Raw genomic sequence first — 72,089 nt, 5'->3', positions numbered from 1 at the left:
GATCTTGAGGAATTCATCCAATTATGTATCTGAATCGAACAAAGGCTTACAGAAAGGAGGAAGGAGAAGCTGGGAATGTTTGGAGGTAATAGGGGCATGCATCTCTCTGCTAGTCCATTTGTTCAGCAGGATTCGAGAGTCTCTCCGGGTTCTAACACTCCTGAGCCTATCCAGGTTGATGCTATCAAGAGATCCATTTCCATTCAGGAGAGAGAGAGAAGACGTTCAAAGAATTTATGTCTATATTGTGGGGACTCTGGTCATTATGCAATTAATTGTCCTAACAAAGTTAGAAGAACAATTGCTGTGACTGATGTGATTGTGCCGGAACAAATAAACTCTATAAGCCAGTTTGTCTCTCCACTGATTCTCGAAGAGAATAAAGAGAACTCACTACTCTCTCATTTTGTCATCCCCATTAAACTTGTATCTGAGGGCTCCTACTCAGCTATACCGAACTCTGGGGCTGAGGGGAACTTTATGGATATAGAGTTTGCTCACAACAATAATATTCAAGCAAGAAATACATTTACCCCTATTGATATGGAGACAGTTGATGGGTCACCGTTATCTTCAGGACCTATTACCCATACAACGGTTCCTCTGGTACTGTTGTTTGAGACCTTTTAGAAACCTTCTTTTTCAGATAGGCGTGTTCTTGTCACACTATCATATTGTTTAGTACTGTTGTTTGAGGCTGACCATTGTGAGACCATCAGCTTTCAGCTAATTATGTCACCCAAGTTTCCCATCATCCTAGGCATTCCTTGGTTCTCCACTCACAATCCTTCCATCAACTGGGGAGCACAGACTATAGATTTTACGTCCCCCCACTGTGAAAAATATTGTAATAAACTTTGCCGACCAAGTTCATCACCGACCAAGGAATCGCAAAGTGATATAGTGGCTATCCAATCATATGACAATTTGCCCCCACAATACCATGAGTTCCGGGATGTCTGTGACAAGGAAAATGCAGATCAATTACCCCCTCATCGCCCATATGATTGCCCCATTGAGCTGCTCCCAGGGGCAGAAATACCTTTTGGCCGCCTTTTCAATCTGTCGGAACCTGAATTAAAAATACTCAGGGTGTGGATCGATGAGAATTTAGAGAAGGGCTTTATTAGACACTCAACATCTCCTGCAGGAGCAGCCCTGTTCTTCGTTGAAAAGAAAGACTCCACCTTGCGTCCATGCACTGACTACAGAGACATGAATAAAATCACTATAAAAAACTGCTATCCATTACCCTTGATCTCTGAAATGTTGGGAAGACTTCGTTCTGCCAAGAGCTTTACAAAACTTGATTTACAAGGGGCATATAACCTTGTCCGCATTCGTCAAGGAGATCAATGGAAAACTGCCTTCAGAACCAGGTATGGGCATTTCGAATCCTTGGTGATGCCGTTTGGACTTTGCAATGCCCCTGCAACGTTTCAGCATTTCATCAATGATGTTTTTCGTGATCTGTTGGACCAATTTGTAATTGCCTATCTGGATGATATCCTTATATTTTCCGATAATTGGGAGGAGCACCGCAAACATGTTTGCACTGTCTTTGAAAGATTAAGGAAGAATAGACTTTATCAAATTGAATAAATGTGAGTTTGAACAAACCCAGATCCAGTTCTTAGGCTATATTATTTCTCCAGAGGGAATGAGCATGGATCCTGAGAAGATCAAAGCAGTGGTAGATTGGTCAACACCTGGAAATGTTAAGGAAATTCAACGTTTCTTCAGGTTTGCCAACTTCTACAGAAAATGTATAAGAAACTTTTCTAAAGTGATAGCTCCAATCACACAGCTGACAAAGAAAGGGGTACCCCTCGTGTGGACCCTTGAGGCACAGGCTGCGTTTGAAAAGCTGAAAACTCTTTTCACTTCGGCGCCAATTTTGGTACATCCCGATTCCTAAACTACCCTTTATAGTGGAAGTTGATGCTTCCAATTCTGCCGTGGGAGCTATCCTGTCTCAGCGAAGTAATGAAAAAATGCAGCTTCATCCTTGTGCCTACTTTTCTTGTTTGATGTCCTCAGCCAAAAGGAATTACGACATTGGGAATAAAGAGATAATGGCAATTAAGGAAGCCTTTACTGAATGGAGGCATCTGCTAGAAGGGGCTAATCATCCTGTAACTGTTCTCACTGACAATAAGAATCTGGAATTCATTCGCTCGGCCAAGAGATTGTCTTCTAGACAAGCACGTTGGTCGTTATTCTTTTCTAAATTCAATTTTATTATATCATATCGACCTGGATCGAGGAATGGTAAGTCCGATGCCTTATCAAGGATGCTGTCTGAGCCTCCTCAGGAGGGCAACTCTGAATGTCCAATCCTAACTCAAAAGAACTTCCTAGGGGCCACAAGTGCAAAGACATTCTTGAGTCTTCTCAAAGAGGGGTATGAGAATGACCCACTTCTAAGTGATCCTCCTAGGGACATTAACCTTGAGTACAAGAACGGCTTTTGGACTCTAGCACATCGTCTCTATGTACCTGAGTCTGCTCGGTGGAAGTCCTCAAATTAGTTTATGACTCCAAACTGGCGGGACATTTTGGGATTTCAAAAACAGATGACCTTCTGTCACGTTCCTTCTGGTGGCCTAGTTATAAGAAGGATATCAAACACTATGTGGCCTCTTGTCTGACATGCGCACGTCATAAGACAACCAGAGCTTCTCCTTTGGGGTTGCTCCAGCCACTTCCTGTTCCATGAAGACCTTGGGGGTCAATTTCTATGGACTTTGTAAGTCGAATTACCTCCCTCAAAAGAAATGACTACTATCTTGGTAGTCGTCGATCGCCTTACTAAAATGTCTCATTTCATACCTGTTAAGGGGGTACCTTCTGCTGAACAAACTGCAGAGTTGATGGTTCGAGATGTTTTTAAATTACATGGAATGCCTGATGATGTGGTATCTGACAGAGGAGTACAGTTTACATCGAAATTTTGGAAAAGCTTTTGTTCAGCTTTAGGGGTAACAGTTAACCTGTCCTCTGCTTTTCATCCACAGTCTAATGGTCAGACCAAGAGGACCAATCAAACTTTGGAACAGTACCTTTGGTGTTTTGTCAGTTATCTTCAGGATGACTGGGTGGACTATCTACCTACGGCAGAGTTTGCCTATAACAATGCTAAACATAGCTCCACCTCACAAAGCCCCTTTTTCCTCAATACGGGGTATCATCCAGTTTTTATTCCTGATCTTCCTATCGCAACTCAATTTCCTGCTGTTGCCAACAGATTACCTACATTGCAGGAGATTCAGGCGAAGTTGATCGAGACTTTGGGGGAGGCTCAAGAATGTTATAAAAGAGCTGCCGACAGTCATCGCAGATCACTTCCTACCTTTCATGTGGGCAACAAGGTTTGGCTATCTACCAAAAATATGAAGGTTCATGTTCCATCTGCAAAGTTGGGCCAAACGTTTTGGGACCTTTCCAAATTTCTGCTCAGATCAACCCAGTCACCTTTTGGTTAAAACTTCCTGACAGTATGAAGATTCACCCTGTATTTCATATATCACTTTTCAAACCATTTCATGAAAATCCTTTCTCTGGAAGAACTCTTCCACCTCCTCCACCTGTTGAGGTACAGGGTGAAGAAGAATATGTGGTGGAGAAGATTCTTGACTCTAGAATGTTTAGAGGAAAATTGCAATATCTTGTCCAATGGGAGGGATATGGGCAAGAGGAGAATTCTTGGGAGCCTGAGGAAAATGTTCATGCTCCTAGATTAACAAGAGAATTCCACCAGAGGTTTCCCCACAAGCCTGGTCCTAAGACGTCCTGTGAGGAGGGGAGTACTGTCAGAGCCTGGGTCCAAACCTAGGCTTTCTGCAGTGAGAGGTAGTGTTTTTTCTTGCTGAGCCACCTGGAATGCTGGACAGCTCACTTGACAATTGTTTGGATGATCCTGCCTTGGCCCTGTTTGTCTTGAACCTTGAAACCCTTTCTCCTCCCGTGAACTTCCTGATAAAAGCCATGTCTCTGCATTTCCTCTTTGCCAGATTATTGTGCCTTCTCCAGCCAATATCCCGCTTGTCTCTCCTGCTGCCGTTTATACCTTCGCTACTGACCTTTGGCTTGTTCCTGGACTATGATTTCTGCCTCATCCTCATCTACTACCGTTTGTGACCGACCCTTGGCTTGTTAACTGACTCTGCTTCTGCTTGATCCCAAACCTGTTCGATCTGCTATTGGATTCCGGCTTGCTCATTCCCTGGTGGGGTGATCCTGAGATCTGCGACCTGGCACTAACACGCAGCCAAATCCATCTCCACCATCAGGAGCTCTGGTGAAAATGGGTTAGTGCTTAGACCCCGCACCTCAGGTGAGCCTGTGTCATTTCCCAGGGTGACCTGCCTGTGTGCCTATCCTGCTGGTTTCAGGTAAGCCTTAACACTGCTATAGCAATTGGTCTCTGAACCTGACCCAGACCGTGACACAAGGTATAACTAATATAACAGACCTCTATGCCAACCAATCTATATGCCCCTTCCAAATTCTCCAAGCAAAATATAATCTCCCTAATTCTGAAAACTTCACATATCTAAGAATTGCTGACTGTCTACAAACAACAATATTACCCCATACCACTAAAATACCAATTACAGCATACCTTTTTTTTTACCAAATCTCAATACCCAGGTAAGGTCATCTCTACCTTCTATACATACCTCACAAACCTACAATTCACGCTACAAACTACTTCTCTTACCAATTGGGAAAAAATCCTACCAGAACAAATAACCTTACAATGTTGGGAAAATGCTTTCAACATTACATATAAAGCTACCAGATGCAGCTCCCACTGGGAGTCATATCTAAAAATACTCCACCAATGGTACCTGACTCCGGTCAAACTCTCTCTCTACTACCCAAAACAGTCTTCTACATGCTGGAGACAATGCGGGGAGACAGGCTCAACACTACATATTCTCTGGTCATGTAAATCACTTAGATCTTTCTGGAATGCTACCTTCCAATTAATATCTGATATAACCAAAAATTTGATTACCCCGAACCCCTCATTAGCACTCCTACATATCAGAATCGAGAAATCTCCCCTCACTCCTGCGCAATTATCACCCACGCACTTTTTGCTGCCAAAATAAACATTACCAGAATATGGAACACAAATAACACCCCCTCAATTACCTCACTAATTATAGACCTCAACATCCAATATGAAATGGAGAAAAAATCCGCAATCAATTCTTCCTCCCACCTTAAATTTAACCATAAATGGACCCGATGGTTAAATCACCCAAAATGTTCTGTACAACCCTGATAACACTTAAATAGTAAAAATCACCTCCTAAACCTAGACTGGTACATCCTTATTAACCCAGTTATATCTTTCCTCCCCTTCTCCCCCCCTCCCCCATCTCCCTTACCAATAACCCCCCTAACAACCCAACTCCTCACCAAGGTTCTTCATACATACAGGTATACAGTATAAATACCTCTGATGATATCGCTAAATAAGACCAACTCCACCATCGCCTAATGAATGGAATAACAACAACAATGCTCAACTGTATAATGTTTTATTGCAATTTTGTATGAATGAACAATGTCTCATTCCTTTGTTTTTCCCTGAAAAATTCAATAAAAATATTGAACCATAAAAGACAAAAAAAAAACTAATCCTCTCTCCACATCTTATGGAAGATGCTAATATCAAATCAAATGTGGCATTGCATACTTCCTATGGCAACTAGCCAATATTAAACATCCAACATACATAAAAGTGATAATGTATATAGTGACAGTCCCATATAAGTACATTGCTGTAGACCAGGGGTGGGCAACTGTGGCCCTCCAGCTTTTGGTGAACTACAAGTTCCATCATGCCTCTGCCTTTGGGAATCAGGCTTGTAACTCTCAGTTTTGCAATGCCTCATGGGACTTGTAGTTCTACAACAGCTGGAGGGCCACAGTTGCCCACCCCTGCTGTAGACCAAACTGTATCGGCTTTCACCACGTGCAGACAAAATAAGTGAATTTCAAAGGAAGTTGACCCCACTTAAGGTGGTCAAATATTTTATTGTTATATTAAAATGGAAGACCAGAAGAGGGCTCTCTTAGGATGTCCATCTAGGATATCAGCACATCATGTATAGGTGCCCAAAAGACCGGCACCAGTTTGTATAGCCTGTATAGTCCAGAAAATGGCCAGTGTGCGCTCCAAGCTCCACTTTCGCTGGGCCGGACGTGACGCCAGAGGAACCCAGAAGTGACTGGACCATGCTTCTACATACATTTAGCCTGGTGGCATCCTCAGGGAGACCTTCTTGAGGACACCACCAGGCGATACGTACTCAGCTCATCTACTCCTTCAATGTTGATTTTTTTGGTGTGACTGTCCATCAACCATATCTCTTTCAAGATCCTTTTTCAGTAACAAGCACCAAGGTTTGTTGAATCTTAAAAATTATAAAAATGCCCATTTGATTCTGTATCCAAAAATCAGAAAATTGTGAACTTTAATGCAAACTCTATATGTCAATTGGGGGTCAATCTTCATAAAAAACATCTTTTAGCAAGGCTTAATGTGAAGTGTTCAAAAAGGCATAATTCCTTTAAATAATATGCATGTAGGTAGCAATGAAGCAAACTTATCTGGGTTCAGTTCAAAGCAGGTAAAACAAATAATAATTATTAGGTATTATTCAGTTCAAGGCAGGTATAGCAAATATTAAGTCTGAGTGTCAAATTATTAAACCTGAAGGTAGCCAAATGTTAAGCATGTACCCCCTCCCTCTGAACTATACAAGGCCACATGCCCTCAACCTAAAGGGTACCTTCCCAGGGTAGACTTCCCATTGATGAGGATAAGGGCTTCTTCTCCACAACTCTGATCTGGTGATTGTGGGGGTTTGTATCAGAAACTGGAAGCCTCTTTTAACAATAGGGGGGAACCTAAACACCAACCCCCCTAGGTATATAGTACCCTTACTTATTCACAAAAATGAAACTTGTAAATAAAGCACACAATTCACACACAGTTTTTGACAAGTACTTCCAAATAAAAAGGTTACGTGATATAGATCCACTTCAATCGCATTTCCTGCCAACCTGCCCCCCCCCAAAAAAAATGCTGTCTGCTGACACATGTCTGGTCTTATCACTTCACTCCCACTGAATGACAGGTCCAGTGGAAGACAGCTGTTATAAACAAAGGGGAAGAGTCACCTAGGTGATGGGAGATATTTAAGATAAAACTGCAGTTCCACATGGATACTGACCATATAATGTGACATCTCTAGTGATAACAAATCTTTCACAGTTTATTTAATCAAACAGGGTACAGATCATTGACATAGGACAAGGGGTTGCACAGATTATTACATGAGCTTGTATTATAAACACCCTTGCTGCTTTTTTATACCCTTCAATAACCAAAAGAGACTGGCATTGTGCATATTGTAGTAATGCCATTGCACTACATAGAAATATATAAAAACACTTAAAAGGTCTAATATTATTCTCACCTAAGGCTACCTCCTGTCTCATGGGTTTTTAATAATGTAACAGATAGAACTGTTATATTGTGTCTAAGACACAGTAGATGCTGAAAAGGAATGAGCTTAGGGTCTGTCTGTTCAAGTGTTTGGACAAACATTTACCCATTCAGGGAAAGCTGAATGTTATGTATAATAGCAGTATTGCCACCACTAATATACATAACAGCTTCCCACTGTCAATGGTTATTAAGGATTCCTGCAGATGAGCTGTCATTAGTGAGGGCGTGTGTAGAGTGAGAGGGCAGTTTGGCATATCAAAGGGTTTTTTCACTTTTAGGGATCAACATTCAAGATTGAAGCTGGATTTACAAGGATGGATTTTGTTTTGGTTTTAATTTTTTTTTAATAAACCATTTGTCAAAAACGTGTGTGTGTGTTTTTCTTTTTATAACTGACTTTGTACCCCTTATTTATGTAGTGGAAGGATATCTGGGAGCACCTTATCTTAAAGAAGGCTTGCAGATTCTAAATAGCCTCCCCCCCATGCAATGTCATCAACATGTGCCACCCCCATGTTGAGATCATGTGACCGGGTATGGTTGAGACAGCCGCACTGCCCTCCCCTTTCCCAGTCTTCCAGACTGCTTATATTAAAGCTTTGGTATGAATTTGGGTGAACCCCTCACCTTTATTTTTTTTCACTTCCCCCTTAAAATTCATACTAGACTGGAAGGGTCTGGTATGGATTTTGTAATGGACCACATGTCATTATCTTATTTATTAAGTATAACAAAAGTGACATATAGAAAAGAAGCAGTTAACCACTTGCACTCTGGAAGATTTACCCCCCTTCCTGACCAGACCATTTTTTGCTATTTGGTTCTGCGTTATTTCAACTAATAATTGCGCGGTTATGCAATACTGTACCCAAATGAAATTGATGTACTTTTTTCACACAAATACAGCTTCCTTTGGTGGTATTTGATCACTACTGGGTTTTTTATTTTTTTTGCGCTATAAACAAAAAAAGAGGCACATTTTGAAAAAATATTGTTTACTTTCGGTTGTAAAAAAGATATAATAAACTTAAAGTTAGTCATAAATTTAGGCCAAAATGTTTTTTACTGCATGTCTTTGGTAACAAAAGTACCCAATAAGTGTATATTAATTGGTTTGTGTGAAAGTTATATCGCCTAAAACTATGGTATGGATACTGGAATTTACACAGCTTTTACTTTCTGACTGCCTATCACATTTCTTGAGGTGAAAAAAATACCAGAGCAGTACAAACACTCCCAAATGACCCCTTTTCAGAAAGTAGACACCCTAAGCTATCTGCTTTTTTCCACAAGTTTTAGGATAATTAAATTTTTTCTTTTTTTTTACACAAAATTGTAAATTAAAGGGTATATTGCTCACACACACCATGGTAATCTTTGGAATTTCACCCCAAAATATATTCTGCTACTTCTCCTGAGTAAGAGGATACCACATGTGTGAGACTTTTTGGCAGCCTAGCCGCATACAGGAGCCCAAAATCCATTTACCCCTTTGAAAGCCTTATGGTGCTTAAATTCTTCATTTCACTTCCTCACTACCTATCAAAGTTTCAGAGGCTCTGAAATTCTAGGAGAGCACAATCCTCCCCACAAATTACCCCTTTTTGGAAAGTAAGCAACCCAGACTATTTGCTGGGAGGCATGGTGAGTCAATGGAATACTTTATTTTTTACCACAAGTTTTTGAAAAATTGTTTTGTTTTGTTTTTTTACACAAAGTTGTCACTTAAATTATATATTGCTCACACATGCCATGGGTATATGTGGAATTACACCACAAAATACATTCTCCTACTTCTACCAAGTATGGGGATACCACATGTGTAAGACTTTTTGGGAGCCTAGCCACATACAGGAGCCCGAAATCCAATGACCATTTTGAAAGCTTGAAGGTGCGTGACGTCCTCATTTCACTTCCTTACCCCTCCCCCCCAAAAAAATTGACCCCTTTTTGGAAGGAAGACACCCCAAGGACTGTAAAAAGAGGCATGGTGAGTATTTTGCAGATCTCATTTTTTCTCACAAGGTTTTCAAAAATAAAAAAGAGAAAAAATATGTTTTTGTTTTCTTTCTTCATTTTTCAAAACTTTGTGGCAACAAATGGGATTTGAAAAATACTCACCATACCTCTTATCAAATTCCTTTGGGTGTCTATTTTCTAAAAAGGGGGTAATTTTGGGAGGAGGTTGTACTATTCGGGCAATTAAGGGCCTCCAAAACTGTGATAGGCAGACAAGAAGTGTAATGAGGAAATAAAGCCTTTTTAAAGACTGAAGGTGCTTATAGGATTTTGGGGTCCTGTGCCAAAAAGTCTCTCAAATGTGGTATCCCCATACTCGGGAGAAGTATCAAAATGTATTTTGTGGTGTAATTCCACACATACCCATGCCATGTGTGAGCAATATATCATTTAAGTGACAACTTTGTGTAGAGAAAAATAGGTTTTTTTTTGGAATTTTCCAAAAACTTGTGGTAAAAAATAAATTCTTCTATTGACTCAACATGCCTCTCAGCAAATACAGTATTTTCTGGTGTATAAGACTACTTTTTATACTTAACAATATACCCCAAAAATTGGGAGTCGTCTTATACACAGGGTATAAAATGTGAACCTTGAGTCAAGCTGGCTGGATGTGTGGTAATACTGTACATACAGTATACCGTGCTGAGCCAAGCTGGCTCAAAACAAATGTCCCTATAACAGATTAATCTGTCAGCCCGCTGGATGTGCGGTATATACAGTATACTGCGCTGAGCCAAACGGTTTCAAAACGTACGTCCCTACTGTAATCAGCCCGCTGGATGCGTGTATGTACGGTAGCTGCAGCTACATACAGTATACACTGGGCCAATCACGGCGAGTGATGTATTCTACTAATGAATACAAAGCCTGCTCGGATTGGCTGAGTCAGAGAGGTGGGCTGATGATGTCACAACCTTAGACAATCCGAGCAGGCTTTGTATTCATTAGTAGAATACATCGTTCACCGTGATTGGCCCAGCGTATACTGTATGTAGCCTCAGCTACTGTACATACACGCATCCAGTGGGCTGATTACAGTAGGGACGTACCGGTACGTTTTGAAACAGCTTGGCTCAGTATACTGTATATACCGCACATCCAGCGGGCTGACAGATTAATCTGTCATAGGGACATTTGTTCTGAGCCAGCTTGGCTCAGCGCGGTATACTGTATGTACATAACTGCACAGCCAGTGGACGGTATATATACTGTATACTGTATGTAGCCGAAGCTACCGTATTACCGCACATCCAGCGGTAACCATCTGATTTGGAATTTGATCCATATGATGACTGCCTTACAAATGTATCACAAGATGTCATTCATGAACTTATGATGTCAGAGGATGAACATGAGGATTTTGAAGGATTTTAAGTACCGGTAAGTCATAACCATTTCAATTAAAAAATCTGATGTTTTTAAATAGTGTTGCCTCGGCGAGTATAGCCCAAAACCTTTGTTTTAACTGGAAAATTAGGGGGTCGTCTTATACACCCAGTCGCCTTACACGCCGGAAAATATGGTAGTTTTGGGTGTCTACTTTCCAAAAAGGGTTAATTTGTGGGTTTGTTATCTTGACATTTTATGCCCAGCATTAGAAGCTTATGTCACACACTCACTCTTCTAACCACTTTTCTGACACTTTTTGTTCACATGAAAAAGTCAGTATTTTTTGCTACAAGATTACTTTGAACCCCCAAACATTATATTTTTTTAACCACTTGCCTACCAGGCACTTATACCCCCTTATTTACCAGGCCAATTTTCAGCTTTCAGCGCTGCCGCACTTTGATTGACAATTGCACGGTCATGCAACATTGTACCAATATGAAATTTTGATCATTTTTTTCTCACAAATAGAGCTTTCTTTTGGTGGTATTTAATCACCACTGGGCGCTTTACTTTTTGCGCTATAAATAAAAAAGTGCAAAAAATTCGAAAAAAAAAAAGTTTCTTTGTTTCTATTATAAAATTTTTCAAACAGGCATTTTTTCTCCTTCACTGATGTGCGTTGATGAGGCAGCACTGATGGGCACTGATAGGTGGCACTGATGGGCAGCACTAAAGGGCACTGATAGGCAGTACTAATGAGGTGGCACGGATAGGCGGCACTGATAGACAGCACTAATGAGGTGTCACGGATAGGCGGCACTAATATGCAGCACTGATAGGCGGCACTGATAGGTGACACTGATGATGGATACTGATAGACGGCACTGACTGGCATCACTGCTGGGCACTGACTGGCGGCACTGACTGGCACAACCCCTGGGCACTGACTGGTGGCACTGACTGGCAGCACTGCTGGGCTGCACTGGTGGGTGGCACTGGTCGGCAGCACTGGTGGGTGGGCACAGGTGGGTGGCACTGGTGGGCACAGGTGGGTGGGCACAGGTGGGTGGCACTGCTGGGCACAGGTGGGTGGCACTGCTGGGCACAGGTAGGTGGCACTTCTGGGCACAGGTAGGTGGCACTGCAGAGTGGCACAGGTGGGTGCACTGCTGGGCACAGATGGGTGCACTGCTGGGCACGGGTGGGTGATCTGCTGGGCACGGGTGGGCGGAGCTAGTGGGCGCACTGCTGGGCACAGGTGGGCGGAACTTGCGGGTAGCACTGCTGGGCACCGATCATCAGGGCACTGATCATCAGTGCCCTGATGATCGGTGCCAATCCCCGCTCTGACAACTGCCGGTTCTTGGCAGTACTTTCCTCACGATCTGACAGCGCGAGGAAAGTGCAGCCGAGAACCGGCACTTGCATTTCCCTCTGATCAGAGTGTCATTGGACACCGCTGATCAGGTGGTAAAAGGCCGCTGTGATTGGCCTTTTACCACATCACGTGATCAGCTGTGTCTGTAGAACACAGCGATCACGGAGATCGCCGGGTGCGCGCCCCCTGGGGCGCGCAGGAGAGCGCGTTCTGGGGGGACGTCATATGACGTCCACTCAGAACTGGCCGGCCGCAGTGCAGCCGTCATTCGGCTATCTGCGGTCGGCAGGTAGTTAAAGCAAGCGCCCTAGAGAATAAAATGGTGGGTATTGCAATTTTTTATGTTACATAGTACTTGTTCAGCAATTTTTCAAACGCAAACCTTTTAAAAAAAAATACACTTCTAAAAATTTTAATGTGCAAAAACACCATATATTGGCCAATTGTTTGGTAAAATATAAAAGATGATGGCATGCTGAGTAAATTAATACCAAACATGACATGCTTCAAAACTGCACGCCCTGTGCAACGGCAACAAACTATATACATTTTTAATATCCATAAGTGGTGCTTTTAAAGCTTTTACAGGCTACCATTTTAGATATACACAGGAGGTCTAATGCTTGAATTACTGCCCTTGATCTGACATTTGTTGCGATACCTCAAATGTATGGTGCAACTTCTGTTTACATAACGACGGGGCCAAAGCTTGTGTAAGCAGTTGAGCGTACGCACAGGAGGACAAGGGTGCTTTATTTATTTATTTTTGATTTCGATTTTTTAAATTAATATTACACTGTCCCTTTCATTTTTTAATCACTGTTATTGTTATCACTGGGAATGTAAATATCACCTCTGATAGCAATAGGCAGTGACAGGTATTTTTTTCTGAGAAATCTGGGGTCTCTTAAAGCATCTGATCTCACCAAGTTAAGCATGATCAGATGCTTTCCCAACTTAAAAATGACACTGTTTATGTCGTAGCTTCTGGTTTCTTAGACTATAGAGATGATTGGACCCATTCCGGTCTCCAATCAGGTCTATGTTCAGCTTATGGAAATGCTGCCTGCATTCTCAGGTTCCCCCGATGGCATGAGACTGCCTGAGAAATTTGCGATAAGCAGCGAGGGTGTGGGGGGGGGCATCTCCTCCCACTGCTTGTAAAAGCAATCCTGCAACTAATTAGCCACTAGGATTGCTTTTAACGAAAGCTGATTGCAGGCTGAAAAAATGATACCAGGTCGATTCCTTCAGCTGCAGGCATTATCCTGGTATTACCACTCAAAGTCCAGTGATGTACCAGTATGTCGCTGGTCCTTGTTGGGTATTTATGTTATGTTCTTTTTTTTTGCAACCTGTGGGCAGAATGGGGAAAAAAAGAAAAGAAATCTCTGCCAGAAAAAGTGTGTGGTATGCCCACCATTAGAATATACTATCTTGCATCCACCCACTTCTAATGATAGGCATACATGAAATGTTCTTTTTTTTTCATTCAGCCCCCGAGCTGAGCAAAAAAAAGAACCTAACCAATTCCTCTATTCACATCGATCAATGTGGATGAAGAAATCTCTCAATTTTTTTTTAATATTTGCTGAAGCATAGGAGTGATACAACCACTAACCACCACAGGCCCCTATGCTTAAGCATCTATGTTCTTTTTTAACTGCGAATTAAAAATCTCATCCAACAGCAATGCACACACTTACGTATATTCTGAGAGCAAGACCCTGTTTCTGTCAGAATAAACAGATTGGTGCTGCAGCTGAATGACATGCCTGCAAAGAAAACAGCAATGGTTAACAATAAAACAGCAACAATAAAACAGTAGCAATATAACAGTAACTCAATAAAATGACAACTATTTATTTATTTTTTTACTTTTTTATTTTGTGGGGGTTTTTTTACTTATTTTTTTTAAACTGCAACCTCCAAATATTAGGGTATCTCAAAATGATTTTCCTGATTACCTAACATCTTTCGAGACCATGTGCATATATGTGCCCTAGACTGTGCCGTGCTTTATCCTATCCTAATAGTCCACTAGTGTATAGAAGCAGTTGTTGATGCAGAGACAAGGTTGGCCAGGACAGGAGGGACAAAACAGTGGGTGTCATGCCTAATTCCGTATCTGCTACAGACACATTTTTTTTTGGGGTGACTTTTGGGTTGTGGTACCTGGAATACGATCAGGAAAATTCCTCTCATGCAGCCAGCTCATTGCATCTGAGTTGGGGGTTTGGGCAACAGAACCTCTGGATACAAAAGGGCTGTATTGATCTCTTACTGGAATTTTAGGAAGCATCCACTTCTTCCAGTTGCTTTGTAAAGTTGCTTTGTAAAGCACAAAAGCATTGTACAGAGCCAATTTAAATAAATATACAGACACTTTTTTTTACCAGAATCTGGCTTTACTGGAAACTAAGTATGGCTTCATCATCTAGTTGTTCAAGTCCCATTTTAAGGTTATAGTCATGGACACAGAGGGGCTTCTCAACAACACCAGCTGGCCTGGAAATTTGGATGGTCGTGTCTGTGAATGGAAGACAGGATAAAACCATCCCTTTTGTCCTTCCACTTCACTGTGAGCAATTCATCTTTTTTCAAGCAGGCTTTCTCCCCCTTTCTAAGATGGGCATTCAAAAACCATTGGGGGAAGCCCCAGTGATTAGGTTGCATGGTGCCACAAGCACAAATTACAAGATTGCACAAATAGTGCAAGCACAAATTCCAAGATTGCTCTAAAAAGTAGTATGGTAGTATAAAAAATTGCAGTACCCCATATGGAAAAAGGGTTACTCCAAGTTCCAAACTATCTTGTTTGGACATCTGGGGGGGCTCCCATGCATGCAAATGGTCCGGAAAGGTTCGAATTGTGGTTGGCAGCAATAAATTGTTGTGCATATAAATTGCTTTGATCCACAATTAATCCATACAGATCTTCCATGAAAAACAGCTAAAGAAAAATCAAGGGGAGTAGTTAAATTTGCTGTTTCCACCTGAATTCTGGGTTGGGCAGTGAATGGGGGGAATTACGGGTGCTGCAGAATTTTTGGGCTGCCAATCAGGATTTGCAAGCACATCTGGAAGGACACTATGGGCTCTTTTGGCTTGTGTCTGAATTTTTGATGGCTGAGGGACACTACTTGTGCTATCCACTGCACCAATTTGTACTGCACTTATGGGACTCGCCATGTTACCAAGTGATACGATACTGCAGTGCTGGTATGAAAAAGACCAGGATGTACTAGGCTGCTGGTGCTCTCCAGTTCAACAAAAGGTAGATCGACACTAGTACTGGCACTCTGCTGCATATGAGAATCATCATGCAATTCTAACACCTCAGCAACCTGGGAATGGGGTCGGGTATGCTTGACCTTAGCAAGGACCACTACTCCATCATCTGAGGTGGATTCTGTCAGTGAGGCTTCCCCTTCTCTCTCATCTGACATGCACAGAAACCTGTAGGCCTCTTCCACTAGTGAACATTTCCTTGGACATTTTGGCCACTAAATTTATAGGTATCAAGTGTGACTCACAGGAAAAAAAACATCTGGCTGGGACTTTTTAAACAGCTACAAAAAAAAATTACCTGATAGTACTAGCAGAGATCAGGCCTGACCTTGCTAACCCTTCAGTTTTATGTGCAATGTATCAAGTGACAGTGATCTACTGACACTTCACTGGCTGGGGGAGAAAGGGAGGGGTAAGCGTAGGGGCTAAACATAGGTTCTGGCAGGTGTCGGGCTGATCCTGCTAACTGCATTTTTGGAGACACTATACTATTGTGAACACTGGCATAGTTCTCATCTGATCAAAGATATTGGTCTGTTCAGACACTATACAAGCAATTGAGGTTTATTGTGTATGTGAGCATGGTACTGGCAATCAAAGAGTTAAATGTGATGACTAATGTATTGGCAGTCAATCTGACACTATCTGGGAGGGACACTAACTGACGCTAATGCTATCTGAAGTCACCTGTGACACTAATACAGTGATCACTAAAAAAAATATGTACACTGTACTAATGACACAGGTTACAAGGCAGTGAAGGGGTTAACTGGGGCAGTGGAGGGGGGGCAATCAGGCGACTAAATGTGACCTAGCATTGCTTTTACTGTAAAAGTGTGCTGCTTGAGCTCAAGTGGATCTGATTTTTTCTCTCTCTGGAACGAAATGTGTTCCAGGGAGAGAAGATTGCATCATTCCTGTGCCTGTGTAATAAACACAAGCACAGACTGAGATCTGATTCAGTACAGCAGATCCAGGCCAAACATCCTTGGGCTGAATCTGCTGAATGATGGGTGCTCTTCCGAACCACAAAACCAAGCGCCCCCTGCCCATGAACACAGCGGGAGAACAGGTCAAGTACATATATATGTGATTTTGCTCAGGGAGTTTGCCCTGTAGCAGTAAAACTGCTATAGGGTGGATGTTAACTGGTTAAATAACGTTTCCCTGCAAGCCTCCTTTATTTTGTAAGTAATGCAATAAGGTATTATGCATAGCACCATTTTTAACATCTTTTTTTTCATTCTAAATGTCACTTTTTCTAAACTACTTTATTTACATGGTAGAGATGGACACTTGACAAGCAGGTTTGGGGATCCCCCAAATAGGTCTTTTAAAGGAATACTGTTTTTTTTTTAATGCTGCACTTTAATCATTATTACAGTATATTCACTGCTCCCTGTTTTTTTTAAAAAACATTTCTTTGCCTTGGTACATGTACCCTGTGGAAGTGACAAGCCCACTGTTTACTTTTTTTTGCCAATCTCTTGGCTATTAGCCTTAAAAATGAAGTAAAATGATTTGATGGATTTCACTCCCATTGACATCATTAGAGTTTAAATTTGTCATCAGAACTTTTGATACAGTCAGGTCCATAAATATTGGGACATCGACACAATTCTAACATTTTTGGCTCTATACACCACCACAATGGTGAATTTGAAATGCAACAAACACGATGTGCTTTAACTGCAGACTGTCAGCCTTAATTTGAGGGTATTTACATCCACATCAGGTGAACGGTGTAGGAATTACAACAGTTTGTATATGTGCCTCCCACTTGTTAAGGGACCAAAAGTAATGGGACAGAATAATAGTCATAAATCAAACTTTCACTTTTTAATACTTGGTTGCAAATCCTTTGCAGTCAATTACAGCCTGAAGTCTGGAATGCATAGACATCAGCAATGAAGCTCAGTCCATCTTTTTCAGGACACTACAACTTAGAAGTGAACAGAATAATACACCCAAAGTCGCACCTACCAACAACATCCCCTAATGATAACCTCACACAGTGGTTAAAAGACAAATCCACACCTCTGTCCAGATGTACCATATGTCGCCATATGCTGACCAGTCAATTCTTTCTACACCCACATTCGGGCAAACGTTTGTATATTAAACACAGACTTTCTTGTACATCAGTATATCTGATATATTTGCTTTGCTGTCCCTGCAGTCTGTACTATATAGGCAAGATTATTTCCTCTTTTAGGGATTGGTGTAACAACCACAGATCTGCCATCCCCCAGGCAATTGCTTCCTAGACGTCTATCCAACCAGTGGCATGCCACTTTTTGAAACAGAATCATTCTATACCAATTTTAAAGTGTGTGCTGATTGCTTTTTATGATCCTTTGGAACTTCTGGCTGACTATCTGTTGGTCCTTTTGACACCCTGACTGATGGAGAAATGATGAGCAGCACAGTTAATGTTATATCTACTCCCTCATTAGATGGATATCCAGCTGATGACCTTCTTCATACTTAGGCATTCTGACCCTGATCTCATTGGCAACTGTTTTGACATATATGTGTTAATTACTAATTTATGCCATTTTTTGCCTTATTTGATGCTATATTAGACTGATTCTTCTGTGTGGTGTCCTGGGTGTCCAAACACTTTTTTTAATGGAAACCTCACATGGTTTTTATACTCACTCCTTCTATTTTGGATGGCATGTTTTTTCCTAGTGATGTTAGTCGTGGGGTTCCCATCATCATTCCTCCTCTGCAACTATTCATATATCTGAATCCTCAGGTTTCTTCTTTCTGGTTGTGGAGTATTGTTTCATGTTACGTACATTTGTACGTATTCCTATTTTTTTGCACTGTCAGTGTTTTCTGTGGATCTATGTAATTTTGTGCCAATTAGGTGCTATACTAGACTGTTTCTGGGTGTGCAGACCCTTTTTTTTTTATTGGAAACCTCACCAGGTTTCCACACTCACACCCTCTGTTTGGGATAGCGTGTTATTCTCCTAGATGTGTTAGTCTTGGGGTTCTCACCATCATTCCTCCTCAGCAACTATTCATATAGCTGAGTCCTCTGGATTATTCTATCTGGCTGTGGAGTATTGGAATTCTTTGTGCACTGTTGAGGTTTTGTATGGTCTATGCCTGCCTGAAGTTTGCCATCTGCTAGGGCAACCATCTTGTGAATATTCATGACCTGCTTTGATTGTTCCACTTTTTTCTTCAATTTGTAATTTTTACATAGAAGCTATTTTTGATAGCTTGATCTCAGCTTTTCATATTTTGCTTTTTTGATGAACTGCTGTGATTTTGTGTGTTTTACCTTGTCCCTGTATGTGTCTTTTAACCCTTGCACTGTGTGAGGTCATCACTAGGGGGTGTTGTTGGTGGGTGAGTCTTTATTAGTCTGTTCACGTCAATGTTGTAGTGTCCTGAGAAAGATGGACTGAGCTTCATCGAAACATTAACAATAAAAAGACTGCTGTTTTTGATCTTCCTCCTTTGCAAGACCCATGAGTACCTTTTAAACCAGTTTTGGATTTATATAGATTTCTTTGTGGGTGAGCACCTGGGCATTTACCTCAAATACATATATATACACTCACTTGCCACTTTAGTAGGTACACTTGTTCAATTGCTTGGTAACACAAATTGCTAATCAGCCAATCACATGGCAGCAACTCCATGCATTCAGACAATTAGACATGGTAAATATGACCTGCTGAAGTTCAAACTGAGCATCAGAATGGGAAAGAAAGCAAGATGATTTAAGTGAATTTGAACATGGCATGGTTGTTGGTGCTAGAGGGGCTGTTCTGAGTATTTCAAAAACTGCTGATCCACTTAGATTTTCATGCACAACCTTCTCTAGGGTTTACAGAGAATGGTCCAAAAAAGAGAATATATCTAGTAAGCAGCAGTTTTGTGAACGAAAATGCCTTGTTGATCAGCACGGATCCATCCTGCCTTGTATCAATGGTTCAGGCTGGTGGTGGTGCAATGGTGTTGGGAATATTTTCTTGGCACTAGCAAGGTGTACCTAATAAAGTGGCTGGTGAGTGCACGTTGATGGTCACCACATATTTTGATATGCAAAATGATGTCACAGTTCAGTTAAAAAAAAATCAATTGAGTATCTCAAATAACCAGTATTTTTTTTACATTAATCCTGTGGGTTTTCTTTATTTTATTTTTTTAAAGCTTTAAAGTGGAACTTTAATCAGAAATGTAAGTCCTGCTAGATCACTTCGAGCTGACTCCCTCTGCAGGTATAGCTACAGTATATAAAACATTAAAAATAAGCACCTATACTATTTAGAATCCAGTATTAAACTGTCTCACCCTGCTCTGCACTTGCTCAGTTGCTCTCTATTTTTAGGTTCTGTGCCAAATTTGTAGAGGCTGATCTGTTGACAAACTAAAGAGTTAATGATGTGCAGGGGCTCTGGGTTTCAGCAAAATGGCAGCCTCCAGTAAAAAGAAACAGGACCAATGCTGGAGGCAATTTACAGCACACGCTAATTCAGGGAATATGGAAAGTACTGTATGAAAGTAATGGAAGTTTCTTGCTAAAGAATATTATTTTTTATAAAGTTGTTATGGGTAAAGTTCCACTTTAAGTTCTCAGTAATACACAAATTGTGCTCTGAAATGCAGTCTATGCTTGAACTTCTATACATTCATACATACAATTCTATACTTCACACATATGATTCTATACATAAGTCTTGCAAGCATTTGTAAACAGTGATTGTGCCACACTTGTAGTCGTGAATGGCATAGTGAGAGCAATAATTTTAGTGCCAGAGCTCCTTTTTAACTCTAAACTAGTAACCTTTAAAATTTTTTGAAGTACTGTAGTTTGGCAAAATTCCACAGGCATACACAATTTTAAAGTGTGATATGTTAGGTATCTTTTTGCTCAGTGTAACATCATCTTTTACGTTTTACCAAAAATTGGGTTATTTATTGTGTTTTTCTGCAATAAAACTCATTATAATGTATTTTTTTTTTAAAAATACCATGTGACATAAAAAAAATTGCAAAATCCATAATTTTATTCTATATGGTCTCTGCAGATAGATAGATAGCTATAGATATATGTTTGGGGGTTCTAAATAATTTTCTTGTAAAGAATGTAGATTTTTACATATATGTGTGAAGTGTCAGAATTGGCTTAATAGGCAATGGTTAAGGATAAGTTTACCTTTCATAACACATTACGTTACACCCATATACAGGGCATAGCATGTTATGAATAGACTGGTTGCTGCAACCCCCCCACGCTCCCCTGCTCTTACCGCCTGGCCGTGTCACTTAGTCACAGTCCTCTGTGAATGAGAAACTTCAAGTCCAGTCAGCTTTATTGGCTGTCAGCTTGTAGTTCTCAACGAACTACCAGGACACTGTGGAGTGCCATTGATTCTTGCTGTCAGTATATCCCGTACAGGCAAGCAGATATACTGACAGATCTGCAGGAGACCTGCATGGCACCAGTAATCTGCTGATCGCTGGTGCAATGGTTTACAGGCTCCTGAAGCAACAAAATAATAAATGCACATTTTTTTACCTGCAAAAAATATGTGCATTTATTATTTTTTAGCAAAAGGTGAACTCATCTTTTAAAGATCATGGTTCTGTGTTTTCATAATAGGATTTCCTAGATCATTTTATGATCAGATAATTACAATTGTATTATTTTCTAATCTAAAAGGCAATATAACACTTTAATGTAAACAGGTGCTTATTTACATTACATAAGATAATGATCAAGCTACTTCAGTCACAAGAAGGATTTAAAGAGTATTAAAATATGGTTGTGGCATATGGCTTAAAACTTTGAGACTTGCATTTCACTTATGTTGGTTCCCATGACAAATCAACCATGAGACATATAATTATTGTCCCTGTTATAGAGGAATTATTACCAAGAACATAAGAGATAGCCATCTAATATTCCCTGTGATCAATACATTAAACAAGACAGGGAATGTGGGTCCCTTGATCACAACTCTAACACATCTGTGAGCTAAATCAATAAGAAAAAAAATAAATAACACTAAGAAGTAGTCAGTAGAGACCAGCAAAGCTATTTGAATTTTTGCAGCCAATGCACAGTAGAAGCAAATAAATGATTGAAAGAAATTGAAGAATGAAATGTGTAATACATTTGGTACAGGAAAAATATGAAACAGGAATGCAATTTAAATATAAAAGATAGATAAATGACTGTCACTCATATCCATTGAAATCAATTCTGATAAAGTGAATAGTATTAACACCTAAATGAAAAAGCAACTCCAGATAACAAGTGAAATCAATCAGTAAATTGGTAATGCTGTGCTGGAAACAATGCAACCTTTAGATTATATTTACATAACAATAAATGTGGCATTCACCAAACATTCACTGCAGATGTATCTTCCTGGTGCACAGTTTAAATAGGTGACTGCCTTGCCTGCTTTGAATGTTTGGTGAATGGTAACCATAAATATACCCTTTCTGTAAATTAAAAAGTCTGCTTTGCATTCCTTTGTATTTTATATACAGCAATCCAATGTAGCCTCACAAATTACATTTTGACTAGATTGCCTCCTCGGGTTACCTGATTCTTTGCTTTCTAATTAAAAACAAAAAAAAAACCTTGTATTTTCAAATGTCTCAGCAACAGGTGTTCCCATGAATAGAGGCATATACACATACATAAATATGCATAGAATTTCACATATATAATTCATATAAGATTTCTGAAAGGAGGGGTAGGGTGCTATTAAATGTCACTCCTCTTTTGCAGAGAAGATATGTTGTGGAGCTGTATTGTTGTTCCCTTCAAAATGAATGGTACTGCAGTGTACCAATACATGTATAGTGCATTACCATGCATTTCGGTAGCATGCACATATTTACTCTGCCTTAAAGAAAAAAGGATGGTGTGAACACGCTCTAAGATGTTTCTTGTCTACAGAATGTCCCTGATTTTTAGAATTTTTTTTCTGCAGATAGTGAATATTAACAAATAAACAAGTACAATTATGATCTTGTCTGGAAAATGGTCCTTGTAATAAATACAGAGATTTTATCTTGGTCATGTAAAAATTATTTAACAAATGTTTCAGTGGAAATTTTGGTGTGATCCTTCAATCAAACACATTTTACTGAGATAAAACAGTTACAGCTAACTCCAGGCAAAAAGCTAAATACGTATGTGAAATATATACATTATAAGTTTTTAACCTGCCATAGAATATTGCCCCTCTTTGTGACATCCTCGTGCCATTCCTTGAGTCTTCAGGACCTATGAGGACCCCACCGATATAAAGTTAATGGCAAGTGTCCATGTCATTAGATGGGGACATGGACATGGAAAAAAACCCTTCCACTATGTAATCAAGAAGCAAGAAGACTTGGGACCCTACACATCATGTGACAATGGATTCAGCTAAGTAAATGGGGCTTGTAGTGTAACTAGGGGAGTAGCTAAAGGCTGAAATATCAATATTGTCCTACAGTCTTCTCCAAAATGTAAGCTAAAGTAGATGTATTAGAGAAATTTTGGCAAAGGCATGCTTTGGAAACTTGTTGAATTGTTAAAGTAGAACTGAAAGTGAAATGTATTTTTTTCATTTTGTCTAGAGTAAGGAGGACTAAAACCCCTGTCAACTTTTTTTTTGCCATGTGTCCCAATGTACATGTGTCACATTCTTTCCCATAGCTAAAACAATAAGTGGGAGGAAATCCCCTTAAATTGAGCAAATCCTTGGTTGTTCCCAGGGTCACTGGAACTTGTGTCCTCAATGGAAGACTTCCCCTCTATTACTGATCTGGGGACAACCCAAAATTTGGGATTTTCTTTTTATTTCACATTCGGTGATACAAGTTAACAGGGAAAATAGGATAAATCTCCATAATAACAGCACAGACAGCAATAAACACCTGCCAGATGTTCTTATCCCTTGCAAGCTTAATTGCAAAACAATGCTCCATATTCAAAGTGTGCATTCTTACATTTTTTCACCAGAGCATCAAATAGGGTGGGGCTATGGTCAGAGTGGAAGGGGGTTAATGGTATATCAACCTCCAGAGAGAAACAATGCTCTCACCTGCTTCTGAGGGCTCTGAGACCAGAGAAATGTGTTGGGTGGAGCTTGCATTGTAATGTCATCATGTACTGTACCAGCAGGTTTACTTTGGTGGTGTTGTGTCTAGAGAAATGTATAAACTTGATAATCTAGTGGTGAGTGAGCATAATATCAAGTAACTGTGTTTCTAATGTTTTCTTTCATTTTGTTTCAATAAAGAGAATCTCTTTACGCTTTGACTTTTTGCTCTTCTCTTTACTTCTTTTATTAGGATTGATGTGGAGCTTTTGAAGGAAGCAGCAATTTCATAGATGCCTGTGGAGCGCTATGACAATTTTATTTAAGAGGCCATATTTATCTGATGAAAATATTTATCACTGGGGGTGTATGAAGGCCTGGATCACTTTATACCACTGAAAGGTTGAAAATTAACACCTGGTTGCATTTTCTTGAGGAGACTGATTATAGATTTGAATAATTTGTTTGCACTTTATATAATTATTAATAATATATCAGTCATATGGGTTTATATGACTGAATGTTGTACTTCCTTGTAAAGTTGGATTATTGAACTTGAATTATTAATTTTGGTTGCATGCTTTTGCACTTAATTTTATTATTAACATATGAATTTGTATTGAATGTTTCTTTTTTAGTAGTATTGCATTATTTCTTACATCATGGTTTAGGTAGGGATTTGTGGAGCTGTATGTTTTTTACTTTCGTAACCTTGAAAGCAAACTTGTGTTTTGCTGCCTCATGAGACAGCAAACAGGTCTGACAGTATCACATACCAATCTTTCCTTCAGTCATCTGCCACCATGTCCAGTGTGGGTGCTGAATGAAATTCACAATACTACAAATAATAAAGGAACAAATAGATGTTCTGTCATAATGACTGTCCAAATCTCATGTGAGCTGCAAACTGCAAGGGCAGGTGCACTTAACATTATAATAATGAATAAAGTATCATAGCAGGCAATCAGCCACTTAGCTCTTGCTTTGTTGCAGCACAGGTTTGTTAATACATTTATTTGGTCAACATACTGTATATATTTTATTTGTACCCTTTGAGCTATAAGAATGTTTAATAGAAAAAGCCAACATATTACAGCCTTTACTGAAAGTAGAAGAGTTATGATAAAATTGAAATCAGTATTTTCATACCTACTGCTTGCTGTTATCAAATAGATTATAACTGAGTAGACGTATAAACCTTGTTTTGAATATAGATAATGACTGAGCAGAAATATAGTTTTTTCTTTTAGGTCTTTTTTTCACAATTCAAATTGGTACCTTTAATGTTTTCCTGTCATTTTCATCTATACAAGTTATATTCACTATAGTCTATTTACATGCTGAGCTGTGAGCTGAGGTTTTGAGAAGCTATTTATTAATGCAAAAAGCTTGTAACTGCATGCTTCCAAATGTTCTGTGTTGCATTGTTATCACTTTACATCTAAAAAGAACAGACATTTTAATACTATTTGCATAAAGTAGCGGACTACAAACCAGACATAGAGCCCCTACTGAGATAGAACAACTATGTATTCCATGTCCAGTAATGTTCTCTATAGAACAGAGACAATTTTTTAAATGTGCTCAGATTCAAGGCGAATCTGTCACCTAAAAAAGAATGCAACAGAAAAATAAAGTGTTTTGCGAGGCCGGAGTCAGGAGTATTGCTCTTCAATAATTAGTTAGGATACAGTCATGTTCATTTTCTAATGCATGCAAACACTAAAGATAAGCTAAAAATCCCTGGGTTTGGTTCGATTAGGGTTCAATTAAGTTCAAAGAAATTTGAATCGCAAATCAGAACCCAACTGAAATCGATAGCAGCCAAATCTGTAAAATCAAAAATGCCCATTTTCTGGGCTAATAGGTGTGGTGCTTTCAAAACATAGGAAGGGGAGAGGGGTTGGATACTGCACTTGGGAGCATATATCACTGCAATTGTTTTTTCATTCCATTCAGACAAAACCAGCTTAATAAAGCAGCGGCATTTACAAAAGAGTAATCATTTTAAAATGACTGCAAATTATATTTCCCTAGCTGGCTGCATGTTAAAGTATATGTAAACCCTCAACTTGCCAAAATACTTGTTCTGTTTACAATAGAAATTAAAGGCAAAACATTTGCATACATATAAAAAAAAAATATAAATACCTTATTTTTCCCCTTTTTTATATGTTATTAAATACTCTTTGTTTTCAGTTGAATTAGACTCCATGCACACCAGTTTAAAAAACCGCCAGTGATACCTAATGTGCATGGCCTCTAGACTACCTAATGTGCATGGACACATAGGATAACAATAGTTGCCTCTAAAGGCAAAATGCTAAACTCCTCTAGGAGCAGAGTTTTTTTAAGCTAGTGTACATTGAGCCTGAATGTATGTGTATGTGTGTGTGTGTGTGGGGGCGGATGATGCATATCAGCACAAGGTTTATCATTGAAGAAGAACAGACTGAGCTCTCAGCACAGCCAGAAAGAACACTGACCATGCTGTGTTCTCATGCCTAGTGTGGTAAGTTTTTAAAAGGAAAGCAGAGGGTCTGACAGGAACATTAGGTATTTCACACAAAGAAAGCATTGCAGAGAGAACAAGATACTTTTTCATACAAGTACGTGCTAGAGCGGGCATATATCGTGAATAAGAAATGTTGGGTTTACATATTCTTTTATGTGAATATTCCCATCACACACATTCCTGGAATGGGCTCAGAGGTAGCGGGTACTGCAGCAACAACCATCTGGAAACTGGAGACATCACAGGCCAATGTATATATTTTCCAGCACACCACAAATCATTAAGTATTGTCCAAAAGTTTTATTGAAGAATGATCGTATCATACATCAATAAACCTTTCAGATGATATTCGATTAACCATGGCATGCTGGCAGATATGTACATTGCTAAAAGTGTGTCGCACCTCCTCTCCTGAACCATACTAGGCCATATGCCCTCAACAAGAGCCTCTTTTCCACAACCTTGACTTGATAGTTGCGAGGGAAGTGAAAGTGCGGGTTTATCAGAATCTGGAAGCCACTTTAAAAATAAAGAGGCTCCCAGATACCGCACCCTCATGTGACTGAGTATGGAGTAGTTAGTACCCTTACACACTGAAAAAAAATAACGATGATGAAACTAAAAACTTGATGGACCAGGTGCACATGATCGATCCCGACAGTACTCCTGCTGACTGACAACTCTCTTAACTGCCATCAGCTATATCAGGGAAGGGGCAGGGATAGTAGTGGCATCATTGACCAAACATGGCCAGTGACCATATTTGGGTAGTATTGTCACTGCTATCCCTTTCCCTTTCCTTAAACATTCTGATGATGTCAGTGGTTGCTAGTGAAAAAGTGTATGCCAGTACCCACTGCTTCCGTGGGAACCATTGACAGCAGGAAGCAGTAATATATATAGAAGTGGTAGAACATTACACTAACATCCTCAGTTTCCATAGTCTTACCTTCACTTTCCTTTTACAGGCATTTTGCATCGTATCTGCATAAGACTATACAGTTCCCTACAAATGGTCAGAGTTGAGTAACTAGATTTTCCCCATAGACTTTCAAATAGTTCACTGCAAAATTCAAACATCAAACAAGGTTTTTGAAGCTATTTGCAAACCCTATCCAGATAGATCTTCTCATCCCTTGACACTTGCGATGAGGATGTGTAAGCCGCGTACCGGGGTGGGCTCCCCAGGATACAGTGAAGTCATGAACAAGGAAAGCGACCTCAACACCAGCTTTTGCCACAGTTGAATTTTACTTAGATGTGGCAAATAAACACAACCACAAATGCTGGAAACATACAATAAATTTATATACACCCAGCCCAAAGGCTGAGACCCTTGTGCTGCACAGCACGGCGCCTTCTGATGGATGAAGGTAGAAAGTAAAGTAATTTACCTACTGGCGGGCACAAATAAGCTGCCACACCTTACCTGGTATTACCCTAAAAGAGCAGGTATCAGTGTATGGGTGTACGGTATGGGCTAGCCTGCGGTGCAGCACAACAGCTTACAAACTTACACAAATCTACAGTATTCCCCCTCCCATAACTGATCCTGTAGCACGTGCCTGAGTATTCCTTCTGAGCAAAACACCAGTCTGGCTTGAGTTTGTAGGATTTTATCAGCTCTCCAATGTGAAATGTCACTTTAAGTTGTGGAGTCCCTCCAATAATCAGTAACAACACTTGTGGCCTGACACAAACAAAGACCCTAACTAACTAACTATAGGCCTGGATTCAGTCTCAAGGCGCCAACACTGAAATGAGGTGCGTGCATGATCTTACCAACCCGGGTCTTTGCATCCGCTGGTGACTGTGAACAGAACAAATGTCTCTCCAACAGGCCTGCAATATTGTAGTGTATGCTGCGTTGTTCCTCGGCTCTCATCAGCTTCCTAGCAGCAATCTCATCAGCTTCACCCAGCTGCAGCTCACACGGCCCCTTCGTTCAGCATTCTCCAGAACATGGCTCCTGCATTCAGCATAGTCCAAAACATGGCTGCAGTCTCCTCTTCCTGTTCACTAAAAACCCCACCTCTTCATGAATATACAAATATCTATGCAGTCTGAGCCTGTGTTAGAAAAACAGTGACATCTTGTGGCTAAACAGCAGAATGTCAGTCAAAACATCAATTTACTCCACACCATAATTTACTGCACACAAACAGTGTTCAAACAATGAGAGCTGTTTCCCCATCTCACAGATGTAGTTGTTACTCAGAATGAGAAGGCATGTTCACTGAGAGAAAAAAGTATTTTAAGACATTATTATTTAAAAATCAGCCACAAATTATAACATGCAGGGGTACAGGACTAAGATAAACTTTAAAAAGTTTCAAGTTAAGCTTTATGTCGTCTGATTCTATGCAGTCTTTTTACGGATTTTGTTATTATGCTGAAAAGTCATCATGATTTTGAAACGTTTACTTTTTACAACTCCTTAAACTTTCTTCTGAAGTAACTGATTATTTTTTTACCAAAAAAAGACCAACAATCTTTATTGAATAAAAAATATAAAACAGAAATTTAACAGTACAAATAATTGTGTAGCATAAAGAATATACAGGAATGGTAGGCAACTATTAAACAGCCAGAGAAAAACAACATTTTGTAGATAAAACACCAAATGTGGCATTGAGATAAGGACCTGTGCATATTATATAGTTATGACGTTATTTACTGCAGGGGAGGTACGGCTAGTGACTACGTCTCGTTGTAACAGACCTATCTCATCTAAGTGTTAGTCTCCATAGACTGCAAACAACGATCCCAAATTTTATTATATTTGTTGGGACATCCTCTATTAACATATATTAATTTCTTCAAGGGTAGGGTGTTGTTAACATCTGCCTTCCACTCCTCCAAAGTTGGAGGAAGTGCCTGCATCCAATGACGGGCTACCAATTTCCTGGCACTAAATAACGTTTCATGCAAAAAAGTAGTCAAATGCCTGTCAGCTTCTGAAGTGGGGATTATTCCCAACAGGCAAGGCTTTGGGTCCAAGGGTACAGGTGAACCCATATGGTCGAGCAAAAATTGGACTACCTGAGCCCAAAATCCATTTCGTGGGCATTGCCAAATCAGATGTGCCCAGGGACACATGGCATTTAGGACAATAGGGATCCCTGTCAGTTCCAAACTGTGCTAAACGAGTTGTAGTGAGATATGCCCTATGCATTATATAGAGTTGAGTAAGGCTGTAAATTTAGGGGAAACCTGCTTACAGTTATCTAGGACTTCCTCCCATTCCTCATCATCGATAACCCCAATGTCTCTCACCCATCTAGATATAAGAGAGTAGGCCAAATCAGATGCCTCTGGGGTAAGTAAAAGGTCATATAAAAAATAAATCAATTTACAGGGCACTTCTCCATATATCACATCCAATAACGACAGTGGTGTGAGGGATGGGAAGCCATTAGGGAATTGGGACACTGGGGCATGTCGTACCTGAATGTAACAGAACAACATAAAATTTGGGAGGGAGAACTCCCAATTCAAGACCTCAAATGACTTGAATTCCTCATTTGATAATACATGGGAGAGAAGGTATACACCTCTAGAGGTCCACAACTTGTGGTCAGGAACAGTGAGAAGTTCAGGCAACAGTCGGTTATCCCAATTAATTTCGAGGACAGAAAAATTACCAAATTGTTCTATAAGGTCTAAATCCACAGCAAGAATGGGCCAGAATTGGCTAGGTCCATATCATATCATTTGCATAAAGTCCAATCTTTTCAACTAGTCCTCCTCTGTGTAGTCCACTCACTCCATGTGCCGATTGGATCTTAATGGCTAGGGGTTTGACTGCCAAGGCATATAATAATGGCGAGAGTAGAAAACCTTGATGGGTACCTCTAGACAGAGAAAAAGTCTCAGATGTCCATCCATTAGCCAACACTCTTGCTTGCGGATCTGAATACAATATAGAGATCCATTTAATACATTTAGGGCTGAAACCAAAGCTTTGGAGTCAGTTCCATAAGTATATCCATTCAACTGAGTCAAAAGCCTTGGCGGCATCTAAAGAAACCACAACTCTTGTGCCAACATGATTGTGGGTAGCTTGTAGATTCATAAACAGCCTCCTGATATTAAATGCAGTTTTTTTTAGTGGCATAAAACCTGGTTGGTCTGGATGCACTAAGGAGGTAATAACCATATTCCGGTGTATCACCAAAACCTTTGCAAGGATCTTAATATCGGTTTGCAGTAGCGAGATAGGATGATATGAATCTGGTATATTCAAATCCTTGCATGGCTTGGGGATCAGAACTATAAGTGCCTCACGCATAGAATCCAGTAAGGTAGCGGTCTGAAAAATGGCTTCATAGAGCACCCGGAGCTTAGGAACAAGGATCTCAGCATAACGGGTATAGAATTCAAGAGGCAACCCGTCAGTGCCCGGGGCCTTAGCAGGTTTAAATTTACCAATAGTGATGTCTATTTCCTCCTTAGTCAATGGAGCTTCAAGCATAATTACCTGTTCTGCTGACAATTTTGGAAATGAAATGGTTTGTAAGTATTCCAGCAATTGTGAGGTGAAATTAACTTTAGAGGTATACACATCAAGGAAGTAATTAACAAATTCCGCTGCAACCAGTGACGGGTCGGACACCAGGGCCCCCACAGCAGTCTTCAATGTGATCATGACAGGAGGTCTGGAGTCCATACGAGCCAAGTATGCCAGTAATTTACCAGGGTGCTCGACATGTTCAAAAATGCGTTGATGCTTAAAAAAGAGTTTTTGTTTGGCCTTTTCATAAGTTAATTGTTCCACTAATCTAGTGTGCAGTTTCAAATTGGTTAGCTGATGAAGAGTGAGATCTGTAAGATACTGATCCTGGAGACTAGCAAGATGTGAACTAGCCTGTTGAAATACTTGTTTGGAGGTACATTTAATTCTAGATATAGGAATAGAAAGGATAAGCCGTACATGTCTTTTGAAGGTTTCCCATACCACTAGAGGGGAGGTATCATGATTTATTGTAAAAAATGGGTCCATTCCTCACCAAGTGTATCAGCATCAGATATAGCTGTAAGCCAGAAGGGGTTTAGTCACCATGTTGGGATAGATGGTCTAACGTACACCAGTAGAATAACCCAATAAGGGGCATGGTCTGACAATAATCTGGGACAAAAACCTGCCTGCAAAAGTCTGGAACCTAAAATTGTGGGTAGAGTGATAAAATCAATCTTGGAAAAAGTGTAGTGTGTGGCGAAAAAACAGGAGTATTCCCTACGTAGGGGATATACAGTAGATGTCTCCAGGTATCAAAGAGTCCAAATTCAGTCAATAAACAACTGAACCACATTTCCCATGTGTTTGAAGGAGTTGGTTGGTTAAATCAATCCAGGGAAGGATTAAGGACTGTGTTAAAGTCTACCATCCAAATCGCAGGTATTGAGGCATATTGGGACATAAAACTAAAACTGTCACTGAGTACAGCTGAATTGAAAGGGGGAGGGACATACCAGGCTAACAATGGCAGGGAATTACTCGACATACACGTGTGAAAAAAACATATCAACCCACAGGGTCAATACGATATTCAATGGCTCAAAGTATACTAATTTCACAACCAGTAAAGAGACTCCTCTAGAATAGCTAGTGTGAGTAGCATGGAAAGTCTATCCTACCCAGAGCTTCTGTAAGGCTTTCTGTGAGTTTCAACTAGTGCCATTATATCCACTCTTTGTTTTTTAAGGTAAGTCAACACTGAAGTTTGTTTCAATTTATTACGGAGACCACAAACATTCCAAGTGAGACATTTTAATTGGGCCATAAACATAGAAATATTCAAGAGCCAGTGCATCCATGCCAGGACACTCAAAAGTGAGCTAAGCAGATATTGAAATGCAGCCAGCATATAAGGGGATATCCCCGTCACTGCAGCACATACAGACACAAAATAACAGATCATAGATATCTCATGCATTGTCACTAAAAAAAACCCCTAACCCTCCCAGCTCTGCACATACCCCAACTTGTGCGAGCATTATTCCCAAACAGTGCACCAAAAATCTGGATGTGCAAATTAGAAAAAACAACTAGAAAGATGAATAATCTCTGAAAAACAAGACAAGGTGGTAGGTTCAGGAGCCAGAAAGTACACATCCATCCCATACGGGAAGAAACACATGGTGATGCCATGGAGGAGCTTACGGCATCAAATATATCACGAAGGTGATCCAGGAGTGCCTCTCTAGGAAGTGTAGATGAGGGAGGGCTATAAAAGGGGTAGTTCCATGCCTGTGGGTGACAGATGACAAATGTCCTATAAACATATAAAGCACCCAAAATAGCAGAGATGAGTAGCCATCCCCAATATTCAAGAGAGGTTGTGTAGCAGAATGTCCCGTGGTGGCTATGTATATGTCTTCCAGAAACAGCAATTGAATGTATATCAAACAAAAAGGTGAGATAAAACAAAATGTGGGTGAAAAATCAGTCTCAGAAGGGATCACGTCGATCCAGCCACGCATTGGCAGCCTCCGGTTCCTCAAAAACGTGTACACAATCTTTTCCAATCACACGGAGACGTGCTGGGTACAGCATGGCATACTTAAGATGGTGGACTCTAAGGCATTATTTAACAGTTAGAAATCTATTGCAACGATGTTGTATCTCTGCAGAGAAATCTGAAAAAACTGAAATGTTTGTGTTATCAAAATGTATATTGCACTTCTCCCTGGAAGGGGCTAGTATAGCATCCTGATCTGTGTAATTAAGAAATTTAGCAATGAAGGTCTGTGATGGGTCTCCCTGAGGGGGTGGTTTATCCAGCATGCAGTGGGCATGCTACACTACAAACGTAGCTGAGAAGGCCTCTCTACCATAGGTAGAAATTAGAAGGTCTTCCAGGAATCCAGCTGGATTGTGGCACAGGATAGTTGATAGGACAAATCTTCGGCGGAGCTCTGCTTGCTCAAGACCTACTCCATGTCATTCCAGGCCACGCCCCCATCTAATTATTTAAAAAAAAATCTACAAAGACTTATCATAACATATATCTTTTTTGTACATAAGAATAAACATTTACATGAAGGTACATGTACAAATGTATTTACAATGTTACATGGTTAGTCAGGTTGAAAAAAAAAACACAAATCCATTTAGTTCAACCAATAGAACAAAAAAAGAGGAAACTTTAATATACATTACAGTATATGATCTGAGATTAGTGAAACTGGGATCAAACTTACAGGTAGGCGGCAGAAAATTCTATGTAGAGCCGCCTGCATGTTGGTTCGAACCCAGTTTCATTCATGTGCTCTTGAATTCTGCAGGTTGCCTTTCACCTTGTTTGCTCACAGCACACAGTGTTGAGTCCTTTTTCTCCCGGACCCCTTACTGGTTTTTGTTTCTTACTGCTGGCCGCATATAGCGGAAGAGTGACATTTCACCACCACCCAGAAGGATTCTGATGTACTCAGGTTAGTTTTGATTTACTATTTATGGGACATGTGTTTCTTTCCTTACCACCCACTCAGAGATTGATACAGCCCCTTTGGACAAGGTTCTACCACAGTGACCTTTGAATGTGATACTTTATGCTCCATTTGGGACTTTGGAACCTAACCCTTTGGTCAAGGTGTCCGTTTATTTAAATCCATGTATGATTCCCTATTATTCATAAAACACTGCCTACAATTTTCTATTTAGCATTAGGTTTTTTGCAATTTTGTTTGATGTTTGATTCCTTTGATATTTATAAATCTCAGCCCTTTTACTGTTCCGGCATGTAACAAACGCCAATAATTAACTTTAAAATATGCACACCCATATGCAGCTCCACCCATAATGCTTATCCGGACCATTGCACTCCTCTTTCACACTCATTTTGAGATCACTGCTCACATAGGGGTTGATTTACTACAACTGGAATGTGCAAAATCTGGTGCAGCTGTGCATGGTGGCCAATCCACTTCTAACTTCTGCTTGTTCAATTAAGCTTTGAAAAAAAACCTGAAAGTTAATTGGTTTCTATACAGAGCCACACCAGCTTTTGAAATATCCAGTTTTTGTAAATCAACCCCATAGAGAAGAACACCACCACCTTTTTGTTTGACTCTGTGGGGTTTATTTACTAAAGCTGGAGAGTCCAAAATCAGACTCCCTTCTGCATAGAAACCAATCAGCTTCCAGGTTTCATTGCCAAAGCTTCATTGAACAAGCTGAGGTTAGAAGCTGATTGGTTTCTATGCAGAAGGGAGTCTGATTTTGGACTCTCCAGCTTTAGTAAATAAACCCCTGTCTGTCCAAAAGAGAGCATATGCAAATATTAATAGCCCAATAGTGCATATAATAAAGTCAAGATTCAGAAATACCAATTAAGTTATAGTTGTCTTCATGCCCCAAAACTTCCAACTCTCCTGTTTTGCTTGCCAGACGTCTTGCATTGGCAAACACTTTTATTCTTTGTGTGCACTTGTGTTTTGCATATCTTTTTTAGTAGTACAAATAGTATTATAATTGCCAATAGTTGTTTTTAACATGGGGAACTCCTTATCACTTGTCATTGCCCTCCCACCCTTCTTCCCACATTCCACTCTCCATTAGCATTGTAATTCTCCCTCCATCTTAATCCTAGTTTAAATTCTTCTCCATATTTCCCATAAACCTTTCCCCAGCACAACATACCCCCTTCCTTTTTAGTGCAAACCTTCTTAGCATAGAAAGTTATACCCCAATGAATAGACAGCCCAGTGATCTAGAAACCCAAATCCTTCCTTCTTACACCAGGTCTTTAGCCATGGATTCAGTTCTCTAAGTTCTCTACCTTATCTGTCTTGCAAATTGTACAGGTATAATTTCAGAAAATATATACTTGGAGACCCTGCTCTTCAACTTGCAGCCTAGCTATTTGAATTTATTTTGAAAAATCCTACATTTTCCATGTATCCTGCCATTTGTTCCATCATGGACCAATACATCTGGGTCATGCCCAGATCCTAGTAATTTATCAGCAGGATCCATCATATGCCATAACCTGGAACCAGGAAGACAGCAAATTATTCAGTTGGGGCAATCCTGGCGACAAATTATTTTATTAGTCCTTTTGATTATAGAATCCACCAACCACCTCAATCTTCTTGCATTCATTCACCATCCCTACTAGATGGGCTGTTCTCTTCACTGTTAGGTGTAGCAGTGACTCTTAGGGCTGCCACCTCCACATCTTCACCCAACTTAAAAAATTTGTTTGGGTGCACAAACACAGGACTGGCCTTTCCTTTCTGTGAGTCCCTACCACTCCCTCTAACAACATAAACCCATCTTCCTAGCTGATCATCCTGACTTACCCTCCACCTTCCACATCAAAACCATTACCCAAAACCTTTGAAAAAAAAAATCATAGTACTTTTGTTTTAGATGAAAATAACACCTGTGTGTTTGTGTGTATAATATATATATATATATACTGTATATATATATATATATATATATATATATATATTTATTATGTTTGCATATGTATGTTAACCTCCCTGGCGGTATTTCCGAGTGTAGCTCGGGGTAGAGTTTTAGTACCAAAAGCGGTAACCCCGAGCTACACTCGAGCTTACCATGTGGCGCTGCATAGGGAGTCCCTGCAGCACTTACCTTGTCCTTCGCTCCCACGATGTGTCCCCTGAAGCGTCCACGGCCATCTCCTCCGGCTGATGCCGGCATCCGGCTTCTGTGTTCCGGTCCCCGTGACGTCGGGACGTACGGGCGGCGGCGGGAAATTTGAAAATTTTAAAAAATGTCATTTTTTTCAAAACACATTTTTCACAGTAAAACATTGCTGTTTCAACCCATTTCACATACATATTGTCCCTAGTGCTTTGTCCTGTGCCCTGCCTACATTTTGTCTGTCTTTCTGCCTGGAAACTTAGAAAAATCCATGGCGTCCAAAAAATGTCCTTTTAGGTCAAAAGCGGTTTTAGACCAGCTAGAGAACAGCGATAGTAAATCAGAACCACTTGCAGAATTGAGTGATAATGATTTGTGGGGGAAATTCGTCATCAGACACTGAAAACGATTTTGCGACTTTGCTCAGCAATGTACGAACTTGGCGCTCTATTTCAAATTTCAGTGTTTTCGGTTTGATTATATTATTGAATTAAATGTATTATTATTATATTATTATTTTTTATGATTATTTATTAAATTATAATTTATGATTTCGTGTTTCAAATTTTATCATACCCGGGATGTTTAATAGACTCTTGTTCGGACAGATTTCAGTGAGTTATTCCTAAAAATTACAGCCTACAATAAAAAAAACTACATATTTCCATGCAAAAAAATGGTACCGCTTTCAGCACCAAAAATCTGAAATAATCATACCGCCAGGGAGGTTAAGCCGCAACTAGAAAAAAATTCAAAGTGTTTTCAATATTAACAATAGTTGATTTTTGTTTTTTAAAGTTGTTTACATTAAAATGTATCTTTAAAGAAGAACTTTCATGAAAAATTTTAAAATTCGATTTATTTCCCAAGGTGAGCAAGTGTATGTAGCACTTGGTCCTGTTTTGATTGGTGATCCTCTGGTCCCTAAATGCACCTCTTTATGCTGGCTGTTGCTCCACCCCATTCTGAAGCCCAAATTATTGTCATTCCTGTGGAGCATTCCTGTGGGCACTCCTGTACAGCCAGCAAAGAATCCCTGCCCCTCTCTAAGCTGAGTGATCTTTCACTATTATGAATGAACATCCAGTACTGCTTCTTCATTCATAATTGTAAGAGATTACCCAGAGCTGTCATTCTGTGTAATCTACCTGTCAGTGTTTTGTATATTTAATTGCAGCTACAGACAGATCACCCAGAGCCGCAGCTCTGAGGGACCTTTTACTGTTATGACAAACAAAGATTGATGATTGTTCATTCCTAATAGTGACAGACCACTGCAGCTCTGTGTGATTATGTCTGTTGCTGGTTTTACACGCAGTCACACACACACAGCTCCCAATCCCACTGCAGTCTGTGTCAATGGCTGTTTTTAAACATAAACATGGCCGATGCAACCCCACTGTTGCATTGTGCTATCTTTCACTTTTATGATCGGGCCATGGGGCCATTGTCATGTATGACACAGCACTGATTAACCATTCATAAAAGTGAAAGGCCATTAAGCACTGTGGTGCTGTGCATTGTTTATAATAAGCTACAGATAGCTTTGTGTATTTCGTGACTGGCAGCACTGGATTTGAATGGCATCTAGTGCTATATGCACTTGCTTCCCTGAGGGAATAAATAAAAGTTCTTCTTTAAATTGATAAAGTATTTTCTTTATGAAATTTCCATTTTAATGCATAAAAATCTATAACTACACATCTGCAGTTTGCCAATTATTCTATCTTTCAGATATATGGTAATTGTGGTCTTATTGTTTAATAATAAAGATATTTCTATAAATTCTTAGCTACAGCTGAGCTATAAATTGCATTTAATTTGGAATATGAATAAATAATGCAATGTAATTCTCTCTGTCATTTGGAATGAATATAGAACTATCCTCATAACATGAGAAAATAAAAGAAAAAATAGCGAAAGAAACCGAAAATCATTCTGACACCCTTAATATTATTACGTTGTAATTTCTTTCCTTCAAAAAATAAATATCATTAATACATCCATTTTAATGTACTGTAGTGTGTAAATAAGCAAGCTTTCAATTTCAGAAATGTATTGCACAATATATATATATATATATATATATATATATATATATATATATATACTGTATATTAACCACTTACCTACTGGGCACTTTTACCCCCTTCATGCCCAGGCCAATTTTCAGCTTTCAGCGCTGTCACACTTTGAATGACAATTGCATGGTCATGCAACATTGTACCCATATGAATTTTTTTTCACACAAATAGAGCTTTCTTTTGGTGGTATTTAATCTCTACCGGGTGTTTTATTTTTTGCGTTATAAACAAAAAAACAGCAAAACATTTTTTTTTAAGTTTTTCTTTGTTTCTATTATAAAATTTTTCAAACAGGTAATTTTTCTCCTTCACTGATGTGCATTGATGAGGCAACACTGATGTGCACTGATGAGGTGGCACAGATAGGCAGCACTGATGGGCACTGATAGGCTGCATTGATGAGGTGGCACTGATGAGGCAGCACTGGTTCGCATTGATGAGGAGGCACTGATGATTCTGCACTGATATGCAACAATGATGGGCACTGATAGGCAAAACGGATGATCACTGATAAGCGGCACTGATGGGCGACACTGACAGGTAGCGCTGACTGGCGGCACTGACTTGTGGCACTGCTGGGCACTGACTGGTGGCACTGATGGGCAACTCTGCTGGGCACTGATGGGCAGCACTGTTGGGCAGCACTGATGGGTCTCACTGCTGGGCACTGGTGGGTGGCACTGCTGGGAGACATTGCAGGACACTGATCATCGGCTTTCTTTCCTTCAGCATTAGGAATGCCCCACTAAATAAGAAACACATAATACAGAATAGAGAACATGTGCTACGGTATATTGTTCCACTATATAATCCATTGACTGCTGCTTTTTGAAGATCTCAGCCTTAACTTTTTTCTGCACTTATACAGTATTACATTTATTGTATTTCCTAAAACATCTTCTAGTAGCCCTTTAATATCAGATGGTTTTTCTTGGAGTGTATATAAAGGTTTTTTTTTTTGGGGGGGGGCTCAATCATTTTGAAAAACAATTCACAAGCAAACATTATGTAAGATGGTGTATTAAAACAGTCACATACACTTCCATGCACATTACTCATACTGACAGAATGTTAATCTGGGTTCTGGGTTGAATTAGCAACATGCAACTGAGTGTGCTACTAGTTACTGACAGGTTTGAGATTTAAGGAGTCCATTTTAATCCACCCTGTTCGATAAAAGCCAATTGATCAGTGGCTGCAGCCGATGGCTACAGTGCTGATCTGTGAAGGGGTTCCCCCTGCTGTCAGAATACAATAGCATAGCAGGGAGAATTCCCCCATCCACCTTGATTGTGTAGATGGGGGAATTAGTTCAGTTTTTTTTTTTCACTCAACTCACTGACTGAATGAAAAATAATGTTCCATGCGTGACCAGCTTAACAACTGACAAGCAAGCAGCAGGGTTCCTGAATATGTGATCACCAAGACAGTCAATCGCGGTGATCACAACAAAAATATGAAACAAATAGGACTTTAAATGTAACCCTCAAGTAAACAAATATCATACAGAACTTGTAAGAATGCACAAACATATAAAAGTATAAATGCTTTTTGTACCAACACATGGCTATTCTGTCAGCTTTTTTCTTGAAGATCGCTGCATGAAGACATCAGTGCCAATCTTCAAAAGTGCTGTAGTACACATCTAAAGATAGCACAAATATCTATACAAATTTGAATATACATGAAAAATACACAAAACAAAACAAACAAACAAAACAGTGTTAATCATAACGATAACATACTGTATGTGAAGAGTTCAGTGAAAATAAATTGTGAGAGGACTGTGAGCTGTCTGGCTACTGTACTGAGACACTGGGGGTCTCTTTTGGCTTTTCTGGACTCCTGAAGTGAGATGGGGGGGGGGTTAAACCCTATTGTGGGACAAGTGTATCCTGGTGGTGAGCCAAAGCTTTGTTTTTGGGTACCAGAGTGATGGATTATTTTGTTTGTTTCATGAAAAGAAGCTGTTTTTGTTTGCCTTTTTCAAAAGTAAAGACTGTTTGTGTTACCCATACTGTACACTGTTGGCTAGTTATGCGGAGTCCCAAATTTCACAGTATGTTCCACGTTTGCTTTCTCACTGAGATTCTGACTCTATATTTTTGAAATTAGCTTAACAGTGCATTTTTTAGCAGTCCAAACACACACACACATTTTTCTATATCCTATCCCAGTACACAACCCTCACTTCCCAGTATACATGTCAGCAGTGAGATGATAGTTCCATTGCACAGAACAATTTTTACTGTGTTCTGAAAAAACAAAAACCACTGGAGACTCAAAGCAGCTATTTATCTTTACATGCTTTGTGAGTATGCTCCTACCTCCCTGTCTGTACTTCTGTTACTGTAATCTCAGAATCCCTGCCAGGACTTCCAAAAGCACTTGCAGATTTTCTGCCAGGACTTCCAGAACCCCTGCATTCTCAACACTTGCCAATATTTCCAGAATCCCTGCCAGGACTTCCAATGATATTCACATAATCCCCATTAGGTCTCCAAATTGTACTCACATAATCCCTGCCAGGACTCCAAATGGTACTTGCAGAATCCCTGCCAAGACTTCCAGAGTTCTCTGAAATTACTCTGGGCATGCTTCTTCTTAAAGGGCTTTTGAAATGGTTACTGCTGTGTTTTGTCACCAGCTATCCTTATACTTACTGATTGCCTTGCTTGTTGTGTCCCAAATTGACCTGACTACTCTCTTGCCTGGTGCCTGCCCACACCTCTACCTATACCTGAATACTCTTCTGAATTTCTTGCACGGTTTCTACAACATAGCTATTCTTGTTCCAGCAACTTCCTTGGTGAATCTTGCAGCTTGCAGAAAAGATAATTGGGACTGCAAGGGTTTCTGGCCCCTCTCCATCTTCAGGAGCTAGCTGTTATTTAGACTTAGCTTCTCCTGCCAGGGGATGCTATAACATCTACCTTTCAATATACACACTCTCCTAACCTCCACACCAACTTTCTATTGCAGAAAAAAATATTTCTTGTCAGCTGTACTTGAAGCTTTCCACACACAGGTTTACAACACAGATTTACATTTTCATTGCTGAGCAAGGTTACATTTTTCTTCTGTGTGTATCTCTTCTATCTGTTAACCCTGCTCATTTTCTCCCTTTTTATTGTTATCCTATGCTCCTACAGACTCAGACACTCACTCATGTCACACAAATCACAGACTCAGTCAAAGGACAGACCCAGGGCAGACCCAGAATCTTATACCTGAATCTGTATCTTATGGACAAAGTGGAGGTCTAATAGTTCTCTCATATCTGCAAAACGAGCACGTTAAAAAAAATCATGTAAAAAAAACCAACTAACTTTCCCAATCTTTTCACATTTTCACTCTTTAGCCTCTATATCTTAAACACCTTACTCTGTACAGTGTTTTCACTGCCAAAAACATGTCTCCCCACTATTTCAACCAATCATTATATGCTCTGTCATATACTCTACATTTTTCTGCACATATTTCCCTGCTGTCATACCCTTTGCACTCCTCTTCTGCACAAATCTGGTGCAGCTCTGCATAGAAATCAATTGGCTTCCAAGTTTTATTGCCAAAGCTTAACTGAACAAGCTGAAGTTAGAAGCTGATTGGCTGTAATGCACAGAGTGCACCAGTTTTAGTAAATATCTCCTATACTCTCCAGTGTAGTACACTCAACACTCCTCTTTCATACATGCTGTCTGCCAATATACCCTCTGCAATCCTATCGTGCATTTACTGTCTGCCTTCATACTCCAGCTGTCATACCCTCCACACGCCTCTTGCACCCATACTGCCCATTGCCATACCATCTGCATTCCTCCCTTCACATAGCTGTCATAATATTTGGACACCTGTCTTTCCCTTATTGCCTGCCAGTTATCATACCCTCTGTATAACTCTCCTACACATTCTGTCCATTATCATATCCTTTATACCTCTCTACACCCACTCTTCTCTCTAATATAAACTCACCAGCCACTTTATTAGGTACACCTTGTTATTGCCAAGAAAATATCCTCCACACCATTACACCACCAACACAAGCCTGAACCATTGATACAAGGCAGGATGGATCCATGCTTTCATGTTGTTTACACCAAATTCTGACCCTATCATCTCAATGTCGCAGCAACCAATCTGTCCATTCTCCTCTGACCTGTGACATCAATAAGGCATTTTTTTCCACACGACTGCTGCTCACTAGATATTTTTTCTTTTTCATGTCTCTCTCTCTAAACCCTAGAGATGGTGTCATGTGAAAATCCTAGTAGATCAGTGGTTTTTGAAATGCTCAGACCAGCCCATCTGGCACCAACAACCATGCCATGTTCAAAGTCCCGTAAAATCCCCTTTATTCTCCATTCTGATGCTCAATTTGAACTTCAGCAAGTTGTCTTCACCACGTCTACATGCCAAAATGCATTGAATTGCTGCCATGTGATTGGCTGACTAACAATTTATGTTAACAACAGGGGCGGACTGACAACTCATGGGGCCCCCAGGCAATACGGGATTATGGGGCCCCTGTGTCCTTGCCCAAACTAAAAAAAGCCTTTAAAAAAGGTACCAGGGGCATCTCATGGGGCCCCCTACTGACCCTCGCAGTGCCCAAGTTTCCAAATGGTCAGTCCGCCCCTGGTTACCAAGCAATTGAACTTGTGTATCTAATAAAGTGGCTCATGAGTGTAAACTTCATATTACTTTCTTGGACATACATCTAACTCTTACACTGTCTAAAAGCCTCTCCTGCACATACTGTCAACTCTCATGTACACTCACCGGCCTCTTTATTAGGTTCAATGCCATGGTCTACCTGAGTACTGTTGCTAGCCATGTCTATCCCTTTATGACTACAGTGTACCCATCTTCTGATGGCTACTTCCAGCAGGATAAGGCACCATGTCACAAAGCTCAAATCATCTCAAGCTGGTTTCTTGAACATGACAATGGGTTCACTGTACTCTAATGGCCTCCACAGTTACAAGATCTCAATCCAATAGAGCACCTTTGGGATGTGGTGGAATGGTATATTTGCATCATGGATGTGCAGCAGACAAATCTGCAGCAACTTCATAATGCTATCATGTCAATGTGGGCCAAAATCTTTGAGGAATGTTTCCAACACCTTGTTGAATCTATGCCATGAAGAATTAATGCAGTTCTGAAGGCAAAAGGAGGTCCAACCTGATACTAGCAAGGTGTACCTAATAAAGTGTCCAGTGAGTGTACAGTACATATTCTCCCCTTCTTGCTACATACTGCTTGCTGTCATCCCCTCCACATTCCTCCCCTAAAAATAATGGCCATAAACTCACTACTTTGGTATTATTTAACCTTTGAGAATCCTTCCAAGAAGGTTCAGCACTTCCTGGTATACAATGACAGTGCCAGGCCTCTGTCTTCCAATGCTCCCCAGCTTTGCCATCCTCTCACGTGTTTCTGGTGGATTCTTATTGTGCCTTGCTTAAGATCTATGCACCCTGATTACATTACTCACTGAGAATGATGCCTATTGTCACCATATAAAGCAAGTAATTATATGCAGCCAATAGTGGTTATGAAGAGGTATCAAGAGATCATCAGCAGTGATGGGCAAACCAGGTAAATTTTGGTTCTCTGGATGTTTTCTGGATGTTCAATGAACCCACTGGAAAAAGTTACAAATGGCAAACATATCACCAAACCCCACTAAAGTCTTTGTTAGCTAAATTGTGTTATTTTTTCTGGCCATATTCAAGGTTAATGTGCAAGCCTTGCAAGCCTTTGAAAAGGGGTATGGTTAGCTGGGCATTGCCACATGAGACATGTACCAGTACTGGTAATAAAAAATACTGTTCAGCAGGGAGAGGGCATTTTAATGTAGAATAACTCTTTTGCTGCCAGAGCTATTTGTGTGTTTTTTGCACACATTTTTAAAAAATGAATTTTAGGCCTAAAAAAAAAAAACAGTTAAAAACCCCAGACATTATATATTTTTTTGAAAGCAGACACCCTAGAAAATAGAATATTGGTAGTTGTCACATGATATTTGCAAAACAATTTATCAAGCACACAGTTTCTGTAAAAGTACACTAAAGTTCATTATAGGGCACACAAATGCAATATATTGTATTACCCAATTTTTGGGTAAAATATAAAAAATTAGATTACGTTAAGTAAATAGATACACAAGATGTCAAACTTTAAAATTGCACACTGGTAAAATGACAGCAAACTTTGGTAATCTACATTTTTCATAGGCAACACTTTAAAAGCCCCTACATGTAATCATTTTAGAGCTAACCATGAATAATGGCCATAAAGTCACTGCTCACACTTCAGCTTGTACAGCAATACATAACATGTGTAATGCAAGTGAAATTTTATATTCACCCTGATGGGTGTGTTTACATTTGTATGCACGTGTACATGGGGCAAGGTGGAGTTTTTTTTTGGGGGGGTGTAACATTCATGTTTGGACGCTTTTTTTCACTAAAACATTATGTATGTTATATGGGGGACAAAACATTCCTATATGATTTTAATTTATATATGACAGATTTAATGACTTATCTACCCTCCATTGAAGCTAATGGTGGCCAGGGAAAGTGACTACTAAAACCAGAAGTGACATTATATACACTGCTTTCAGGTTCTTTGTGCCTAGGGGAGATCACCAAATGGTGGTTTACTGGTTTCTATCCCCTCCACCCAGCAATACCTGCCATGTGGGTCCTGGTCCAACAGGTAGTACTGTGGACCAATGCATGGGGGGGTCATGTGGGGGCACACTTTCAGGCATCAAAGAAAGCAATTGTATGGCTGCACAGCCACCTGATTACATATATTTGAAAGCCAACAGTCAGCTTGTAAAAGATGCACACACAGTGTGTGTAAAATACCCCACAAACCTTATGTCAGCAGCTGTAAAAGGATTAATTGAAAACATAAAGTATGCCAATTGTTTAAATATCATGCTTTGAGGATCTCTAAACCTCTACATGAAGTTGTGGAGCAGTATGATCTATTTATTTAAAAGTAGCTCAGAGATCTGCAATTTGTAAACAAACTAGTGGATATGTCATTTAGCAGCAATACCACTATTACTGGTAATTGATAGATCCCCAAACAGCATTGGTTTGTAAACAAGCTGGTCCTCAGTGATGTAATTGACCTAATAGTCCCATCATAGGTATATGTTCCCAACCTGGGTGGAACTTCATCAGAGCCTGAATTCCTGCCCAGGAACACAAGGTGTTAAGTTGGGAACCCACCCTTGTGAAGTCATTACGTTTGGTATCAGAGATACCTTTATACAGCAATTTCTGAGTTTTGAACTACATGTTAATAGCACTGCTGTTTATATTTGTCAGTATGTTTTTAATAAGAGTGTACCAAAAAAAATCCTGCAGAGAGCATTAGATCCTATTTGTCTTCTGTGTCTAACTGAGGGGGAGATTTTTTTTGTAGGGAGTCCTATTACGAGGAATCCTAATTGACACCAGCCTGGATCGATATTGAAGTGGAAGGTTGTGATTGATCAGCGAATGGTGTGCTGCTCATAAAGAATTATTTGAAGTTGAGCCTTTATGACCTCCTATAACATAGAATAAAACTTTTAAAATGTTTGAGTGAGCATAACAGAACTGCACTTTGTAGTGAAAGCAAAGGAGATTCATGTTTTCTCAAGTACCAAAAGAAGCGATAGTCATTCACTGTTGGATTTTACAATATCTGTGTGTAATGGATGGTTATTGCACATTACATTTGTTAGAAGTTTTTGTTTAAATGCATTATGTTTTGCATGGCATTTGAATTCGATATAGAACAAAGTTTTCTTTATTAACATTTCTATTTTTTTTATTTTCATTTATATTATTATTTTTCTACATTATTATTATTTTCATTTATATTTCACAATACGACTGATGCATAAAAGGGATTGGAAGATACTGCAGCACTGCCCTTTTTTTATTTAATGTATGTGGGTGAAACACATTTAGCAGTAACCCCAAAAGGGTTACTGATTGATGATGATAAAATGTAATAAATTACAGTCACACAGATGATGATGATGACCAGAGTTCTCCTAATTATCCAGTGGCTGCCAGTACACACACAATCCGTGCACATTGGCCCAGTAAACAGTCTAGGGATGTCTGTCTTTTTTTAGGTTTTAATGCTGATAAAACGTGTAACTGGGGAGGGGTATAGGGCATGGTATATTCTGATAAGTGCAAATTTCAAAAAAGGAGGACACTAACTTCACTGTCCTGTAGATAGTGCTTCTTGATTCCTGAGACTAGGAAGGAAAGGGAAGGACAGGCCACATCAGGGACACTGTGAGAGATGTGTCCTGTAAAGCTACAATGGCCCTTATATCCTTACAGCACAAACGTCATCCAGATCAGCAAACAGTCTTTTACTCATGAGGCCACCAAATAGCTGCCCAAACTTAACTTCCTGTTGCCTTCTAGTGAAATGTTAGCAGATTGGATCCTCAAGATTAAAGTCTCAGGTGTTTTTGTAGTTGCAGGTATAGGCCACCCAGCTCTGCCACAGCTGCGATCCTTATGAGCATCAATATAGAGCAGCATCAAGGCCTTCAAAGTTGACAGCTTTCCCAACTGGTGAATCTCCTTGACCAGATGTGTAAGGCTGTATACCTGTCAAAAAGGGCATGCCTGTAGACAAAATGGCTCCTCTGGAAGGACATTGTGCACAAGCCAATACATGTTTCCTCTCGTGCTTGCAGGAATCGGGTAAATGCTAATGTGCATACCCATGTGTGCTCACATGCACTGGTGACAGATGTTGGCACCAAATTAGCTATTTAAGCTGGGCCAGTACTCAGAATCAGTGCTGTTTTTTCTTCAGCCCCCTGTGTATCATGTGATCCTGTATCCTGTATCCTGATTCCAGTTGCTGAATTGACTTGTCCTGACAACTCTCTGAACTCCACAGCTTGTCTTCTGATGTATGCCGCTGTCTGCTCCATTGGCTCCTGCTGCTCTGGTTGGTTCCAGACAGCTTGTAGCCTGACTTTGCTCTTGCCGGTACCCCTGTCCCTGATCCATCCCCTCTGTGTTTGACGTGCCTGACCCTGCTACTTTCCTGCTGTCACCGCCTTGCTGTTCCTGCTTATCTACAGTCTGATGCCAGCAACTGTCTCATATGCCCTCTGTTGCCAGTACCAGTCTACTTCAGTCTGCTGCCCAGCTGCCTGCCAGTCTGTCCATCTTACTGATGACTTCACCTGCCCCTAGTGGACACATGCCCTGCTGTAAGAAAGACTTACAGGCACTTGTGTTACTCTGCACGACTGAGCCTCCTGTTCACACTGCCAGGAGCCCTGAGTCAGAGGTGTAAGAGAGGTCTTCCTCATCATATCAGGCTCTTCTACCAGGTGCATGATATTATCAGTGCATGCTAGGCCCCTAACAGGCTTTTGGGCCTAGTAGAATAGAAAGTCAAGAGTGAGGCAGGAGAGCAAGCACGTGGCCTCCCCAAAAATGTATACTCTCCCCATCATGCCCCAGTGGTCTGAACCTCCCACTGGGATGGTTGGGGGGAAATATGGATATTTATATTTCAGCCTGGCAGGGAAACCTCATACTATAGCCAGTAATGCCAGTGATATCTACTTGCAAAGTGAGAGATTACAATCCCACTGAGCTTAGGGAGAAACCAAGTGCACAACTATACAAATCCAAACTTGGGTAACTACCACCCAGCCAAAACACATTTTTTCAATAAACTAGTAACCTATCTAGGAGACCTTACACACATATTCAGTGCTAGCAAGCTCTGTTAAAGGGTAAGGGAATTCCTCTGCAGTGACACATTTTGTATTTCATTGGGGGACATTGTTTACTTTTAATTGTTTTATTCTTATGAATAATTTATTTCATGGTGTTGATGATTGTATTTAATTTTTTTTTGTAAATCACTGCTATCTACACTGTGCTCAATAACCAGGGGGCCAGATTTGTGGTGCTTCCTTATTCTTAAAGGAGCTTTCAGAATTTGATAAGTCTCCTCTAACCACAGACCCCCCACATCCTCTTCTGGGGACAGAATGTTAGGAGGAGATACTTGTCTCCTTGGAGACACAGGGCCTTGCGAGGGGGAGCTTTGCTTCTTATCCTTGTAAGGTACCCACATGAAGTGGGAAACACGTGGCCTATTATACTCACTGCCCCACACCCCCCTTTCCTGGCCATCCAGACTGCATGCTTAGATAAAGCTCTTTTGTGAATGTTTGTTTATGGAGACCCCAAACCATTTTATTTTTGTTTGGGTCAGTACTATTGAAAAAATGATGTAGAATCCCCCTAGCGTTTCAAAAAATAATTTGTCCAGGGCAAGCAGTCTAGCTGGCCAGGAAAGGGGGGTTGGCAAGTCTGTTCTCCCACATAAACCATACTAATCTGTATGCCTTAAACATTAAATTTCTGGGAGGAAGGAGACCCCACTTTTTTATGAACGTTGTGTTAGTCTATTAAGAAAAGTTTGGTGTGGATTGCCCTATATATTCTTAAAAGATTGTAATCCAGGCATGCAGTTTGGGTGGCCAGGAAATGGAGGGCAGTGAGTTTGAAGCCCTCCCCTTTCTCAACTATACTAGGAGGGTACCTTGCAATTGGGGGCAGAAAAGTCTCTTCCAATTTCAAGATTCTTAGTACCCATGTTGAAAGGTCAAGGCCTCATCACCATTTCCTAGCCCTCAAAAATATTTAGAATAAATGGGCTTCGGATGTCTGGCCCCCCCCTACATAAATGACACAAACATAATTTATTATGTTTCATAAAAAAAAAATGTACACCATGAAAAAGTATTGTATTAAAAAAAAGATATACACAGTGTCCTACAATATAAATTCAACTTTAATAACATCACTCAGCAATGTGAATCCATGTCAATCTTGATGACCACTGCCTGACGATGATGACCACCACCTCGGTTACCCACCACATAATGATGCTACCTCATCACTACTCTGATCTCAAATGAGGTCAGCTTTTGTACGTAAACTAGGTAGTGGGGATCCCACTTGACATTATTGACCAAATGTGGTCATGACCATATTTGCTCTGTCACTTTACCCAGGATCACCCCCGGCATTTTACAAACTGGCCAAGAATCTGTCATGTTATTTAATGGTGGTAGTACTGCCACAGCTAAATGAAAAACCTAGGTCTAATGTTTGTTTTTAAATGTCATCTGGAGGTTCAGGTGGATGATCAGGCCAAATCTGCCAGTTTGCTTGCTGAGCTGTCAACAGATTGGGTTTGGGTCAAACTCATGTTTGACATAAACCCAAAGTTCATCCCTAGTCAACAGCACTGATTTTCAGAGCAGGGTGAAAAAACGGTGAAAACAGAGTTTCTAAAAGAAAAAAAAATGAAAAACTGCTTATGATATGCAATGTTTAATATTTTAGTTAATGTTTACATCTACTTTAATTAAGCATTTGGTATTATGCCTACAACAAGCTGGCATTTTTTTGCTTGTAAAGACATCTTCTTCTATGATAGTCTCTATTTAGATAATAAAAATACCATCTAAGATAAATATTTTAGTGAACTTTAAAACATGACTAAGACTTTTTCACCATACTGTAGATATTTTTGGCATATCAAGTCCTAAAAAGCTGTATGTCTTGGAATTCAGTAAGGGTGACTTTCAGTAAAATAGTTGTGGCCTCTTATGGAGTTAATCTTCTCTGTTGCATGCTTGTTATACACTAAACTTTGAGAATGTTAAATACAGGACTGTATTATAATAAGTCTCTATTTCTACTTTGGTGATTCAGGAACTGTATAGATAGAAGCTTCTATAACATATTGAATGTGTAAGAGCATGATTGACCTGAGGGGATGAACAGTTGGAAAGCATTAAACAAAAGAAACATTTATGATCTATTTTAAGAAATTAATGCAAATATAACAGTGATATTTAAATATAGCATCTCAGAGAAAGCAAGCATAGTTCACTTTCCATTAGCTGACACTGGATAATTGATGGAAGGTATTTTGTACATAAACCAAATAACATTTTTAGGAGGTAACTGAAACAGTTTTTTTTTGTTAATTAGCATTAGCACTGAATACATATCTCACCAGCATGACAGCAGTATATCTTCTAACAAAGATTTCAGTAAGAATGAAGTTCAAGTTCTCCACAATTGATGATAACATCAGTATCTAGGATGCGCTAGTGAATGTATTATTCCGCTATAGTCATACTTCTCTTCTATGGCTCATACTCTATGAATAAGCCCCATGTACAACATAGGAGTGAAATGCATTAGATGGTAGTGGTGTAGTTTGTGAATAGGACTGTTCAATAAATTTGAACAATGAAAAGCAGCTTCCTTTTTTTTCCAAGGGCAGGAGTGTGATATATGTAGTATCTTGAACTTTAACCTGTAGCAACAGGTAATTGCCATCAATGTCATCTATTTGCTTTACACAGTCGAAATGTAATTTTTTCCAAGATGCTATTATTTCTCCTCTTTGTTTGGTCTAGCTGTTGCTTGGAAAACAAGGGGACAAAGCAAATCAAAATATTTAGGAACATAGGTCCTACCAGAGGCAGAATTCAATGACCAACAGATGCCACTTAAGAGTCTACAAATAATTAAACCAGCAAACAGAACAGTAACAGAAAATTGAAGGCTCAAGATATGCAGGAAATGACAACAATTTTGCAGAGACAAGCTGGTAGCTATGGACATCATAATTACAAGTGGTCATATCTCGTATCAAGTAGATAAATCAAACACAAATACGGATACTGTACCTGAAATTTATGAAGATTATAGGATTCAAAACTGGTGAAAGAAACAAAATTATATGGCCTATATCTGATTTCCATAGAAAGGTTGTCCTGCTAAAGCAGGTGCAAAAAGGGTAGTATACAGTCTTAAGGAGGAGAAGGTACCCTCATCCTTCACCAGTGGATCGTACTCGCTGACTTGCAAGTACTTCAAGGGTTGGAAGCTTCTATATGATGGGTCAATACAAAACAATGTGGTACATTACTATTCGCTAGGAGGTCTTAGTGCGTTCTGCAATGTTTCTGAGTTTAGTTGCTCCTTAGGTAGGACCCTCAAACCAATGTTATGAAGGAATTTTTTGGTGGACTCTGTTAGTCTGGTATTGTTCTCCTTTGTATACAAAAATAAAGTTTGAAAGGGAATCCCCATCTATGTTGGACCTCACAGCCTTAGAAAATTGCCAGAACGGTTGTAGCACTCTGCGATCAAGAGTGGTGCTGTTTTGAGATAAGTGAAGAGCTGGTATTCGTGTCCTTGAAATTTAAGTGAAGACCTGGCAGCTTCTGCCCACAGCAATTGTTCCTTAATATGATAATAGAGGCATTTACCAGTGATGAGGAGGCCCACTAGGAGGCATAAGTTCCAGTGTTCTATGCACTCTGTCACTCTTCAATCTCTTTGAGGCTCTTTGAGGCATTCTAGAGCATATTCCTATTATAGCTCTGTAACAGAGCCAACTAAGTTGGTAATGGTTTCAAGCAAGCCATGAATCCACAAATTACTCTTGTGGTAGCGATTCTCCAACCCCCAATTGTTTATCCTAGGGTAGAGAAAATTCTTCCTGTAAGTGTTCAATTTATTTTTTTATGACCTTCAAGCACAGTAGTGGCATCATCCATTCAATTTCCAAGGGTGTTGTACAATGGCCTATTTTCTTAGTATTGTAGCCTGAGAGATCACCTGACAATTCCTCTCAGCCTGTCTAACAGAGAGGTATCCAAGTCTCAATAATGCCAAATCTTGTAGGGAATTACTGTAGACTCTCCTGAGGAATTAGAATAGTCACAGGGGTAGTGTTCTCCTGAGGAGCACCACAGAGACTTGATCATGTCTGTAGTTAGGCTTTGATTATTTTCCTTTATCCAAATTCCAGGTTGTCTCCATTGCGATTCACAAATGTTTTCCTCACCAAACATTAGATACTTGCATAGGTCAGGAAAGAATGTCTTTGCTTTTGAAATTGTCCATTTATGGGAAAATGTATACTATTACTCATTTATATTTGCCAAACCAAGATCAAATCAGGCCTAGCATACAATTACTTACAGACCTTTTGGAACAATCAGAGGGATTGATTTTTATTGGGGATGATTTTAGCTTTGTTCTTGACTGGACTTTAGACTCTATTGCCTCTCGGCCTCCTCATGCCAGTAACCAATTGAAAAGATTTAAATGCATAATGGGAAAACACCAATTAATAGATATATGGAGAGTTCTCCACCAGACAGGTAGAGACTATTCTTTCTATTCGACATCGCATACTTACCATAGATTGTTCCTTATTAGTTAATTTGGATTGACTATTGCCCCCTCGTATGAAGATGGAATTTTCCTTTGGTCTGACCATATAGAATTTACTCTCCCAGATCATATAACATCACATTGGTCCTGGAGACTAAACAATAATTTACTTAAAGATGTGGACTGTGCGTCTGAAATTCACCTTGCAATCTCTGATTTTGTAGTGGTTCATAAAAGAGACATAACTTCTCTTCCCTTGTAATGGGAAGCTCTAAAATATGTGCTGCTCTGTCTTTTTATTAAACATGGTGCTAGACTGAAAGCAGATAAATCTCATAAAATGTCCTCTCATTTAAAGGATATCTCAACATTACAGACCACTCATAAGCAAAATCCTATTTTAGATAACCTGATGGTAATATCTGACAAACATAATGAATCACAATCATTGTTGAATGAACACACTTTAAGGCTTTGGGATAAGACCAGCGCTTTGTTCTTTCAGCATGGGAATAAACCAGGCCATTTCTTGGCATGGGCTCTGCATCAACAACTACTCTTGACTGCTATACCAACAGTTCAAGAATCCTCAGGGGAAGTGATCCCATAGAAATCTCTAAGGCATTCTATACTTATTATTCTAAATTGTATAATATTCAAATATGGACCCGAAAGAGTTCCCACATAAGGTGCGTAAATATATTATTTATTATTTCACTGTCTATCTTTGGATGTAATAGAAGAATTAGAAACAGATTTTCTGGTTGCTGATAAACAAACTGCTATACCATCATTGGTTCCTGGTTCCAGGTAAAAGTACAGACCAGATGAATTTACTCCACTCTTCTATAAAGTCTTTTTGGAGGTTCTCTCTCCTATTTTAACCACTTCCTGTCTGGCCCATGTATATAAACGACCAGACGGTAGCTGTGCAGGGGTGGGTGGCCATTTATAAACGTCCTCTCGGCTCCCTGCTTGAGCGCGCTGCCTTGGAGCGCTCAGCACCGCGATCCGGTGCCCGCTGTGTCCTCCGAATCATTGTACAGGACCTCTGTGTGAGGTCCCGATCATGTGATCACTGATTGGCCAATCAGTGATCACATGGAGAGTAGTAAGCAAGATGTCACTTCTGACATCATCGCTTACTACCTGTGAAATCTATGAATGATCATCGAGATCACATGGTACAAGGCTATTCACAACAGCCTTGTACCATGTGAAAAGCTGTGACCAATCACAGCTCACACAGTATTTCTCAATGGCTGCACGAATGCAGCCAGAGAGGAGAAATGATTGATGTTACAGCCTTTATGGGTGTAAAAGCAATCAGTGTAAAAAAAATCTTCATCACCCCCCACAAGTAGTACAGTGTCACTATGGTGTGAAGTAAGCTAAATAATAAGGGATCCTCCTGCGCTCATGGGAATAATTGACAAAATACAGCTGCTGTCACTTAGCTGATACCAATAAGTGCAAAATAAAATTAAAAATTAGTGAAGCGCTTGTATCACATGAATACAATCATGTATCTCCATATAGTGTAATTATAAATCAAAGTGACCACTATATATAATAAATGTGTGTTGACTCCCTCTAGTGAAAAGAAAAAATAGTGTCAACCAAAATAGCTAAATAACACACATTAGGAAACTAAATATATAGTGCATAAATCAAATATAATGAACAGAATATATATACGTGAAAACAGAATATTGGCCACATACAATGGTGTCTAAATTATACATAAATGATATATGCCATAGGTGAACAAGACAATATCAAAGGTGAAAAAAATATTCCATGCATGTGACTGTGCTTTAAGCTGGAACACACACGTGATCTCCACTTCTAAGTGCAAGTACTCTCCTTCAAATGGCAGCAATGCCTGCTCACCTCCCTTCCTCGACCCACACAGGGCCTCAAAGCAGTTACCACCTCAGTGGTGTATTCCTCTGGCAGACTCCTTATTCCTCCTCCTCTCTTATGCAACTCATAAAAAGACAAGAAAGCCTTCCATAGTGTAGTAAATTTAATAGGCAAAGTTAAAAATTACAAAGTTTTCCACTCACATGCTCCTTTCCATAAAAAAACATTTTTCCCAGCCTGTGGGTAGATATGCATGCACCTGGGGGAATCCAATATGGCCACTGTGTCCGGACATACGTCACCAGGAAGTAGACAAACCGACGCGTAGCGTCACGTGCGTCGTGACTTCATCAGGGTTCAAACGTTTTTTTATGGAAAGGAGCATGTGAGTGGAAAACTTTGTAATTTTTAACTTTGCCTATTAAATTTACTACACTATGGAAGGCTTTCTTGTCTTTTTATGAGTTGCATAAGAGAGGAGGAGGAATAAGGAGTCTGCCAGAGGAATACACCACTGAGGTGGTAACTGCTTTGAGGCCCTGTGTGGGTCGAGGAAGGGAGGTGAGCAGGCATTGCTGCCATTTGAAGGAGAGTACTTGCACTTAGAAGTGGAGATCACGTGTGTGTTCCAGCTTAAAGCACAGTCACATGCATGGAATATTTTTTTCACCTTTGATATTGTCTTGTTCACCTATGGCATATATCATTTATGTATAATTTAGACACCATTGTATGTGGCCAATATTCTGTTTTCACGTATATATATTCTGTTCATTATATTTGATTTATGCACTATATATTTAGTTTCCTAATGTGTGTTATTTAGCTATTTTGGTTGACACTATTTTTTCTTTTCACTAGAGGGAGTCAACACACATTTATTATATATAGTGGTCACTTTGATTTATAATTACACTATATGGAGATACATGATTGTATTCATGTGATACAAGCGCTTCACTAATTTTTAATTTTAGTGTCACTATGGTGACACTGTACTGCTAGGGTGACAGTATGTAAAAGAAAACAAAACAAAAATAATAATATAAAAAATAAAATAAAAATGTAAAAAAAAAATTTAGAAAAATTGTAATTTTGGTTATAAACTAATTTGAGGTTTTTTTTTTTACTAAAAAGATAATTTGGAAAATTTTGGCCAATATTTATGAAGAAAGATTATTTATTTGCAAAATTTTATAAGAAAACAATTTTTTTCAAAATTTTTGGACTTTATTTATATAGCAAAAAAAAAAAAATTACCAGTGGTGAATAAATACCACCAAAATAAAGTTTTATCTGTCTCAAAAAAATGCTAACAAATTCATATTGGTACAGTGCTGCATGACCGCGCAATTGTCATTCAAAGTGTGATAGCACTGAAAGCTGACAATTGGCCTGGACAGGAAGGGGGTAAAAGTGTCCGGACTTGAAGTGGTTAAGTAGGACATTTAATTCAATTTCTAATTCTTAACCTTTCACCCACAAGGTATGGAAGCACATATTTCAGTTATTCCTAAACCTGGAAAAGACCATACAAAATGTGGTAATTATCGACCGATTTCACTTGTGAATATAGATTTGCATCTCCACTCTAAAATTATTGCAAATAAACTCATGCCTATTCTTTCAGCACACATTTGAATCAAGTTGGTTTTACACTAGGCCAAGAGGCTAGAGATAATACCTTGAAAACTCTTAGCGGAATATGCCCAGAAGCATTCCGTCCCATCCTGTCTTCTTTCAATCAATGCAGAAAAGGCATTTGACAGGGTTGGATGGCGCTTTTTAGAAGAAACCTTGAGACAGCTGAAAAGAGGTCCCTATCTCCTTGAGAAAATTATGTCTCTATAATAATCCGAGATCTAGAGTACATAAACATGGAATTCTTTCAAATCCTATTATGATCTCAAATGGTACCAGACAAAGATGTCCCCTGTCCCCTCTTCTTTATGTGTTAGTAATGGAACACTTGATTACAGGTATTTGTAAGAACCCAGATATCCAAAGGATTTAAATTAAGGAAAAATAATATAAAATGTCAGTTTATGTGGATGACTTGTTGCTATATATTACTAATCCTTTGGTGATCCTGCCAAGCCTTATCCAAAAATTTAACCATTTTGGAAGTTTGAGTAACTTTAAAGGGTAATGCCACTTTTGTGGGAAAAAAAATAGCAAATAAAAAAAAAATATATAGTGTATGCAGTTGGGACACAAGTCACATTGTAATTGAATGTTATTAAAAATTACTTTTCCTTTTTTAATCTGCAGCACTATAACTTGCTTGTAAAATGCAATGAAACATGGCTACCTGGAGGTATTCTGTTCACATAATGTGTAAATAACGGCCCCTTGGCTTACTGATATTCCCAGAAGTTTGCACTAAGATATAAATCGGATTTCAGGCATCCCCTGCAACAAAAATTTCATTTTTGGTGAGATACTCTCAATAGGAAATCATGTCTAAAAAATGCAGACCCTGCAATTTTCCTCATTACAGCCCTGCAGCTGCATCAGCTGACTGTTGATTATGAAACCACTCCCATACAGATTCACTTTGCACATGGATACAGACAAACGCTTTTTCCTCACAATAACAAAAGGTAGGAATCTGCAGCAAAGTTTGTTCAAATCCTTGTAATGTAGATAGATCAGCCAGAGGGGAAAGTTTATCAACAAAAATGGAGTTACTCTTTAAGGTTACCTACGATAAATCCAAATTTGTAAATATCTCTTTATCAACTTAAATTCAAATTCTCCTTTCACAGACTAACCTTTTAAATGGCAAGTGACAGCCATTAAATATCTGGGTATTTATTCCTCAAGATTTGACTAAACGTCTGGAGCTAAACTATTCTCCAATAGTTTGTACTGTTCTGAATTTAATTCAAACCTATGATAGATCTTTTTATTTCTTGGATTGGAAAGATTAATATGGTGAAGATGGATCTTTTTTTCCACAAAAGTTTTATTAACAAATAATATACAGTACAGATGAAGGGCAGTATACACAGCCAATCAGACAGAGATGTTACAAAGCAATGGGAGACGTAAGGCATATCATAGTCAGAGAGAGTCAAGCTCAAAGTTGAGAAATGAGCATAAAAGGAAAAAAGAAGGAAGAGAACAGAGAAGAGAAATAAAAAGGGGGGGGAGTGGGAAGGGAAGGAATGTGAAGGGAGAAAGGAAAGAGGGGGAGAGGGAAGGGGTGATGGGGAGAGAGGAAAGGAGAATAGAGAAGAATGGGGGGGAGGAGGAAAGAATTGGGTAGGAAGGGGGTGAAGAAGGAAAAGGGAAAAAGGAGAAGAGGGTGCCGTCAACTGGGGGGGAGGGAACACCATAACACAACCACCCCTGATAAGGGCAACAAAGCATCATCAGCCTCCATAGGCTTACCAGAGACATACCAGAGAAACTGAATAGAGGTGTCAGGAATGGACTAGCCAGCAATGGTGGGACTCACCTGCCTTTTGATCTGCAGTACCAGGGCTGGCCAGCGGGTGCTCCCAGCAATCAGAGACTCAACTTTGCAGCCAGCTAACACCTGGAACTGATTATGCTGGGGTATTTAAGGGATGGCCAGACTTGCAGACTCTGCCTTGGTGTTGTGTTTCTCTTGGGCCCTGTATCCTGTTCCTGCTCTCTGTTCCTGTCTGATTCTCTGCTGACCCTGCTCTGATCCCTGGCTTGTCTGACCATCCCTCTGCCTGACCCTCTGTACTACGCTGCCTGCTACCTGTTCTGATCCCTGGCTTGTGACCCTGACCATCCCTCTGCCTGACCCTCTGTACTACGCTGCTAGCTACCTGCTGAACCTGGCCTGTGACCCCGACCAATCTCCGCTTGCTCCCCCTGTACCTACCTGCCCAATTGTTATTGACCCGGCCTGCCTGACGACGCTTGCTTGTATGTACTGTTATCTGTGGGTGGTTGGTTTGGTTTGTTTGCACTGTATTATGTTTAGTATTGCACTGCGTTTATGTTTGTATTGTTAGTGTTAATAAATTATATTGTTTATCACATATCTGAAGTCTGCGTTTCCCTGCGTCAGTCACACACCTCTGGTCACACCTGGGAGCCCTGACATTACACCAAGGCCAATCCTGACCAGAAGTGGCTGCACAGGGAAGCCATCTTGGCTTGTTGCTGGGAAGGATGGATCTGGATGAGGTTGTGTATTTATCTCTGCTAGTGTTTGATGACAGGGAGTATGCTTATCAAACTCTGAAGGAGTATACCCGGGATGAACTGCTAGAATGTATACGGCTCGCTCATGTTCTAGTAGATCAGGGCACAGAGTTCTCTGAGGTGCAGCCTTTGATTGAGGTTTGTGCTGAGTTGGTTTCATCTGGTTCCCCCAAATGCAGGGATGAATTTTTGCCACCATTTAGTGCAGACCAGGTAGAGTCCCTGGTGTGGTTATTAGAGGATGATGTGGGTTACTTTCTGGAGCGTTATTCCACATGTTCACCACAGACACTAAGAGATTGTATAAACGCAGTGCAGTCATTGACCAGACAGGCTTTGTGTAAGCTCAGCTTTGTTCAACCCATACTGCAGACATGGACAGACTTGTTGCACCCAGCCTCAGTCAGCTTACAAAAACCCAGTCCTGCTTCTAACTCTACTCCTGTATTCCCACCAGCTCCTCCAGTTACAGCCCAGTATACTTGGCTATCTACCGCATGTCAGTACCCTGTTCCCACTCGCTGCACCTATCCTGCCTTTAACCCTGTAAAAAAGCCCTCTGTAGCAACTGCTCCCTCTCCTGTTCCATCCTCCAGTTCTTCTCTGTCTCCAGCTGCTCCATTCGTTTGCAGACCTGCGTTTACTTGCAGTGCTCCAGTAGTTAAAACCAGAAAAAAGCGAAAATTCTTTCCAACCAATACCATCCTGCCAGTATCCAAACCGGTGAACCTGCCTTCCCTGACTCAGCCTGAAGCCTCTCTTCAGCCGGATGCCTCTCTTCAGCCGGATGCCTCTCTTCAGCCGGATGCCTCTCTTCAGCCTGATGCCTCTACTCAGCCTGAAGCCTCTACTCGGCCTGATGCCTGCATTCAGCCTGATGCCGCTACTCAGCATGATGAACTGATCCAGCCCGACGATCCTATTAGGCCAGTTGACTCGATGCCCGCTGTTGATCCAGATGATCCGGTACCTGATCCAGTGCCCGCTGTCGTGCCAATTGACTCAGAGCCCGCTGTCATACCTGGTGACCCGGTGCCCACTGCCTTGCCAGATGACGCGGTGCCCGCTGGCAAGCCAAATGACCTGATGCCTGGTGACCCAGTGCCCGCTGTCATACCTGGTGACCCGATGCCCGCAGTCTTGCCAGACGACTCGGTGCCCGCAGTCTTGCCAGTTGACTCGATGCCCGCTGTTCCGCCAGTTGACTCGATGCCCGCTGTTCCGCCAGTTGACTCGGTGCCCGCAGTCTTGCCAGACGACTCGGTGCCCGCAGTCTTGCCAGACGACTCGGTGCCCGCAGTCTTGCCAGACGACTCGGTGCCCGCAGTCTTGCCAGTTGACTCGATGCCCGCTGTTCCGCCAGACGACTCGGTGCCCGCAGTCTTGCCAGACGACTCGGTGCCCGCAGTCCCGCCAGTTGACTCGATGCCCGCTGTTCCGCCAGTTGACTCGATGCCCGCTGTTCCGCCAGTTGACTCGGTGCCCGCAGTCTTGCCAGACGACTCGGTGCCCGCAGTCTTGCCAGACGACTCGGTGCCCGCAGTCTTGCCAGACGACTCGGTGCCCGCAGTTCCGCCAGTTGACTTGATGCCCGCTGTTCCGCCAGTTGACTCGGTGCCCGCAGTCTTGCCAAACGACTCGGTGCCCGCAGTCTTGCCAGACGACTCGGTGCCCGCAGTCTTGCCAGACGACTCGGTGCCCGCAGTCTTGCCAGTTGACTCGATGCCCGCTGTTCCGCCAGGCGACTCGGTGCCCGCAGTCTTGCCAGACGACTCGGTGCCCGCAGCCCCGCCAGTTGACTCGATGCCCGCTGTTCCGCCAGTTGACTCGATGCCCGCTGTTCCGCCAGTTGACTCGGTGCCCGCAGTCTTGCCAGACGACTCGGTGCCTGCAGTCTTGCCAGACGACTCGGTGCCCGCAGTCTTGCCAGACAACTCGGTGCCCGCAGTCTTGCCAGTTGACTCGATGCCCACTGTTCCGCCAGACGACTCGGTACCCGCAGTCTTGCCAGACGACTCGGTGCCCGCAGTCCCGCCAGTTGACTCGGTGCCCGCTGTTCCGCCAGTTGACTCGATGCCCGCTGTTCCGCCAGTTGACTCGGTGCCCGCAGTCTTGCCAGACGACTCGGTGCCCGCAGTCTTGCCAGACGACTCGGTGCCCGCAGTCTTGCCAGACGACTCGGTGCCCGCAGTCTTGCCAGTTGACTCGGTGCCCGCAGTCCCGCCAGTTGACTCGATGCCCGCTGTTCCGCGAGTTGACTCGATGCCCGCTGTTCCGCCAGTTGACTCGGTGCCCGCAGTCTTGCCAGACGACTCGGTGCCCGCAGTCTTGCCAGACGACTCGGTGCCCGCAGTCTTGCCAGACGACTCGGTGCCCACTGTCGTGCCTGGTGACTCGGTGCCCGCCGCTTCGTCTGGGGGCCCGAGACCTGTTGCTCCGCCCGGGGGCCCGAGACCTGTCGCTCCACCTGGGGGTCCGGCGCCCGCCGCTCCGCCTGAGGGCCCGAGACCTGTCGCTCCACCTGGGGGTCCGGCGCCCGCCGCTCCGCCTGAGGGCCCGAGACCTGTCGCTCCATCTGGGGGTCCGGCGCCCGCCGCTCCGCCTGGGGGCTCGAGACCTGTTGCTCCATCTGGGGGTCCGGCGCCCGCCGCTCCGCCTGAGGGCCCGAGACCTGTCGCTCCGCCTGGGGGCCCGAGACCTGTCACTCCATCTGGGGGTCCAGCGCCTGCCGCTCCGCCTGAGGGCCCGAGACCTGTCGCTCCGCCTGGGGGCCCGATGCCTGTCTCCCCTCCTGGGGGCCCGATGCCTGTCGCCCCGCCTGGGGGCCCGATGCCTGTCGCCCCGCCTGGGGGCCCGATGCCTGTCGCCCCGCCTGGGGGCCCGATGCCTGTCGCCCCGCCTGGGGGCCCGGCGCCCGCCCCGCCTGGGGGCCCGATGCCTGTCGCCCCGCCCGGGGGCCCGGTGCCTGCCGCTCCGCCCGGGGGCCCGGTGCCTGCCGCTCCGCCCGGGGGCCCGGTGCCTGCCGCTCCGCCCGGTGGCCCGCTGCCTGCTGCTTCGCCTGGTAATCCGATGTGCCTCTGCCCGGAGTCCAGCCCGATGTGCCTCTGCCCGGAGTCCAGCCCGATGTGCCTCTGCCCGGAGTCCAGCCCGATGTGCCTCTGCCCGGAGTCCTGCCCGATGTGCCTCTGCCCGGAGTCCTGCCCGATGTGCCTCTGCCCGGAGTCCTGCCCGATGTGCCTCTGCCCGGAGTCCAGCCCGATGTGCCTCTGCCCGGAGTCCAGCCCGATGTGCCTCTGCCCGGAGTCCAGCCCGATGTGCTTCTGCCCGGAGTCCAGCCCGATGTGCCTCTGCCCGGAGTCCAGCCCGATGTGCCTCTGCCCGGAGTCCAGCCCGATGTGCCTCTGCCCGGAGTCCAGCCCGATGTGCCTCTGCCTGGAGTCCTGCCCGATGTGCCTCTGCCCGGTGTGCCCTTGCCCAATGTGCCTCTGCCTGGTGTGCCGCTGCCCGGAGTCCTGCCCGGTGTGCCGCTGCCCGGAGTCCTGCCCGGTGTGCCAGTCTTTGGTATCCCGCCAGTTACCAGACCCGGGCGGTGGAACATTTTGCCCAGCTAGGACTGTTTGGAGCGTCCTGAGGCCGCTCCTTGAGGGGGGGGTACTGTCAGGAATGGACTAGCCAGCAATGGTGGGACTCACCTGCCTTTTGATCTGCAGTACCAGGGCTGGCCAGCGGGTGCTCCCAGCAATCAGAGACTCAACTTTGCAGCCAGCTAACACCTGGAACTGATTATGCTGGGGTATTTAAGGGATGGCCAGACTTGCAGACTCTGCCTTGGTGTTGTGTTTCTCTTGGGCCCTGTATCCTGTTCCTGCTCTCTGTTCCTGTCTGATTCTCTGCTGACCCTGCTCTGATCCCTGGCTTGTCTGACCATCCCTCTGCCTGACCCTCTGTACTACGCTGCCTGCTACCTGTTCTGATCCCTGGCTTGTGACCCTGACCATCCCTCTGCCTGACCCTCTGTACTACGCTGCTAGCTACCTGCTGAACCTGGCCTGTGACCCCGACCAATCTCCGCTTGCTCCCCCTGTACCTACCTGCCCAATTGATATTGACCCGGCCTGCCTGACGACGCTTGCTTGTATGTACTGTTATCTGTGGGTGGTTGGTTTGGTTTGTTTGCACTGTATTATGTTTAGTATTGCACTGCGTTTATGTTTGTATTGTTAGTGTTAATAAATTATATTGTTTATCACATATCTGAAGTCTGCGTTTCCCTGCGTCAGTCACACACCTCTGGTCACACCTGGGAGCCCTGACAAGAGGTATGCGTTCACCCTGCAGAAGGAAAAGATACGCATATTCAGAGTGAGTTTGATACTGAAGCCAACACATCCAAGTTTTATGAAAGTGTGAGATCCTCTCCTGAGAAACATGTATCAGCTCCTCCATGGCCTTAATTTTGTATGATTGTTTAGACAATCCCGAGTGGTGCAACAGAAACTGACCGGGTGTGTTCTCCAGAGGGGTGCCAGTCACCGCGGTGGTAATGCGATAAGCCTCTTGCCAAAAATTTGTTAAGACTGGGCATTGCCACCAAATATGCATCAGAGTTCCCTGTGCCAAATGACACCACCAACAAAGGTTAGGCACAGCCGGGCAAAACTTATGGACTACTGTAGGGGTATGGTACCTTCGAGATAGCAGCTTAAAACCATTTTCCTCAATATTGATGTTTAAGGAACCCTTATGCGTGTATAGACAAATGGCCTCCCATTCCTCTGCTGACAGAGTAATGTTCAAGTCCTGTTCCCATTTAAAACGGGTTGGAGCGCCCGAAGTAGCTTTGACGGGAAACAGGGACAAGTACAGAGATGAAACCATGTGAGCCTGGGGTTGCTCCGAGGAGCATGCAACTTCAAAGGCCATTCTAGAGTGGGCATGAAGATGGATATTTTACCAAAACTATTGTATGTATTTCAAGCAGTCCCATTATTTCCTCCATCTACTCTTTTACGTCAGCTTCATAACGCTATAGAGAGATTCATCTGGGTACATAAATCCTCTCGAATTGGAAGAAACACCTTAATTAGAACAAAATCCTCTGGGGGGCTTGCTCTTCCAGATTTTACTTTGCATGCAGCATCCATTATCAGAAGTGTAGATTATTTTCATAATGAGAAATGTAAACAAAGGGTTACATTGGAGGAGGATGTTACTTCTTTGAAACTTAAATCATTACTGTGGGTCTCTTCTCAACTTGGTCCTATAGCAAAAAAATCTGCTATTTCTAGTCTTGTCTACTCTAAACGTCTGGGACTCCCTTTTGAGGATAAAACATTTGTCTGCTCAGATTGGGCCTATGACACTTTTATTTTCCAATAAGGGGTTTACCCCAGCGAAGGATGCCCCATGTTTTCTCAAATAGCATAATTATGAGGATACGAGGCTGGTTTAGGTCTTTGTTGATGGGTACATTTTTCTTTTCCTTTTTTTATATTTTGTTCCTTTTCTCTTTTGTTTTTTGTTTCTCTTGTTTTGTCCTTCTCTTATTTTTTTTTGTAAGGGTTTGATTTATTTTTATTTCTTTTTTTTACTCTTTTAGGATTGGGATATTTTTTTTTTTGGTGGGGTAACCTTACCACATGAGTACCCTGAATACATGGCCTATCTACTCATCTACTTGACATGTATTAATCATAGTGGTTAGGGGAAAGAGTACATTCTCTATTAAATGGACTGTATAATTATATTTTATTGATATAGGCATATGTTGTCAACTAATGGCGAGATATCTGCTTAGTGATGGGGAGCTTATAATGAGTTATTTGTAGATGGTGACCCAGGGGGTTGAGACTATAGGTTCTCCGTGGAACTTGATTCTATAGTTTACCAAATTTAGGGTTTTAGATATTAGGATAGGTCTTGATGTTGATATAAATAAGAAAAGTTTGGGGAGTGTTTTCTGAACAGCTTGTTTTATTGTATGGTTATATCCAATCTTAAAATGGGTTATCAAACCTTTTGTTGTATTTTGTCTAAAAAAAAAACGAAAAAAAAAACCTATTAAATAAAGATTATAAACAATTCCTCTCAACTTGTCTAACAGAGAAGTATCCAAGTCTCAATACTGCAAAACGCCTGTAGACTCTCCTGATGGTGGATCTCCTGGGAGCCCAACAGAGACTTCATCAGATCTGTAGTTAGGCTTTGTTTTGGCCATCAGTTTCATCTGCCCCTGGTTTGTTGAGGTCCAGGGCATGCAAAGATACTTATTAAGTAGCTGTAGGGTGCACGCTGTTAAGTTGTATGTCAGCCGATCTCATGGACAGAGCAAAGCAAGTTCAAGGTGCAGCCATCTTCGTGTATAGCATGCATGCATCCCTTGATGTCTGTCTTTTCTATATCAGAGTGGGTGAGCTATACAGCCACAGCTATATGTATACTGGAGGTAGATGAGATGCTGATGAAGCCTTCCCTTTATTCCTCCTCCCAAGTGCAAAGCAGCCAATTGTCTGCAACTGCTGCTAATGTGCTCTGTTCTTCCTCCTCCTCTTGTGTTAATCACATCATAGCCCTGCTATCTGGTAATGAGGAGTTAGCAGAATTATTTGATCACATGATCACTGACTGTTGGGGAAGATAGCACCAGGACCATAAAGGGAGGGGGCATCAAACATGAAGCAACAAGAGGCAGTGATGTTCCAACAGCTGGAACTTACTGCCAGGTAGGCTCCAGAAATAAGAAGGGGTGGATGATGAGGTGGCAGACTGTCTATGGGTGATACAAATTGGAGAGGAGGAATGTCCTGAGAAAAAAGCAGAACAGTAGACAGAGAGAAATTTGTCCAGTGGCAGCTTGCAGAGCATTGGAGAAAGCAGCTGTCCTAATCCATCTTGCAGCACTATATCACACAAATGGGCCACTGTTTTATCCAGGGCTGGTCCACAGAACTCAGCAGTGTGGACTTTTTTATACTGTCGTTAGCAGCACAGTGGTCTTCAGTAGAGATGAGCGAATCAAAGTAGGCGAAGTGGAATTCGTTTCGAATATTGGAAAATTTTCGATTCGCGCCGAATCCGAAAAATATCATACTTCGGATGCGCGAATCGAAATTTTTCCTAAAATGGCGGCGACATGTGCGGCGACGGAGCGGGGATGTCTGGGAAGGCGCGCAGACAAGGCGCGCTGACCCATAATGCATTCATTAATGACATGTGATCGCATTAGCCAATCAGCAGCCAGCCAGCACTGTGTAATGGTCGAGCTATAAATGACGGCCATTTTAGAATTCTCCATTTGCCTCCAGTCATTCAAGAGAGGCAGACCGCTCTGTATTAGGGACAGAGTTAGGGCCACAGAAACGTTACTTAGGGACTAAGAAACGTTACTTAGGGACAGAGAAACATTACTCAGGGACACAGAATTGTTACTGAGGGCCACAGAATCGTTACTTAGGGCCACAGAAACGTTAGTTAGGGCCACAGAATTGTTACTCAGGGACAGACACAGAATTGTTACTGAGGGCCACAGAAACGGTACTTAGGGCCACAGAAACGTTACTCAGGGACACAGAATTGTTACTGAGGGCCACAGAACTGGTACTTAGGGCCACAGAAACGTTAGTTAGGGCCACAGAATTGTTACTCAGGGACAGACACAGAATTGTTACTGAGGGCCACAGAATTGTTACTGAGGGCCACAGAACCGTTACTTAGGGCCACAGAATAGTTACTCAGGGACACAGAATTGTTACTGAGGGCCACAGAACCGTTACTTAGGGCCACAGAATTGTTACTCAGGGACAGACACAGAATTGTTACTGAGGGCCACAGAATTGTTACTGAGGGCCATAGAACCGTTACTTAGGGCCACAGAAACGTTACTCAGGGACACAGAATTGTTACTGAGGGCCACAGAACCGTTACTTAGGGCCACAGAATTGTTACTCAGGGACAGACACAGAATTGTTACTGAGGGCCACAGAATTATTACTGAGGGCCACAGAACCGTTACTTAGGGCCACAGAAACGTTACTCAGGGATACAGAATTGTTACTGAGGGCCACAGAACTGTTACTTAGGGCCACAGAAACGTTAGTTAGGGCCACAGAATTGTTACTCAGGGACAGACACATAATTGTTACTGAGGGCCACAGAATTGTTACTGAGGGCCACAGAACCGTTACTTAGGGCCACAGAATTGTTACTCAGGGACACTGAATTGTTACTGAGGGCCACAGAACCGTTAATTAGGGCCACAGAATTGTTACTCAGGGACAGACACAGAATTGTTACTGAGGGCCACAGAATTGTTACTGAGGGCCATAGAACCGTTACTTAGGGCCACAGAAAAGTTACTCAGGGACACAGAATTGATACTGAGGGCCACAGAACCGTTACTTAGGGCCACAGAATTGTTACTCAGGGACAGACACAGAATTGTTACTGAGGGCCACAGAATTGTTACTGAGGGCCACAGAACCGTTACTTAGGGCCACAGAAACGTTACTCAGGGACACAGAATTGTTACTGAGGGCCACAGAACTGTTACTTAGGGCCACAGAAACGTTAGTTAGGGCCACAGAATTGTTACTCATGGACAGACACAGAATTGTTACTGAGGGCCACAGAATTGTTACTTAGGGCCACAGAACCGTTACTTAGGGCCACAGAAACGTTACTCAGGGACACAGAATTGTTACTGAGGGCAACAGAACTGTTACTTAGGGCCACAGAATTGTTACTCAGGGACAGACACAGAATTGTTACTGAGGGACACAGAATTGTTACTGAGGGCCACAGAACCGTTACTTAGGGCCACAGAATTGTTACTCAGGGACACAGAATTGTTACTGAGGGCCGCAGAACCGTTACTTAGGGCCACAGAATTGTTACTCAGGGACAGACACAGAATTGAAACTGAGGGACACAGAATTGTTACTGAGGGCCACAGAACCGTTACTTAGGGCCACAGAATTGTTACTCAGGGACACAGAATTGTTACTGAGGGCCACAGAACCGTTACTTAGGGCCACAGAATTGTTACTCAGGGACAGACACAGAATTGTTACTGAGGGACACAGAATTGTTACTCAGGGCCACAGAATTGTTACTCAGGGACAGACACAGAATTGTTACTCAGGGACAGACACAGAATTGTTACTGAGGGACACAGAATTGTTACTGAGGGCCACAGAACCGTTACTTAGGGCCACAGAATTGTTACTCAGGGACACAGAATTGTTACTGAGGGCCACAGAACCGTTACTTAGGGCCACAGCATTGTTACTCAGGGACAGACACAGAATTGTTACTGAGGGACACAGAATTGTTACTCAGGGCCACAGAATTGTTACTCAGGGACAGACACAGAATTGTTACTCAGGGACAGACACAGAATTGTTATTGAGGGACACAGAATTGTTACTGAGGGCCACAGAACCGTTACTTAGGGCCACAGAATTGTTACTCAGGGAGACAGAATTGTTACTGAGGGCCACAGAACCGTTACTTAGGGCCACAGAATTGTTACTCAGGGACAGACACAGAATTGTTACTGAGGGACACAGAATTGTTACTCAGGGCCACAGAATTGTTACTCAGGGACAGACACAGAATTGTTACTCAGGGACACAGAATTGTTACTCAGGGCCACAGAATTGTTACTCAGACACAGACACAGACACAGAATTGTTACTCAGGGACACAGAATTGTTACTTAGGGCCACAGAAACGTTAGTTAGGGCCACAGAATTGTTACTCAGGGACAGACACATAATTGTTACTGAGGGCCACAGAATTGTTACTGAGGGCCACAGAACCGTTACTTAGGGCCACAGAATTGTTACTCAGGGACACTGAATTGTTACTGAGGGCCACAGAACCGTTAATTAGGGCCACAGAATTGTTACTCAGGGACAGACACAGAATTGTTACTGAGGGCCACAGAATTGTTACTGAGGGCCATAGAACCGTTACTTAGGGCCACAGAAACGTTACTCAGGGACACAGAATTGATACTGAGGGCCACAGAACCGTTACTTAGGGCCACAGAATTGTTACTCAGGGACAGACACAGAATTGTTACTGAGGGCCACAGAACCGTTACTTAGGGCCACAGAAACGTTACTCAGGGACACATAATTGTTACTGAGGGCCACAGAATTGTTACTGAGGGCCATAGAACCGTTACTTAGGGCCACAGAAAAGTTACTCAGGGACACAGAATTGATACTGAGGGCCACAGAACCGTTACTTAGGGCCACAGAATTGTTACTCAGGGACAGACACAGAATTGTTACTGAGGGCCACAGAATTGTTACTGAGGGCCACAGAACCGTTACTTAGGGCCACAGAAACGTTACTCAGGGACACAGAATTGTTACTGAGGGCCACAGAACTGTTACTTAGGGCCACAGAAACGTTAGTTAGGGCCACAGAATTGTTACTCATGGACAGACACAGAATTGTTACTGAGGGCCACAGAATTGTTACTTAGGGCCACAGAACCGTTACTTAGGGCCACAGAAACGTTACTCAGGGACACAGAATTGTTACTGAGGGCAACAGAACTGTTACTTAGGGCCACAGAATTGTTACTCAGGGACAGACACAGAATTGTTACTGAGGGACACAGAATTGTTACTGAGGGCCACAGAACCGTTACTTAGGGCCACAGAATTGTTACTCAGGGACACAGAATTGTTACTGAGGGCCGCAGAACCGTTACTTAGGGCCACAGAATTGTTACTCAGGGACAGACACAGAATTGAAACTGAGGGACACAGAATTGTTACTGAGGGCCACAGAACCGTTACTTAGGGCCACAGAATTGTTACTCAGGGACACAGAATTGTTACTGAGGGCCACAGAACTGTTACTTAGGGCAACAGAATTGTTACTCAGGGACAGACACAGAATTGTTACTGAGGGACACAGAATTGTTACTCAGGGCCACAGAATTGTTACTCAGGGACAGACACAGAATTGTTACTCAGGGACAGACACAGAATTGTTACTGAGGGACACAGAATTGTTACTGAGGGCCACAGAACCGTTACTTAGGGCCACAGAATTGTTACTCAGGGACACAGAATTGTTACTGAGGGCCACAGAACCGTTACTTAGGGCCACAGAATTGTTACTCAGGGACAGACACAGAATTGCTACTGAGGGACACAGAATTGTTACTCAGGGCCACAGAATTGTTACTCAGGGACAGACACAGAATTGTTACTCAGGGACAGACACAGAATTGTTACTGAGGGACACAGAATTGTTACTGAGGGCCACAGAACCGTTACTTAGGGCCACAGAATTGTTACTCAGGGAGACAGAATTGTTACTGAGGGCCACAGAACCGTTACTTAGGGCCACAGAATTGTTACTCAGGGACAGACACAGAATTGTTACTGAGGGACACAGAATTGTTACTCAGGGCCACAGAATTGTTACTCAGGGACAGACACAGAATTGTTACTCAGGGACACAGAATTGTTACTCAGGGCCACAGAATTGTTACTCAGGGACAGACACAGAATTGTTACTCAGGGACACAGAATTGTTACTCAGGGCCACAGAATTGTTACTCAGGGACAGACACAGAATTGTTACTCAGGGACACAGAATTGTTACTCAGGGACACAGAATCGTTGAATTAAAGAGTATGTCAGACAACATGCAGAGGAGTGGCAGAGGAGGCAATGTTTTAGGAGCGAGCAGACGTGGCAGCAGAGGAAGGGGTCGAGGCAGCACTATTCGCAGCCAGAGGCCAGTGCTCCCGGTGTCATCCAGCGGTCGTGTCTCCACCGACAACCCTGCCGTCATCGATTGGTTGGCTCGGTCGTCTTCCTCTTCCCAGGTCACCTCTGACACCTACAGCCAACGGACGGTGGGTACGTCAGACACAACCATTAGTTGGCATGGCCCGGGACCAAGCCCACTGAAATCACGTGTCCTCTACCTGCCCCTGTCCTTTCGTGTTCCCTCACCAAGCGAAGTATCGCATGCTGTGGGCTCAGCCCCACTGTACAGTGAGGAAGAGCTAACAGAGGGCGGTCAGGAACGTGGGGAGACATCCGCCTTTTCAGCAGCCAGGCGAAGAAGTACTGGCGAGGAGAGTGGCTCGGTAGCTGGTCTAGAGACAGGTCTGTCTCCTGACCCAGACGCAGCCGAGGGGGCTAGTAGTGAGGCGGAGACCCTACTTGATGATGAGGAGGTTGATCGCACTTGGCAGCCTCGTCGTCATCAGGCAATTTCTTTCGCATCATCAGGAGAAGAGGGTGGCAGCTTGGCAGCGAGCGAAACAGTCGGTGGGTTGCCCAGGAGGCAGCAGGGTCGCAGCAGTGTCAGTGGAGGCAAACGGCCACGGAGTAGAGCACCAGCTCCACTGCAGCCTACCACCACGGCCAGTAGTGGTGCCGGTGTGCACGGAGGAAGCAGCAGTCAGCCAGTGAGGAGTATCGGGGGCAAAGTTTCCTACTCGGCGGTGTGGCAATTTTTCGTCAAGCCGCCCGAGGAAGTAAACGTAGCCGTATGTCGACTATGTGGCCAGAAAGTCAAGCGTGGCCAGGGGGCCCATGTTGGGACTACAGCGTTGCGGCAGCATATGCAGCGTCGCCATTTGGTGGCCTGGGAAAACCGTGATAAAGATACGGTGGTTCTGCCCGCCCCAGCCCCCGCTCCATCACCCGCTCCGTTACTTGCTCCGTCACCCGACGTCAATCGCCCTCCATCAGCCAGTCAAGGCTCCAACACCTCTGCTGAGGGGAGTTGTCGCTCGTTGGCATCTTCCGCTCGTTCAGATGCTCCTTCTCCTGCTACTCCTCTTCACGGATTCCGTCAGCAGTCTTTCTTGGAATCCGTTTCCAAGAGACAACAGTTTGCGAGCACGCACCCGACGGTGCAAAAGCTGAACGTCCTCCTGTCCAAGTTGCTGGTGCTGCAGTCCCTCCCTTTCCAAGTGGTGGACTCAGCACCTTTCCGAGAAATGATGGCTTGTGCCGCGCCGCGGTGGAGAGTGCCAAGCCGTCATTTCTTCGCCAAAAAGGCAGTGCCAACCCTGCATTCACATGTAGAAGAGATGGTGGGCCAGTCTTTGAGCATGTCGGTCTCTGCCAAAGTGCACGGCAGCGCCGACGTGTAGAGCTGTAACTACGGTCAGGGACAGTACATGTCATTTACGGCCCACTGGGTGAACGTGGTGCCGTCACAGCCGCACCAGCAACTTGGACAGGTCACGCCGCTTTTGCCTCCACGTTTGCACGTCCTTGGTCCACAAAAGATGTCCGCCTCTACCACCTCTTCTTCCGCCGTGTCCTCAGCCGCCACCCCCGTGCCAAGTCCCATTACCCGACCGGCATATCACATGTGCAGGGCGCAACGGTGTCACGCTGTGCTGCACCTGGTATGCCTTGGCGAATGTAGTCACACAGGGGAGGAATTTCTCAGTGTAATGAACAGAGAAATCGACAGATGGCTGTCTCCGCGCAAACTGAAAATCGGAACCATGTTGACCGACAACGGAAAGAACATGGTGTCTGCTCTGCGTCAAGGAAGGTTGTGCCATGCGCCATGCATGGCTCACGTGTTCAATCTGGTTGTCAAGCGGTTCCTAAAATCCACCATCCCACTGCTAGACATCCTTAAAATGTCACGTAAACTTTGCATGCATTTCAGCCATTCCTACACCGCAAAGCACACCCTCCTTGAGCTGCAGCGGCAGAACGGAATTGCACAGCATCGCCTGATCTGCGACGTTGCAACAAGGTGGAATTCAACCCTACACATGTTAGACCGCCTTTACGAACAGCGAAAGGCCATCACCGATTTCCTGATGTTAAAAGCGGATAAAGGTACTCCCCTGTGTAACTTTGATGTCAGCCATTGACAGCTCATGCATGACACCTGCCGC

Source organism: Staurois parvus, unplaced genomic scaffold (genome assembly GCF_062004578.1).
Source record: "Staurois parvus isolate SC_StPar_1 unplaced genomic scaffold, SC_StPar_1.0 ptg000122l, whole genome shotgun sequence".
Lineage (NCBI taxonomy): Eukaryota > Metazoa > Chordata > Amphibia > Anura > Ranidae > Staurois > Staurois parvus.
This window is presented reverse-complemented; position numbering follows the sequence as displayed.